General features: G+C 45.0%; 1 protein-coding gene across 1 annotated transcript; it reads right to left on the reverse strand.

Moving 5' to 3' along the window:
• Positions 1-5,073: 5,073 nt before the first annotated feature.
• Positions 5,074-35,928, reverse strand: LHFPL4 (LHFPL tetraspan subfamily member 4). The gene is made up of 4 exons (XM_032411882.1): positions 35,779-35,928; positions 34,351-34,850; positions 9,590-9,826; positions 5,074-7,046 (listed from the first exon to the last, which is right to left on the reverse strand). Exons 2-4 carry the CDS (start codon positions 34,754-34,756, stop codon positions 6,946-6,948), a joined length of 744 nt encoding a protein of 247 aa, XP_032267773.1. The 5' UTR covers positions 34,757-34,850; positions 35,779-35,928; the 3' UTR covers positions 5,074-6,945.
• Positions 35,929-72,089: the final 36,161 nt, after the last annotated feature.

The raw sequence follows: 72,089 nt of genomic DNA on the forward strand, positions 1-72,089 counted from the left end.
CTCTTTGGACACCTCTTTGCTTTGATAGACAAGCCCTTACTGAAATATGGAAGTATGGTTCTCTCCTTAGGACACCACCTCCTTTGCAGCCCTTTTAAGTGGAGACTACTCTTTCTCACATCCTTTTGCTCTCCCCTCAATGCTCCCAGACAACCACATCTTGCCCCTCAGATAAAAATTCCTGTTCCACTGATGCACACAACATCTGGTTATTGTGTTTGTAGCTTCTTCCCACCACTCTCTTTGGTTCTTGGATGACTCTGGCTCATCTACACCCCAATTTCTGCCATTATTCTCACCATTTGGGTAGACATCCTACTCAGTGCCTCATATCTCAAAGCCATCTTTAAGAATGAGTCAGAATATTCAGGTCAAACACCCAGCTTCCTGACCACAACCTCCTCTCCTTCCAGCTCTTTCCCATAAACTTTAGTCCTTTATGTTCTCTGTCTGTCGCACTGCAGGCTGTCCTTGTGTAAGCAACCTGGATGTCATGGCGGGAGTGAAACACTCTTGCAGGACACTCTGCTTACCTGGCACCTACCTTTCAATCCACAGTCTGGCTTCTCTGGGCCTTCCCTCCTGTCTATTGGTGCCTCCACAAATTCATGGTCATGCATCAGTCTTTTGATCCTTTAACAGCTCCTGTAGCAACTGTTCCAAACTTTTGCCACTTACCTCTTTTTTTTTTTTAAAGATTTTATGTATTTTTTTGAGAGAGAGAGAGAGCACAAGTGGGGTGAGGGGCAGAGGCAGAAGCAGACTCCCTGCTGAGCAGGGATTCCCAACACAGGGCTCAACCCTGGGACTCCAGGATCATGACCTGCGCTGAAGGCAAACGCCCAAGTGGCTGAGCCACCCAGGCACTCCTTTTGCTACTTCTCAAACCCCCTGCTCATTCCCTTCTCTCAATCTTGCCCTCTTGCTTCACTGAGAAAATGGATACCATCAGGCAAGAGCTCCCTAAACCTCGCACCTTCCCTCTACCCCAGAAAGGCCTTCTCACCTCCTCTTAGTAATTCTCTTTACCTTTATTTCTATTTTTTTTAAAGATTTTATTTATTTATTTTAGAGAGAGTGGGAGGGGAGGGAGGGAGGAGCAGAGGGAGAGGGAGAATCCCAAGCCAACCTCACGCTGAGCACAGAGCACAATGTGGGTCTTGATCCCACAACCCCGAGATCATGACCTGAGCCAAAATAAGAGTCTGACACCTAACTTGTTGAGCCACCAAGGTGCACCATTCTCTCTCTTTACCTTTAAACTCTTACCGGCCGTGACCTATGAACATTCAGAACTCTTTCATATAAAGAGATTCCACATCCTCGAATTCAACAATGGCCCATTTCTTCCAAATCCAGTGGGCACATTTTTCAGTCCCTAATTCTGAACTAATTTCCTCCAGCTGACCTTTCCCTTGAACTCTAGATCCTTGGTTTCCCAAACACATGTTCATGGTTTTTCTCACAGCTCTGACTCTTCCATTGTCCTCTCCTTTTGGACATCCATTCCTCTGACCTTTATATGTTGGTGTTTTCCAGCATTTACTCCATAGCTCTGTGTTCTTCACACAATACAGTCACCCTGAGCAAACTCCTCTGTGCTTCACATTTCAACCATTACTTGTATCCTCATGTTACATGGTCCAGATCTTTCTCTTGAGCTCCCAAATCCATCTAAGTCAACTGACTACTGGACAACTTGACCATGATGTCCCACATGCTTTTTTTTTTTTTTCTATTTATTTTTTTAAGTAATCTCTACTAGACCCAACATGGGGCTCGAACTCACAACTCCAAGATCAAAAGTCCCATGCTCAACCAACAGCCAGCCAGGCGCCCCCCACATGCTTCTTAAACTTAAGCAAGTCTCCAACCGAACGGATTATCTTGTTCCCCTGCTATTCCTGACAAATCTTTTTTGTCCCCCAAGCAAAAAACGTATCCATTCTCCTTGGTGCCACTCTTACCCCACAGCCAATCAGCTACCAAGTGTCAGTTCTACTGACTAAATAGCGAATTTCTCACCTCTCTCAGACCCATTGCCACCACCTTGTTTCAGGCCAGACTAATGATTGATTTCTCTTTCATTAAAATCATCTTCCTCTAACTCAGCTCCCTAACAGGGCAACCAGAGTGATCGTCCTGAAATGCAAATCTAATCGTGCTGCTCTCCTGCTAAAATCACCCCACGGTTCCCCATTGCTGTGAACATCCAAATTCCTGTTCACGGCCCCTGAGCTCTTTCATCCGCTGGCTTTGCCTGTCTCCAGAGGAATCTCTGACCCTCCCTGCCTCACACCTTAGCTTTTAGTTCTCTGCACTCACCATTGTTTCTTCCCTGCTCTTTCCTCAAGATACCCTCTCAACATGAATGGCTTTCCTGACCCTTGCCTGCCTAACTCCTACTCACCCTACAGTAAAACGGTCTCCTGCTCTACTCAACCCCACTAAAACCGTGGAAGGTGTCCCTACCCAGGGCACCCACAATACCCCACACCTGGCACATTTTACATTATTTTTACATGTTCATCTCCCCAGCCAAATTGACCCTTACTTAACGCAGGGTCTCTGTTTTTGTTCTCTAACTGCTTAGCCTATACCAAGTGCTCAAAATGTGTTGAATGAAGACTCAATTTCCAAGTGCAGACATTATAATCAATCTAACTGTCATATGGGACATGTTACAATGTGCCAGATGCTGTCAAGCAAGCCACCTTCCCTCCTTTGTTTCTTAACGATTCCCTGAGATCACTATCGTCAATTCCCTTTACTTAACGGGGATTTAGAGAGAGGTGAAGGGACTTGTCCAGGCCACACAGACAGAAAAGGATAGAGCCTTATTTGTTCTAGTCAGAGTCCTAAGTCCAAAGTCAAGCCTGTCAATCAGCAGCGTGTAGATTGCTAGCTGCCTGCTCCATCTGTTCTCTCCCTACCCCTTGGTAATAGAACCACAAGTTTTTCTGGGGTGACAATGTGCCCCATTAAAAGATTACAGTTTAGCTAGATGTGCGATGTGACTCAGTCCTACAGGATTTCCAGAAGTCTCCGTCAAATGAAATGTGGGCCAAGTGACTAGAGTTGTAGCAGCCATGTTGGGCCATGCGGTGTCCTTGAGACTGGAAGCCAGAACTGAAAACGGCAGCGCAGAAAGATAGGAGCCTGGGTTCCTGATAACGCTGTTGGCCCTATCAGCCATGGTCTGGCTACCTCCAGACTTAATATGAAAGGAAAATAAACTCCTGTTAAGCCACAGTGGTAGCTCTGTTACTATGTAGCCAAACCTGGTAGGGATCTCAACCCTCTCCATCCCCAGGGGGCCAACTCAGAGAAGCAGCAGCCAGCATGGGTGATATAAAGTGTTTCTTTATTTGAACGTCATTCCACCTGCACTGAAGCTCAAATCCAGCAGCAGCAGAAGGGGTCAGGACCAAAAATAAATGTTACCAAACTAGACGATGAACAGCGAGGACACATTCAGACAGAACTTACTAATCGGGTGTAGACAACACCAAGCTATCCTAACGACACACAGCACAGGCCCCTGAGGTCTGCTGGTCAGAGCTCTGGGAAGGACTGTCCCCCTCGTTCCCTTCTTGGGCAACTCCAGGCCCACCCAAAGGCTAGCCCTGAGCCAGGCAGGGACCTGCGTTAGGTTTCTTGTGCTGGGAAGGTCCCAGCTTCTCCAAAGAGAGGGTTCCCCTGTCTTAATTACACTGCAAGTTGGAGAAGGCTGATTCCCCTGTGCCCCAGCAGGAATCTCAAGGAGGCCAAGGAATTTCCCTATAGCCCCATCTAAAAGCTCTCAGCTTAGCTAGTCCAGGCCTGGAAAGGACGAATCCTACCCATGGTCCTCACCCCTCAGAAAAACAATGTTTTCCTTAATGGGTACTGGTTCCCCAACAGGAAAGTTTTCACATCTTAGAGACCCGGAAGGACTTGACCAACCAGCGCTCTCAACCACCTCTACGTTGTAGCTGCTTCGGCCTCTCCTGCCAGTGCCCAGACCAGAGCAGAAACAACCTGCTAGTGCCAGACCCCTCTGATCCAGTCACCACTCGGGGAGGAGCGCCTCCGTGGGGCACTCAAAGATCAGCTTCTTTCAAGAACCAAGAGTCCCAGAGGCCATGCTGAGGTGGCGACAGGTGACCGCTGCATCCGTCTCCTCCCAAGGGCAAAAGCCAAATCGCCTGCTTTGGCTAGGGCAACCCGCAAACCTCCCCTTGTCCACGATGGCTTCCTTGCCCCCAGAAAGCCATCTAAGCCACAGGGTGGTGGCTCTCCAGCCTCATGTGGGGCCCCTACCTGAACTGAAGCATCGGTTTCTCGCTCTGCTCCTGCCTCTGCCGAAGCCTCGGGGACAGGGCTCTGGTTTGGTGCCCACTCCAGCCTCTTTTCCTTCCCTGTGTCGCCCTGGCACTCCTGCAGCCCGCCCAACCCTGCTTTTCCAGCCCCACACTCCTGCGTGCTTCTCTGGGCTGCCCCTTCCTTGGCAAAGGCACCAACTGGCTGGGAGGCGCTCAGGACTCCCTCAAGGGGATTAACCTCTCTCTCCCCTCCCACTAACCCCCACTCCAGTGGCGCTGCGGCCCCAGAGGGGTGGGCAGCGGCCTGGGCATCTGAGGGGAGGCTCCCACCTCCCCCCAGCACAGGTATCTGGCACCCCTCCCCCCACAACAGGGCACACACAGCAGCCGCACCAGTCCCTTGGCGTCCTGCCTCCTTTATCCTCCTCTGCCCCAAGCTGCACCCCTGCACCCCAATCTTCCGTCCACAGCACACCCCTCCATTTGCCTCCTTCCCTGTCCCTATTCCTTCTTCGTCTTCCCAGCCACCTTCCCCCCTCCACCCCAGGCTCTCTGCACCAGGGTCCCCTTCTCCACTACTCTCTGCATCTCGCTTTTCTCCATTTCTCTGCCTCTCTCCACGCCTTCCCTCCCCTCTCTCATTCTCACTCTCTCCCACCTCGGTCTTCTCCCCCTTCCCAAACACTGGCTCCCTCCCCCCCCCCCCCCCCCCCCCCCCCCCCCCCACACCGGGCTTGGGTTGGGGCTTTTTGAACCCCCCTCCCCCCCCCCCCCCCACTGCCTCCCATGAGGCTCCCCTGACCCTCTCCTTCAGCATGGGCCCCTGGCGTACAGCCCCTTCCTGCAGGTAGAACCCTGGGGGAGGAGAGAGGGGCACTGGGCCGGGGCCAGAGCACCAGGGGAAAGGTGTTTGCTCAAGACAAGGGAGTCAAGAGGGTGGAGGGTCAGGGCTTGGTGAGTTCCAGGTTTCAGGAGTCCTACCAGGACCCAGCATCTGATTCCAGTTAGGGTCCAGATGGGGGTCTCGTGCAGAGGATTTCTAGGGTCTGTCTTGGAAACCCTCTCAGGTCCAAGTCCTATGGAAATGAACACAAGACTGGCAAATACACGGCACTCGCTGCTTTTCTCCCCTCCTTTGGCTGAGGCCCACATAGGAAATGATGACAACAAGCTTCCCCAGTGAACCCGCAGAGGCCTCCCACTCCGGCTACACGGTGGACCAGTACTCCCCCCAGTACTCAAGGACAGAAGTAGGCACACTAGAGGAAGCCAACCTGCCGCCTGCACTGAGGGCTGAAAGGGGCTTTCCACGCCCCAGGCCTCACGGCTCGACCGCCAGGTCCACCGGGCAATGAGGGGAGTTCGGAAACACTTGGAGTCTCCCTCATTTGCCCCCAGACAAGGGGGAAGGAGATGCCCCCATAGTGGAAGGGGAGGGAGAGAGAAGACTCCTCTTCTGCTCCCCGCCCCACACATACACACACATACATGCTCACGCGCACACACACACACACACACACACACACTCATGCCTCAGCTCCAAGCACTGCCCATTGGGCTGCAGACCCTGGGCATATCGCAAGGCGAGAGGTGGGCAAGGAGGAGGAAGTGGAGGTGGGGATAGGGTTACAAGGCCTGGGGATGGGGACAGGGGGTACCCTGTTCAGAGGTGACCTGCAAGTTCAAGTTATGCAGAAAAAGTATCAAAGAGGCAAGACAGTCTCTGCCCTTGGCAGATGCCTGGGTTGGGGGCATGAGAAGGGGCAGAGGGGGGACGCATCCCCTAATTCCCCACTCTCGGGCCCCCCTCCCGAACCCCCAGCCCTGACAACAGGGCCAAGAAGTCTGTGCTGTACAAAACAGGCCAGGGTCAAGGGTCCAGTCACTGGTGAGACATCCCAGCAGGGAGAAGGCCAGGCAAGCTCCAGGTTGAGCCCCTTCCAGCCCCAGCTGCCATGGTCAGACGCCACCAAGACAGGAGTCAGAGCGCCTCCTCCTACTGCCTCCTGAGCCCGTCTGTCCTCAGGCTCTGGGCTGCCCAGGGCCTCTGTCAGCGGCTGACAGGGAGGCCCTGTGCTTTCTCCCTCGGTGCAGCTCAGACTCCTTTGGGAGAGGTGAAAACAGGCTGGCGTGGGCGGCAGAGAGGCCCCAAGGAGGCTGGTGGCACCTGGAGCTCTGTGATGATGTGATGGAACCATCATCAGAGGGGGGGAAACAGGAAAGAGTCCGGTCCACCCCGGGCCAGTGTCTTGAATAAGTTTCTGCAGGAGGCAGGGACCAGAGGAGGCAAGGATGCAGCCAGGCAGGAGCCTCCAGACTGACGGGGCCTGGAGAACCAGAGCCGCAGCGCCTCTTCCCCTGGAGACTCAGCAGGGGCCCCAGGCCAGGCTAGAGAGGAAGGGAGAAGCCCAAGGGCCCAGCGCTCCAGCTCCCTCAGGTCAGTTGAGGGAGGAGCAGAATCAGGCCCTCCCCCACGCTGCATCCCAGCCCCAACCTCTTCAAAGCCGGGAGCTACAGGCAGGTAGCAGGTGAGAAGTCAGTCCTGGATGGGGTCTTCCCTCGGAGCTTGAATGAAGGGATGAGAGGGCAGGCAACGGGACAAACTGAGGACAGGTCAATTCCTGGGCTGTGATCCTGGCCCTCAGGGTCCCTGTGAGTGAGCGACGGGACAGGGGAGGACACCCCATCCGGAGACATCACCCCCTGGCCGCAACACGGAGCTTACCGTAGAGCCCACAAAATCTATGAGAGAGAGAGAGAATTGGAGAAAGTCAGTGACTACCAGGGCACTGGGGCTCCCCCCGGCCACTCCTCAGGGCAGAGCTGGGCAGGGAAGTGAGCTTCACAGAGTCTGAAATCCAGCCAGGCCTCTAAGTAGGCCATTCAACCCTTCTGAGCCTCAATTTCCTCATCTGTACAATGGGCATAAGAGCCTACTTCACAGGGTGATTCCGGGGAGTGAAAAAAAACATAAAAATTCCAGCTAATTACTTTTCACAATGTTTAGTGCATAGTAAATGCTGGAAATGATAGCAATTTATTTTTGTTTTTACTTTTGTCCTGGAGATCTGGCTCAGAACTGAACTGTGAGGCTCACTCATCTTGAGCTCCCAATGAGGGATGGAGCACCACCCCCTCTCCCCACCCCCCCGCCCGACGCTGAGGGAAGAAAAACTGGGGCTCCTTCACATCACTTTAAACACCGAGCTTAGGCACTTTGGGGAGGAAGGAGAGGACGCTGGGTGGGCCCACCTCACAACAGTCATATCCCCAAACCCCTTCTTCAGAAAGGCCACATGGCTCTTGGTCATGCACTTCTAGAAGCTGCCACCAGAGGGCAGGCCCTGACCTCACACCAAGACCACAGAAACCACCAGATGTCATTGTTTCCAGGGACAGGAGCTTCAGAGAAAGACAGGTTGGCAGCCCAACAGCCTAGGAGGGCCCTGAGAAAGGAAGCAGGCAGCAGGGAAGAGCCTGGCCTTTCAACTTGGACCGGGGTTCAAATCCTGGCTGCACCGCTTCAGTGACCTTGGACAAGTTACTGGACCTCCGCGGACCTCACCTTTCTCATTCGTAAAATGGTGGTGGTGATGCCTGCCTGGTGGGGAGACTTGAGGAGTGACAGCTTCTACTGAGTATTCACCAAATGCCCCTTAATAGACATAATTTTTCTTCCTCATCGGACAGCCCGGTGAGCTGGTACTATTTCCACCACCCTCATTTGAGGAAGTACAGGAAACTAAGGCTCAAGGAGGTGCGGTCCCCAGCCTGCTTCCGACACAGTCGGACTCCAGTCCAAGGGTTCCACCACAAGACTAAACCACCTCCTGCCAGATGAGATAATAACCCTCACTGCCATTATCCCCATTTTATAGATGAGACTCAAGAGAGGAATATAATTAATGGAAACTGCTAAATATAGACCCAGCAACATGCTAATAGCTCAAGCCAGGGTGTGATTATGAAAACCACTACTCCTATTTCTCATGGCAGGGAACACACCCAGACAGACGGCTGTCTGTCCACTGCTGCCATGCCGTGCCTCCCGGTGCTCCGGGGACAGGGTGGGCCCCTGGCTCAGAACACCAAGCCTCCTTTGGAGAGCGATCTGGAACTATCATTACAATTTTAAGTGCGCAATTCCATTTCTGGAAAAACACCAAGAAAACACTGTGTATAAGGAGGCACAGACAAAGATGTCCAGCGTAGCATTGTCAGCGATAGTAAAATCCTGGAAACCTCCCTAACAGTCCCTAAAAGGAAAATAGTTAAATAGTTACAGTTCCTCCATCTGACGTAATGCCAGGCACTGGATAAAAAGGGTTCTCCATAAAAGGATAAAGAAAGATTTTTAAGACATGCTCTAGGGTTGGGGACAAAAAGTAATCTTACAAGGGATGTGTTTAGGACGACACCTATCCTGTGTTATATGAGCATATAACACTACTGTATATTTTTTTTAAAGGTCATATATTGTATGTAGATGCATAGATCAACATCTGATAACTGGTTAGCCTGGAGTCTCTGGCCTCGTGTGTAAATTTTTTCATCGGATTTCAACTTTACTTGATATATACAAAAGTTGATATGTAATATACTAGGTATAAAGCATACTGTAGCAAACACCTGTGTGGGCTCACCATGCAAGAACACCACCAATATTTTGTACATGCTTACACATCCCCCATCTCAAGCTCTTGGCCTCCCCTCTTCTATCCCAACCACAGATAAGCATCATCCTATCTTCTGTATTTACTGTTTCTTTACTTTAAAAAAAAATGCAGTTCCACCATAAATATATTTATGATTAAACCATACACTAGTTAGTGTCTCTTCGTTTTTGGTTGAGCTCCATAAAAATATCACTCTGTTATCTTCTGGAACTTGATTTTTTTCCCCCTCTGTCTCAATATTATGTTTCTAGGATGTACCCATTCTGTTACTTCTAACTGCAGTGCATGCATTTTCAGTTATGCACTAGTCCATGATGTGAATGTATCACCATTTATTTACCCATCCTCCTGTTAATGGCCATTTAGGTTGTTTTTAGTGGTTTGCTATTTGAAACTACTGCCACATTTCTCATGGGTTTCTACTCAGAGTTGGGTTTGCTGGGGCCCAGGCATGCAAATGTTCGGATTTGAGGAATAACGTCAAATTGCTTTCAAGGTGGTGGGACTGTCTGCACCTTTTCCAGTTTTTGCTTCATCTCTAGGACTCGGTGACACCTGGAGGCCCCGCCCCCGCCCCACCCGCGGCGGGCCGCCCGGAAGCCCACTCGCCTTTGTTCTCCTGCTTGAGCTCCTCCTGCAGCAGGTCTGTTTGCCGGTTGCCCAGCACGAAGGCGAGGAAGGAGAGGATGAGGGCGTTGAGGATGCCGATGATGGCCAGGATGTACGCCCAGCGCACCGAACAGTCCCCCAGGGAGTACTTCCCGGTCTTGGCCCCGCACATGTCCCGGATCGTCTCGGCGTCCCAGCCGTCGGGAAAGATCATGCAGCCCAGCACGAGGCACAGAGCTGAGGGGGCGCGAGGCCGGGCGCACCGCCATGGTCAGGGAGGAAGAGAGAAGGGGTTGAGTACTCCCCACAGCCCAGAGGACCACCGCAGCCCCCCTCGGCTGGGCCCCGCGGGCCGCGCCCTCCCGCTCCGCCAGTCAAGCCAAGAGCCTGTTAACCACTTCCGTGGGTTCCAGAAACTCCAGGGTCTGGGACGGCCTCCTGCCTCGGGGAGCAGAACCTTTCCAGGACCCCATAATACCCCCATCAAATCAACTCCTCCAGGAAGGCTTCCTGGAAATACAAGGAAATAGCAACCCACGGTCACCTCCCTCGGCTCCCGTTAGCATCCTGACCATGCTTACTCCCTCCCATCCTCATGGTTCTTTCTTTCTTTTTGTCCTCCATTCAACAAATATTTATTCAGCGCCATTTCCTTTTCTCCAAGACGCCGGGCATACGTTCTCATTCACGCAGTCGAGCCAGCCTCCCCGCCTCCCCGCCTCCCCGCCTCCCCGCCTCCCCTCCCCTGCTCAAAGGACAGACTGGGGAAGTTCTTTCCCCTACTCAGTGTATGACCCTGGGGATGCCCCTTTTTATGTTGGAAATTACAGTACTACCTCACGGGGTGGTAGTGAGGATTGAGGGAAGTAATGCGCGTGAACACTCAGCCCAGTGCCTGGCATCTCCTCACTGAAGGCCCCTTGGGCACCAGGCACTAGACTAAGCAGGAGGCGGGCGCATTACTTGGACTTCAGCCTCACAGAGCTTGTAGTTAGTGGGGGAAAGGTCATTAGAGCAAAGAGGCTCAAATCCTGACCCGGCTTTTTCCTAGATGTAGGACCTCAAGCCAGTTCTTTCCCCGTTGAGCCTCAGTTTTCTCATCTGTAAAATGGGAATAATGACGGTATTCAAGTGTAAAGATTACAGGAGACAGCAAATGTAAATGCTTGACATTGTAAATCCCAGGTAAATGTTAAATGTTATTATTATCAAAACTAGTCACAATGATACTAATAATAGTCACACAAATAAGGAAATAATTGGGGAGGGGGGAGCTTCGCTTAAGATGGTGGGGAGGGGAGAAAGGGCCAGGCCAAGAATTCTATTGAAATAGGCCCCTCCTGGTTCCCTCCTAGGTGTTCACTCCCTCTATGTTTAGTGACCCACCTCTGCCAATCCCGAGCCACGTGGTATGGGTAGGCTCTTCCCAATGCCCAGCCTCGTAGGTGGGACCGAAGTCTGAACCAATCAGCACATGCCCCACACAGCCAATCAGAGCCGACCGAGTTCAGTCAGCCACAGGGACAGTGACCTTCCACTTCTGCCTTGCGGTGAGCAGCCAGCCCCGTGACTTGCGACTTGCGAGTTGCCCTTGATGTTTTCCTCTTAGTGCCTGACAGTCCCACCAGCAATGAGGTCACTGTGTCTGAGACCCGAAGGTTCCACACCAGGGCCATGGGGTGCTTAACCTGGGTTTCAGATGACAGTGATGACAAAGGGGGTGGTGGCCAGTTCTGCCCACTGTCCATGAGGCCCATCTCGTTCCCAGGGTGGGGAGGATGCCCTTGGCTTTGTCAGGTCTCTCCCTCACCTACCATTCAAAGTGCTCCCTAGTCCCCAGACTCCCATCTGCCAGCAGTGCACTGGGGCCCCTCGCTCTAAGATTTGGCCTCCTGTGGCCTCCCCTGCCCTCCTGTGACACGACAGTGTCCCCATACCCCTAGGTTGTGCTCCTCAACCTGATGCAGCGCTCCCCCACAGCGCTGTGCTCTCTCTCTCTCTCTCTCTCTCTCTCTCTCTCTCACACACACACACACACACACACACACACACACACTTAGGGCTTCCTCGCTTCCCCAGTGCTTGCCTCCTCCAAGATGATGCCCAACTAGAGTACAGCGAGTCGCTTATGGGCTGGGAAAAGAGTTCCTGGCAAAGGCGCTGGCAAATTCAGGAAGCCCTGGGGTGAGAATGAGCTTGAGGAGCTCAAGAATCCGACAAGTTTGAAGATGCACTTTAGACACCCAAATGGAGAGGGAAGCTCAGGGGGAAATCAGTGCTGGAGATGTAAATTTGAGAGCTGTGGGCAGGTAACTCCCTTGGGCTGGAGTTAGGGAAACCGAAGAGAACAGGACTGAGCCCTGCGGCGCTCCGTAGGAGGAGCCTCGGGAGAAGGTCGACCGGTCCATCTCCCCATAGATCCCTGACATTTTGCAAGGTCCTTCAGGCCCCGGAGACGGGAGGAGGGTCAAACGCCCGGAAAGGGGGAAGAGGAGAGAAGGAGCGCCCTGGGTGTCCGAGGGCTCTGTTCCAGGTAGCGCGCTCCCGCCTCCCCAGCGAGAGGCTGGGGGGAGGAAGAGAGCCTGAGAAACGGCCAAAGCCATCCAGCCTCCCCGCCTCCCCTCCCCGCGTGCCGCGTTTCCTCTCGCTCGCGGAGCATCCCCGTTTCCATGGAGACTGCGCCCGCATCCCGAGCTCCCAGCAGCGCGGCCAGGCTCGGGAGGGCGGGCCTCTCCGCTCCGCAGCCCCCGCTCAGCCCTCACGGAGTTTCCTTCCCGTGGCCCCGCGCCCGCGCGTTCTCGCTCTCACCGCTCACGTGCCTCTCCCCAGTCGCGTGCCTCCCCATTCCTTCCTCCTGTCTTTTTATCTTTCGTGTTCTTCATCTGTCTCTTCACAGCCCTACTCTCTCTCGGGCTTGTCTCGATCGCGCTCAGGGGTCGGCCTCGCCCCTCCTCCCCTCGTCTAGTTAGATCTCTCCGCATTTAACATTCGTTCAACATCCCTCCTCTTCTCTCTTCCTTTTCTCGCTTCTCTTCCTTCTCTGGATCTAGCCCCTCGCCCTTTCCTCTCCCCGGCTCTCCCTTCCTACATTGCACATGTAAATCCTGAGTGCCAGTTATGTGCGGGGCACTGTGCAGGGTGCTGGGGACACTGGAGGCGTGGTCCCCAGGAGAAGAGGCGTGTGGGGAGGAATAAAATCAAGTCAGCACACAAACAGAATCGTTATGCATGTCAAGGAGCGCTTGCAAGGAAGCGGAGACCCAGAAGAGCCAGGTGTTGGGAGAGGGTGGGGGTGGGGCCTTTCCCTCCTCTGCTCTGCAGCCATGTAGCTGGTGGCTTCCGGGCCCCAGAGGCTGCTCGGCGAATGGGAAACACCCAGAAGTCAAGCAAATGGAAAAAAAAAAGCCTATCAGATGGTCTCCCTGGACCTGGGGGAAGAGAGGAAAAGACCACTACTAGAGACAGCCTAGGACAAGGAAGTGACCAAGAGGTTCAACCATCAGGAGATGGAATGACTGCAGGCAAGGCAGGTTTCAGCATCCCCATGTCCTGGATGAGGAAACTGAGGCTGAGGTCTTTGGAGTCTGAGTTCGAGTCTCTCTTGGAAGATACAGACACAGGTGCAGGGTGCAATGTGGAGTGGGGCTTCTCAACGGAAGCATTTTGGACACTTGGCCGTAGAATTCTTTATGATAGGGGGCTGTCCTGTGCCCTTGTGGGAGGTTGAGTCACCATCCCTTGCCTCTACCCGCCGGATGCCAGTGGCACCACCCCCCCAGTCATAATAAAGAACATCTCCAGACATTGCCCAATGGCCTCTGGGGGGGGTAAATTTTCCCTGGTTCAGAACCACTGGTCTAGGGGAAGGGGCCCGTGGGTGGGGCATCTCTAGCCATCACCCTACAGTCCACTGACTGAAAGGGTTGTGACAAAATTAATAATATGAATATTCATAATGTGATAATAATGTTCACAAACAGTATTGTGTGCTTAACTACACGCCAGGGCGCAGAGCTCCTGACATCATGATCTTGTTTAATGCTATAACGAATCTATACGGTGGGAGAAGTCATCATCCTCATTTTACAGATGAGAAAACAGGCTCAGAGGAACCAAGTATCATATCCCATGTCACAGAGCTAGTCAGTGGTGGGATCTGTATTTAAACGCAGACAGGTCTTTACTTAACATTTTTCTTTTAATAGACTCACTTTTTAACTTAGAGGCATTTACTTAAAAAGTAAGCTTTATATCACTATCATAGAAAAGGAAACCAGGATCATTTGCCACAAATAGAAGGAAACTATAAATATAATGAAACCAAAACAATGTTCTTAGATTCTAGCTGGATACTTTTGCCTGCCAAATGCTCTGAGCTCTCTCTCTGTTTAAGAGACTTAATAGTGTGAGAGGAGGTACTAGCCCCAAAATGAGCCATGAGACAGTGGCCACTGTGCACGGCCTCAACAGGAAGCAGGACTCCCATTCTTCACTGGACAGCTTTAGGCAAAGTCAGTTTACCTCTCTGCACCTCGGTTTCTTCATCTGTAAAATGGGGGTCATGACATCCTATTCATTTCATAATGCTTTTGTGAGAATCAATTGGGGTGAGAAGAGGTACGTACACAAATTATTACTGGTGAAGCGGGGACGGGTCATGGCAACTCTTGGCAAAGTGGAAAAAAAATCTTGGACAAAAGAGATAAGCCTTTTCCCAGATAGTCAAGAACGGTTAACAGCAACTGCCTGGGGAAGGTGATAAGCTTAATTTTTACACATAATCATGATGGAGACCAGTAGTTTGCTACTATATCTGTTCATCCCTCTTTCTTACTATTAGAAGTGCCAGTTTTTAGCTGAGAACTTGACCATTGAAAATAAAGACTGCATTTTCCAGCTTCCTTTGCAGCTATATGACTAGGACACATGAGTAGGTAAAAATGCATGCAGATGTGTTATGTGTCTTCAAGGAAAATAACTTTACATAAACAGATTTATAAGGATGCTAGAATGTGATCTCTGCCCCTTTTTCTTCATCCATTCCTCCACAGCCTGGAATGCAGAGGTGATGGCTAAGCTCTAGCATCCACCTTCAACAATGAGAACAAGGGCCTTACTTGAGAGTGGTGAAGCAGAGCTCTAGAAGGAGCTTGTGGGTGCCTGTGTGGCTCAGTCGGTTAAGCCTCCGATTCTTGGTTTTGGCTCAGGTCACGATCTCGGGGTTGTGGGATACAGCCCCACATTGGCATCCATGCTCAAAGTGGAGTCTGCTTAAGATTCTCTCCCTCTCTCTCTGTCCCTCCCCCCCCACCATGTGCTCTCCCTCTCTCTCAAAAAAAAGGGGGCGGTGCATGGGTGGCTGAGTCAGTTAGGCATTTGACTCTTAATTTTAGCTCAGGTCATGATCTCAGGATCATGAGATCAAATCCCACGTAAGGCTCCGTGCTCCGTGGAGAGTCTGCTGGAGATTCTCTCCCTCTGCCACTCCCTTCCCCCCAATCATGCTCTCTCTCTCTCTCTCTCTCTCAAATAAATAAATAAATAAAATCTTAAAAAAAAAGAGAAGAAAGGAGCTCTTCACTTCAGGGGCCACCACACTAGCGCTGAAGTGCCTAACTCTTGGGCATTTGTTTCACATAAGAGTCTAGAACCTGGGATCATTAGACAGTTATTTTGGGTTTTCCTATCACAGGCAGCCAAACCTAGTCCTAACTGTTACAAAGTGTTACTCCTTTTGAAGTCTGTATCATATGTATGTATTGGGAAAACAGCTTTTAACTCTGTGTCCTTGGGCAAGTCACTTCACCCTTCTGAACCGCAGTTCTGTCATCATAGAAACGGTGATATTTACTTCTCGAGGCCACAACACAGATTGGGTGGTCCATGTCATCACTGTAGTGGGGGTACACCTCACTGTCTGTGGCGTGCGAGGGTAGCACAAACCCGCTGCTTGGGGAGCAACATGGCGGTGTTCGTAAAAATCATAAAGGCACTCATCCCTTGACTCAGAAATGTATCCTGGGCTGCACTGTGCCCGTGCACGAAGGGTGTACACGGGGTATTCACTGCGCCACCATCTTTATAACAGAGGACTGCAATGTCTATTGAGAGGGAACTGATTAAATAAAGTATGGTATATCCATGCCATGGAATACTACAAAGCCATTAAAACAAGTGAACAATTGTATATGTTGTCGTGGAAAACCTTCTAAGATATATTTAGAAATTTAAAAAGCCGAGGCACACAATACAATGTATAATATGATCCCATCTATGGTTTTTAAGAAGGATGTACCTGCTCTGGAACAACCAGAAGGAATGAGCAGCTCTGTGAGGACTGACACAGCAAGTTTCCTGACACATGACTTCTGCTACAAAAAGCAATTATACTTTTGGGATGCCTGGGTGGCTCAGTCGGTTAAGCGTTCGACTCCTGATTTCAGCTCAAGTCAGGATCTCAGGGTCATGAGATCGAGCCCTGCATCCGACTCCACACTGGGCATGGAGCCTGCTTACAATTCTCTCTCTCTTCCTCTTTCTTTGCTCCACCCCCCCACCACCACTCACTCTCTCTCTCTCTCTCAAATAAATAAATAAAGCAAGCAAGCAAGCAATTGTAATTTTTTTTTTTTTTTAAGTAGGCTCCATGCCCAGGAACCTGGGTGGCTCAGTCGGTTAAGTGTCTGCCTTCGGCTCGGGTCACGATCCCAGAGTACTGGGATCAAGGCCCTCATTGGGCTCCCTGCTCATCAGGGAGCCTGCTTCTCCTTCTGCCCCTCCCCGCTGCTTGTGCTCTCTCTCTCTCTCAAATAAATAAATAAATAAAATCTTTAAAAAAATAAATAAAATTTTTTTTAAAAAAAGGTGGGGGGAATGCCTGGGCGGCTCAGTGGGTTAAGTGTCTGCCTTGGGCTCAGGTCATGATCCCAGGGTCCTGGGATCGAGCCCTGCATCGGGCTCCCTGCTCAGCGGGAAGCCTGTTTCTCCCTCTCCCACTCCCCCTGCTTGTGTTCCCTCTCTTGCTGTCTCTCTGTCAAATAAATAAAATCTTTAAAAAAAAAAAAGTAGGCTCCATGCCCAACATGGGGCTTGAACTCATGACCCTGAGATCAAGAGTCACATCCTCTACCGCCTGAGCCAGCCAGGTATCCCAACAACTGTAATTTTTAAAAGTCAAATCAAACACATAGTCAGTGTTTTCCATGCTTCAGGCATTGTTCTAACTGCTCTATGTTTATTAATGAATTATTATCCCCATTTTACAGATGAAGAAACAGGCCCAGAAAGGTTAAGTGATGTGTCCAAGGTCACACAGCCAGAGATAACAGAGCTGGGATCAGACCCAGCCCACCTAGGGCCAGGGCCCATGCTCTGAACCACCTCTCCTCTCCGATATATGAGCAGGTAGTCAGATCATACATTGGCACACTCCCTCATGTTTCAAAAAAGCAGGGGGTGATCTGTACATACAATGGGATGTTATTCAGCCTTAAAAAGGAAAGGAATTCTGACACGTTACAACATGGAAGAACCTTGAGGACATTATGTTCAATGAAATGTACTAGTCAAAGAAAGACAAATACTGTAGGATCCCACTTATGTGAGGTCCCTAGAGCAATCGAATTCACTGAGACAGAAAGTAGGATGGTGGCTGCGAGGGGCTGGGGGAGGAGTATGGGGGGTTAGTGTTTAAAGGGGACAGAGATTCAGTTTTGCAAGATGAAAAAGAGTTCTGGAAGATAGAGAGATGGATGTGGTGCACAACAATGTGCACTTAAGAAATGGTTAAAATGGTAAATTTTATGTTATGTGTACTTTACCATGAGAGAGCGAGAGAGAGGAAGAAAGTCAGCAGGGGGAACACAGAAAATGACATGATATATTTGCCTTGTGGACGTGTATGTAAACGCACAGAAAAAGATTAGGAGGAAAATGGAAATTAAATTTATTAAGAGTGGTGGCCTCTGGACAGGGAGGGAGTAGGGACTTTAGCCTTTAAATGTTTCAGCTTTTCTCAGAGTGAACGTCTTCATATACCACTCATGAAATTTAAAAACATTATTTAAGATACTGATTTTTCAAAGAACACACACGTAAGCTTGCATATCTGTAAACATTTCTAGAAGTATAGGGAGACAATTTAATGACGGACGTCTCTGAGATGTGGACGGGGAGGTGGGTGGGAAGGGAGGGAGGGAGGGGACACTTCACCTGTGCTGTCCCATACTGTTGAATGTGTCTTAACATCTGCATGTATTACTTTTATAACAAAAAATCTATTATTATGTCCAATCCTTTTCCATCCATGCCAGGCCATGAAATCCCCTTAAGCTTTTAAAAAATAATTAAGAAACTAAAAGACAGTTAAAAGGAAGAGCGATACTTGAATCTGGGAATGAAACTTGAGTGAGACCAGAAGTAGTGAAGAATTAATAAGAGCAAATGTATAATACACTCAGGTGTTTATTTTCTTTAAAGCTTGTGCTGTAAATGTGCCCTTATATAAAGCTTTTTTTTTTTTTTTTAAGTAGGCTCCATGCTGGGCATGGAGCCCAACTCGGGGCTTGAACTTGTGACCCCGAGATCAAGACCTGCGCTGAAATCAAGAGTTGGATGATTAACCCAGAGTTGGATGATTAACCCACTGAGCCACCCAGCGGCCCCTATATAAAGCTTTTTAATGATGCATTTTATGCTCAGCTCTTTTAATAGCATTTCATTGTAACACTGTTACACCATCCTCAAGGGACATCTGCTAAGCTGGGTACTCCAAGAGGGAGGCCTCTGTTTTTGCTCAGTTGCCCCCTCCATGCATGACACACTACAGCTGCTACCCTTTCCTGGGGGTCAGACTGGTTGTCCCCAGGGCTTTCTGTCCCTAGGCAGACGCCACAGAGGCTTGCCATAGACTGAATTGTGTCCCCACAAAATTCACATGTGGAAGCCCTAACCCCCTGTGTGATAGTATTTGGGGGTGGGGCCTTTGGGAGGTAATTAGGGTTTGGTGAGGTCTTGAGGGTGGGGCCTCATGATAGGATTAGTGCCCTTATAAGAGGAGACACCGGAGAGCCTGCTCCCCGCACCCCCACCATGTCAGGACACAGACAGAGGGCACCTCCTTGAGGCTGGATGAGTATGCTCCCGGTGCAGGACCTTGCCCTGAGGAGGAACAAACTTGCTGCATCTTAGAGCCATTCAGTTGAAAAAAAGTGTGATCCCATTTATGTACAGTTCAAAGACAGGCAAAACTAACCTACAAGATGAAAAGTCAAGTGAGTGATTACCTCTGCGGGTACTGATTGGAAGGGGACATGAGGTTCTTGATCTGAATGCTATCTCCACAGGCAGATTCACTTTGTGCAAATTCTCTGAGCCACAGAGGGGACATTTTCTGTACTTTTCTCTAAGTGTGTTATACTTCAATAAAACCTGACTTTAAAAAAGGCGGCATACCATAGTGGGTAAGAAGTGAACCTCAGAAATAACCAAGTGATCACTGGTTAGAGCACATCTATGCGATGGCACACCAAGCAGTCATGAAAGGGACGAAGGCAGCCCTTTATGTGCTGCTGTGGGACAGCGTGCGGATGTGCTAAGTGAAAGGCAAGGTCCCGAGCAACAGATGTGGTACCATGCTAGCACTCTGTAAGGAGTGGGGCGGGGAGAAAGAAGGAGGGAGGGACAATGTGAGTGTGTGTGTGAATGTGTGTGTGTGTGTGTTTTCTTGCATGGACACAAAATATTTCTGGAAGGGTCTACAAGGCCCTGATAACCCTGGTTACTTCTCAGGAGGGGAACAGAGTGGCGGGAGGACAGGAGGGGAGGAAGACACTGCACTGATAACCTGCTGCACATTTTGGATTCAGAACCATGTGAAACAGTTGAGGTGGGTGGGAGTTGTCTGCCAGCAGGTGACATTGCTAGAGATTCTCACTCACTTGGAATGAAAATAATTAAAGCAACAAAGAATGGCAACACACAGGCCAAATGTAACTCTCGGAAACAATGGATTAATCACAAAAACATAAAAATGAACATCTCTAAACCCCTTTTAACTGAGCTTGCCAATTTCCGGGAATTTATCCTAAGAAAATGCTCATGGATATGCTCTCAGATTGAGCTACAAAGATGTCTGTCAAATTGTTATTTATAAGAGAAAGAAGAGGGGTGCCTGGGTGGCACAGTCGGTTAAGCATCTGACTCTTGGTTTCGGCTCAGGTCCTGATCTCAGGGTTGTAGGGTTGTGAGATCACCCTGCAGCCGCCCCCCACCCCAGCGCTCAGCATGGAGTCTGCTTGGGACTCTCTCTCTCCCTCTCCTTCTGTCCCTCCATGCTGCGTGGCCTCTCTCTAAAATAAATAAAAATAAATCTTTAAAAAAAAAAGAGAGAGGGGCACCTGGGTGGTTCAGTTGGTTAAGTGTCTGCCTTTGGCTCAGGTCATGATCCTAGAGTTCTGGGATCGAGTCCCACATCGGGCTCCCTGCTCGGCGGGGAGCCTGCTTTTCCCTCTCCCTCTCCTCCCCCACTCGTGCTCTCTCTTTCTCTCTCTCTCGCTCACTCTCTCTCTCAAATAAATAAACAAAATCTTTTTAAAAAATAAAAATTTTAAAAAGAGAGAGAAAAAAGAGGAGGAGAGGGGGAAATAATAAAGGAAGAATGGAAAGAAAGAAGCAACTTAATACCCAGCAATATAAGAATACAGTTCTTTCCTATCACGGAATACCACTCCGCTATGAAACTTTAATATAAATTTCCTCAGGTAGCTATTGAGGAAGCTTTAATGATACAGAAAATACTTATGATATGTTAGGTTTCCAGAGGCTGTAAAAATTAAGATACAATATAATTTCACGTTGGGAAGAAACACTTACATAGTTATAGCAAATAGTTATACAGCATTTACCATGCCGGGCCCTATAGTACTTTACCTACCTTAGTTCATGTAATCCACACAATAATCTGCATTATTATTTTCTTTTTACAGATGAGGACACGGAGGCACAGAGAGGTTATCCAAGTTATCCAAAGTCACACAGTTGGTAAGCGGCAAAACCAGCTGGGAAGTCTGAAGCCAGAGAGGCTGGCTCCAGAGCCCGCTCGTAACCAGTACTCTCTACTATTAGGAGTGTAGGCCAGGCAGTTAAGAATGATTCTGGGAGCGTGAGATTATGGATGTAATTTTGCTCATCTATAGTCCCCAGCTTTTCTACAAAGAACAATGATAACTTTACAAAGGTCTCAGAAAGGGGAGGTACGAGAGCACTGACGCAGCACAGAACGCGTGGCCGGCCGCTTGTGACCCCTGCGAGGCCCTCCCTGGGGTTAAGGAAAGGACCAGGCTGCATGTGGGGCTGAGGGGAGCCCAGTGAAGAGTCTGCGTCCACACTGGGACCACGGCTTTCCAAGGGGCTGCTTCCCCAGCACCCCCGGCACTAGGGGGCTATAGGGGAAACCTCCAACAGGCTGAGCCCCCCTAAGGGAAGGACAGTGTCTACAGGCCCCTCGCTACCAAGTCTGAGCACTGGCTCTGCTCCCCCAGGGCAGGTGCTGCTCTTACAAGGGAGACTGGGCCTCTCCTAACAGTCACCCCCAACTCACTGTAGATCCAGGCCCAACCTTAGTGCCTCTACCAGCCTGGGATGCTGGGGGTCAGGACTCCTGTGCCTAGGCTCACCATCCCCCCATCCAGCACCCAGATGCTAGGAGGCACCCTGACTCCCCCTTCCCCTCACCCCCACATCCAATCCATTCCCAAAGTCGACTGACTTGACCTCCAAAACTATCCAGGATCTGACCTCTCCTCTCCAGTTCCACTGCACCCATCTGTCCAAGGCGCCATGATCTCCCTCCTGGAGGACCACAGTGGCCTCCTAACTACTTCTCAGCTCCCACGCTTACCCCATCATCAGCTGTTCTCTGCTCAGCATCCACAGTGAACTTTCAGAAACGGACGGTGCCACTCCCCTGCTTAGCGCCCTCCAAAAGCTCCCCCATGCACTCAGAATAAAGTGCTGACACAGGCTGCCCACCTTTCCCTCCAGTCATTAGGCTTCTACTTCCTACACTCTGGCCACACTGGCTTCTTTTCTGTCCCTTAGAACATGTCAAGCTCAGCCCCACCTGGAGGCCTTTGTATGGACTGTTCCCTCTTCCTGGGATACTCTTCCTCTGTAATTCAGTCCCCAGTTCCTGGTTCCTGATCTTGAGGACACTATAGTTTAGGAGGGGGACTATTAAGAAGACAAATAATTGTGGGTGGGGGGATGGGTGAAATCGGTAAAGGGGATTAAGGGGACACTTATCGTGATGAGCACTGAGTTGTGTACGGAACTGTCACATCGCTATATTGTACACCTGAAACCAATAGAACACTGTACATTAACTACACTGGAATTAAAATAAAATTTACCAAAAAAAAAAAAAAAGAAGACAAATAATTGTATCTGGTGTCACAGATATTGTTACAGAGGATGGGACACCCATCACTTTGTGTGGTAATCATTTGGGAACCATATTTAGTATTTACTTCGCCACCCCCAGGCCCAGCCTGCACGGAGCCCATGCCTCTTAATTACCTTTACCCACCCATCCATGAATCCCGCATTGTCCTGGCTCGGCCCAGCCACATCTCCTATCCGGTTTGGTCAGAAGTCTCCTGCGGCTCTCCCCACAGCCTGTCCGGTCCCTCCAGCTCAGACCAGGCCCTCCCACATGGCTCCATCCTTCTGGGTCCCCCTCTGGCTCCTCCAGGCCGGTGTCCTTTCTCAAGGCCATCCTTTTCAGTTTCTCAGTTGCTAATCTGAGCAGCTGCTCTGGCTCCTTTTCTGGCTCCTCCCCCACCTGCCTCTTAAAGGTCAGTGTTTCTAGACTCTCCCCTTCTCCCAGCACCTACTCTCCATGGGGCAATTTCACCTAACCTTAGACTCATTTCGATGATGCCTCACATCTCTATCTCCAGCTAAGACCTCTCTCCTACACTCCCAGCCCAAATATCCAATTGTTTGTCAGATCTTTCCTCTTGCACATCCCAGACGGTCTGCCAACTCATTTCCCAAACTGACCTGATCTTCCTCCTGCATGCTTGGGAATGTCAGTCCAGAGACCCAATCATCCAAGGAGGAAACCTGGAGTTATGTGTAACACCTACCTTGTCCTCACCCCCAGACAGCCGCTGCTCCTACACAGGTCTCTCGTCTTCCTCCTCCTCTCTCCCTGCCCCCTCAGCACCTCTCACAAGGACTACAGGCTCCTTGCCTCCCATCAAGCCTCCATCTGGTTCACCCCTGCAGCAGCCACCCCAATCATCTTTCTAAACCCAGCATCTGGGCCTGGTGACTCCCATGCCTAAAAGCGAATGCCCATGGAGCACCTGGGTGGCTCAGTCGGTTAAGCGTCCGACTCTTGGTTTCGGCTCAGGTCATGATCTCAGGGTCATGAGATCGAGCTCCACATTGGGCTCCGTTCTGGGCGTGGAGTCTGCTTGAGATTCTCTCTCCTTCTCCCTTTGCCCCTCCCTCTTGTGCGCTCTCTCTCTAAAAATAAATAAATAAATAAATCCTTTAAAAAAAATAATAAAAGCAAATGCCCATCACATAAGGATAAGACCCAAACTCCAAGGCCCAACTTTGAAAGCTCTCCACAGCCAGCCCTACCTGCTTCTTCAGGTTTATCTTCTCATTCTTCCCACTTTTCAATCTTTCCTCCCTTATTGTAGCATAGACAATGGAATGTTGGAGCCAAAGTGTTTTGACCCAAGTCACACACCAGCTAATAATAATCGCTAACAGTTCTTAAGGGTCTCCTTTGTGCTCAGGTCTGTACAGTATTCACAATCAACCTTTCAACAGCCCCTTGAGGTAGTTACTATTATTATCCTTATTTTATAGATGAGAAAACTGAGACTCAGAAATTGTGTAACCTTCTTAAAGACACTTAGCTGGTAATGCCATACTTAGCATTCAAATTCAGGTTGTCTGACCACTGAATATGCTGCCTCCAAAGAAGTGGATGGTTAGAGCTAGGACTTAAATCAGATACCATCATTCACTCATTCGACACTTATTAAGCACCTACTATGTGCCAGGCACAGACTCCTGGTCCAGGGCTCTTTTTATACCATTAAACTTCTCTGGGATTAAAGTAAGGTTGGTAATGATGAATAACATAACATGGGGATGAAAAGAAAAAGATATAAATGAGAGGCTTTCAGAATAAGAATAGTTCAGCCCTTGTCCTCTTGACCCTTCCAACTCCTCCAAATCGTCCTCTCCACTGACAACCAGATGGGATATGTTTCCCCACTGCTCAAAATACTTCAAGGCTGTTTGAGGTATCACACTAAACCCAGGACAGAACTGACAATAAGATTACGTTGAGAAAAAACAAATTTCACCATGGGGAAAACATCCATAGACAAAGTCAAAAGATCAACTGGGAACAATATTTGTAACTCATATCACAGACAAAGAGCTAACTTTCTTAATATACAAAAAGTTCTTTTTTTTAAGATTTCATTTTTAAATAATCTCTATACCCAATGTGGGGCTCGAACTTACAACCCCGAGATCAAGAGTCGTACACTCTACTGACTGAGCCAGCCAGGTGCCCCACAAAAATTTCTTACATATTAAAGAGGGAAAATACCATTAACTTGGTAGAAATATATATATATATGAGCTGACAGTTTATAGAAAAGATATATATAGGGATGCTTGGGTGGCTCAGTTGGTTAAGCGTCTGCCTTTGGTCCAGGTCATGACCCCAAGGTCCTCAGATCGAATCCCGCATTTGGACTCCTTGCTCAGCTGGGAGCCTGCTTCTCCTTCTAACCTTCCCCCCCGCCCCCGCCCCGCTTGTGCTCTCTCTCTTTCTCTCTCTGACAAATAAATAAATAAAATCTAAAAAAAATATATATATATAAAAGGTGCTCGACTTTACTCATAATTAGAGAAAGGCAAATTATTACTATGAGAGTACCTTTTTACCCATCAGGTTGGCAAAAATAAAATATTTGATAACACACTCCGTTGACCAGGAAGTGGGTTAACAGGTACTTTTTATACATTGCTGCTGGTAGTGTAACTCTGTACAATTTTTAGAGAGGGGACTACGGCTGGATCTGTCAAAATAGTAAATATACAGACCATTCAGTCCAGCAATTCTGCTCTAGGTCTTTATTTTATCCTCATACTCACATATGTGTCAAATTATTTATATACAACATTATCCACTGAAATTCTGTTATAGCAAAATATTGTAAACAACTTGAGATTTTTTTTTTAAGATTTTATTTATTTATTTGAGAGAGAGAATGAGAGAGAGAGAGCAGGAGGGTCCCCGGGAGGGTCAGTGGGAGAAGCAGACTCCCCGCTGAGCAGGGAGCCCGATGCGGGACTTGATCCTGGGACTCCAGGATCATGACCTGAGCCGAAGGCAGTTGCTTAACTAACTGAGCCACCCAGGCGCCCAACAACTTAAGTATTGATAAAATAAATGATGACACATCTATACAAAAGTATATTATGCAGCTCTGGAGAAAAAGTAGCTCTTTATACACTAAAGTGGAACAATCCTAACAACAGAGTGTGGTAGAAGTGATGGTATGTGGTATCTAGATTAGGACATAAAAGGCAGGGGGATGGCCAAAACAGTCTTCAAAAAAGAACACAGTGGGAGGACTCATACCTCCTGATTTGAAAACTCACTACACTACAGCAGTCATCAGGACCTTCTGGTACTTGCTTAAGGACAGACATATAGATCAGTGAAATAGAATAGAGAGTCCAGAAGCAAACCCATGTATCTATGGTTAACTGATTTTTGACAAGGGTGCCGAGACTATTCAATTGAAAAAGAATCATCTTTTCAGTAAATGGTGATGGGACAATAGGGTAGCTATATGCAAAAGAATGAAGCTGGACCTTTACCTTACCCCCGTACAAAAATTAACTCAAATGGATCAGACACCTAAATGTAAGAGCTAAAACTATAAACTCCTCCGTAAAAACAAAGAGGTAAATTTTTTGTGCCCTTGGGGGCGCCTGGGTGTCTCAGTGAGTTAAGCATCACCCCCACCTCAACCTCGGCTCCCTGCTCAGCCCTGTTCAGCAGGGAGTCTGCTTCTCCCTCTCCCTTTGCCCCTCCCCCTGCTCGAGCTCTTGCGCTTTCTCTCTCTCTCAAATAAATAAATAAATAAAATATTTTAAAAAAATTTCTTTGTGCCCTTGGATTAGCAAAGGATTCTTAGATATGACAACAAAAGCACAAGCAACACAAGAAAAAAGAGATAAACTGGATTTTGTACAAATTAAAAACTTTTGTGTTTCAAACAAAACTATCAAGAGAGACAAAAGACAGCCACAGAATGGAAGAAAATATTTGCAAATCATATATCTGATAAGGGACTTGTATCTAAAGTATACAAAGAACTCTTACAACTCAATAATAAAAAGAAAAATAACCCAATTAAAAAAATGAGCAAAGGATCTAAATAGATATCTCTCCAAAGAAGATATACAAACGGCCAATAAGCACAGGAAAAGACTCTCAACACCATGAATCATTAGGGAAACACAAATCAAAACCACAATGAGACACCAGCTCACAGCCAGTAGATGGCTATAATTTAAAAAGTCAGATAACAACAAGTGTTGATGAGATATGAAGAAATAGGAACCCTCATACACTCCTCTTGGGAATGTACAATAGTGCTGGCAGTTTCTCAAAACGTTAAATACAGAGTTGCCATTTGAGCCACCAATTCCACTCCTAAGTATCTACCCAAGAGAAATGACCATGTGCATCCACGCAAAAACTTGCACACAAATGTGCATAGCAGCATTATTTGTAATGGCCAAAAAGTTGAAACAACCCAAATGTCCATCAACCGATGAATGAATCGACAAAATGTGATCTATCTACATATTGCAACATTATGGCCATAAATGGCCACAAAAAGGAATGAAGCACTGACAGGTGCTGTGACATGAATGAACCTGGGAAACATTACGCCAAGTGAAAGAAGCTGCAAAGATTGCATATTGGATGATTTCACTTGTTTTTTTTTTTTTTAAGATTTTATTTTTAGGGCGCCTGGGTGGCTCAGTCGTTAAGCATCTGCCTTCGGCTCAGGTCATGATCCCAGGGTCCTGGGATCAAGTCCCACATCGGGCTCCCTGTTCAGCAGGAAGCAGGCTTCTCCCTCTCCCACTCCCCCTGCTTGTGTTCCTGCTCTCGCTATCTCTCTCTCTGTCAAATAAATAAAATAAAATCTTAAAAAAAAAAAAAGATTTTATTTTTAAGGGGCGCCTGGGTGGCTCAGTAGGTTAAGCGTCTGCCTTTGGCTCAGGTCACAATCCCAGGGCCCTGGGATCGAGCCCCGCATGGGGCTCCCTGCTCAGCTGGGAATCTGCTTCTCCCTCTCCCTCTGTGATCTCTCTCATTCTCACTCTCTCTCAAATAAATAAATAAAAATCTTTAAAAAAAATAAAAATTTAAAAAAATTTATTTTTAAGTAATCTCTACACCCAACGTGGAGCTCGAACTCACAACCCTGAGATCAAGAGTTGCATGCTCCACAGACTGAGGCAGCCAGGTGCCCCTGTATGATTTCATTTCTATGAAATGGCCAGAACGGGCTAAGATAGAGAAACAGAAAGTAAATTAGTGGTTCTTAGAAGCTGGGGAGGTTGGGTGGGGGAGCTTTGGGGGGTGAGACCTAAAGGGTATGAGGCTTCTTGAGGTAATGAAAATTTCCTACAATGGTTGTGGTCATGGTTGTACAATTCTATGAATATGCTAAAACCACTGAATTATATACTTCATTGGATGAACTATATGGCATATGAGTTATATCACAATAAAACCATTACCAAAAAAAAAAAAAAGAAAGAAAGAAAAAGGAGAGTGGGTAGTGTAGCTTCTTCCTTTCTCTCTCCTTCTCAGATAACTCATTCTGAGGTCTCCTGCCAATGCATGAGAGCACTTAGAAGTGGGTCTTTCAGTCCCAGTCACCCTCAGATGACCACAGCCCCCGCTGCGGTCTTGGTTGTAACTTCAGGAACAACCTTGAACCAGAAATGTCATCTGCGCTGCTCCCAAATTTCTGTGACTCACAGAAACTGAAAAAATAATGGCCTGTTGCTTTAAGCCACTAAGTTTTGGAGTAATTTGTTATATGCCTATAGATAACTAATATTCCATTTAAGCAAAAAAAAAAAAATTGTTTGCGTTTGCTTGTATACTTCTGAGATTTCTTGTAACAGGTATTCAAGACACTGGTGACAGTGGTCGCCCCAGAGAACTCTGGGAGGACCACTGGGGAATGGGGACAGGAAGGAAGACTGATGTCGATTGTATACCTTATTTCCCTTTTGAATTTTGTATCATGTGCTTGTATTAATTATTCCCCCCCAAAACTTTCAACAAATATATGCTGACAGAATAAGTCTGTAAACTCCCAACCATGGCTCAGAAGCCTCCACGGTCTAGCTTCCCATTCTGAACACTCACCACTCCCTGCCCTAATTGCTGGTAGTCTCCAAAACATAAAACACACCAAGCTATTTCCTATCTTCATGCCTGGGATCATACTGTCTCTTCTGCCTGGCTGCCCTTCTCTTTCCGGCCCGTCCTCCAAAACTCAGCTCAAACGCTGGAAGTTTTTGGAAGACTTCCCTGGCCGTCCTTAACCGCGTCCCCTTTGTGCCCCCAGAATACCCTGTGTTTGATTCAGTCATTTCACATGTCGTGCACAGAGGAGTGATGATCTGTCTTCTTTCCCGCCTCTCCCGTGACCCTATGAGCTGCGTGGCAGTGAGGACTCTTACTCCGGATTCCCAGAGTCCAGCACAGGGCCTGACACAGAGGAGGCCGTCAGTAAAGGGCTGATGTGAGAAAGGAAGGGTATAGGGAGGGAGGGTGGAAAAAAGGAAAGAAGGGACAGTTGGGGGAGGAGAAAGACAATGGAGCGGAGGAAGAAAGAAATCCCCCCAATGTGCTCAGCGGGTCACGCACATACAATAAAGATGTACTGAATGAATAAACTCCCAAACCAAATCTGAAACAAACCCCCGGAGAAATGGGAAGGAATGTGGATAGATACTCTAAGCTGCAGTGATCTTGCTGCTCCCAGCCCAGAGACCCCTGCTGATGAAGGCACACATCTGGAAGGCTGGAAGGTACTCGCCTCCAGATCACAAGCCCACCCCCCCCCCCCCCCCCCCCACCGCCGCCGCCATCCCTACCTTCGGTCTCCCCCAGCACCTACACCACCTCCCACATCCTGTTCCCTGCTGGGTCTCCAGCACCTGAGCAGGGCCAGACACATAGTAGGCGCTCAGTACTGAATGAACTATGGTCAGAATCATCTCCCTTCTGTGGGTAGAAGAGCCTCACTTTGTGATATGAACTTGCCTCTTCTCTCTGGGACTAGGTTTTTTTTTTCCTCTGTAAAATGAGGCAGTTAGGCCAGCTAATTGGCAAGACCCTTTTCAGCTGACAGTTTATGACTTCTCAAGGACTTTGATCATCCCAGCAAGTCCAAACTCTACCGCCTGAGCAGCAAGAGCTCCTCACAAGCCTCTCTTCACTTAGACTGTGTCACAGGAATGACGTGACCACTGAATGCCCCCTGTCCACTAGGAACCACATTCAGTGCTTTCCATCCATCATTTTCTTTCTTTCCACCACCTGAGGTAAGTACAGTAATAATCTCCCTGGGGTGCCTGGCTGGCTCAGTCAGTGGAGCATGGGATTCTTGATCTCAGGGTTGTGAGTTCGAGGCCCACGTTGGGTGTAAAGACTCCTTAAAAATAAAATCTTTAGGGGTGCCTGGGTGGCTCAGTCATTAAGCGTCTGCCTTCAGCTCAGGTCATGATCCCAGGGTCCTGGGATCAAGACCCGCATCGGGCTCCCTGCTCAGCAGGAAGCCTGCTTCTCCCTCTCCCACTCCCCCTGCTTGTGTTCCCTCTCTTGCTGTGTCTCTCTCTGTCAAATAAATAAAGTCTTAAAAAAATTAAAAAATAAAATCTTTAAAAATAATAACAATGATCTCCCTTTTATGATAAGGAAACTGAGACATAGAGAGGAAAATCCACTTATCCAAGGCCACACAGCTGGGAAGGAGCAGAGAGAGAATTCTAAGTCCTCTGCTCTTAAACCACTACCCCATACTATGCCCCCGGACTCTCAACCAGGCTTCCACCCTGAATCTCTACTCCAGCCAGCAACCTCCCCTTGGCTAACTTCATCCAGCCCACAGGTAAACACTGAGTACAGAGAGCTGACGGCCGTATCTTGTGATTTGTGTATTCCTCTCCCAGGTTCCAGTTTGGTTGTAAGAGCAGGTACTAGATCCATTCAGACTTGTGTTAAGTTTCAGCTTCACCTTTCGCTAGATGTGTGACATTTGGGCAAGTCACTTTAACAGATGAACATGAACTGCTCTAACAAATATGAAAATGTCTAGCCTCGAAGCTGGTACCTTGTGTATTCTCACTAAGTGGGAAAGACCAGGTCCGGAGTAGCAGAGATACCTAGAGAAGCTGGCCCCTAACTCCAAGAGCCCCCTGGGTTCTCAGCCTCTCCTCTTAACATTTGAGTCTTATGCCAAAAACCTCCTGCCACTGCCCCCCATCACTAATGCTCCTCCATAAATCCTTCATAAATCCTTGGGCTTTCGAGTCAGACAGACCATGTTACAATACTAGTTCCCCCACTTACCGTCTGTATGACCTTGGACAAATGACTCGTCTCTGAGGCTCAGTGTTCTCTTCTACAAAAGAGTAATAATGGTACCTACTCCATAGGATCGTTGTGAGGATTAAATAATAGTACTTGTGTCAATGTTTAGCACATGGTGGGGCATACAGCGAAGGCTCAGAAAATGTTAACTCTTTTTCCTGAATAATAACAACAGTTGTAGTAGCTTTGAACTGCCTGCTGATGAAAGTCCAAATTCCTGACCCGGTATTCAGAGACTTGTACACGTAGCCCCATCATTCCTTCCTCCCCTCTCCTCCAACTGCTCCCCTGTGTGGAGGTCACACTCAAGCCACATGTGGCTTTCTCACCTCCATGTCTCTGCCCATGATCTTCCTCTCCATTCAGAATGCTCTCCCATACCTCACACCTGTCTACTTCCTCACCTCCCACTCAAGCCTCACCTCCCAATGAAAGGGCCACCTCCTCAATTGCCCTGGGTTTCCCCAGCACTTACAGCCAGCATATATTAGTGCTCAGACCCTCCAGAGCGAGGCTTCTGTCTGCGCCTGTCTTAACAGTGGTCACATTTGATTTCCCTTTTCAGGAACTGACCTTTCTCTACTGTCGGTCCATGTGTTCCAGGGATGGGAATGTGGCTGAGGTCTTAGACAAAAATCACATTGATTAACTAAGAGGTGAATCTTTGGCCAAAGCCTGGGCCAATGAGAATCAGCCCTGGAACTTTTGCTGGAACCACTGACTAATAGATGTTCTTTTCCCACAGGCATTGCTAAGCTAAAATGATGTAAATTCAGAGCTGCTAGTAGCCTTATTTATCACCTTTATGAAAGAAGTGGACTTTAAAATGAGCTGACACAGAGGAACCAAGAAATGGAGATAGACATATTCTTAATAGCATTATTTGAGTATCTGGATCCATTCATGCCTAAAGCAAGATACTCTTTTTTTTTTTTTTAAGATTTTATTTTTAAGTAATCTCTATATCCAACGTGGGGTTCAAACGCACAACCCTGAGATCAGAAGTCCCATGCTCCACTGACTGAGCCAGCCAGGCACTCCTGAAGCAAGATACTCTTCCACTTTTAAGTTACGTGAGCCAAAAACCCCACCATCCCTATTTTATTTGATTTTTATTTATTTAAGCCATTTAAGTTGGGTTTCTGTCACTTGCCACTGAAAGAATGCTGACCACTATAGTGATCCAACTAGATGGTAAGCTTCTTCAGAGTGGGGATCACGCTGTATAGACCTAAATCCTCGGGGGCCAGGATGATCTCGGTATATTATAGCACCTAGCAGGGATGATCACAGAGCAGGTAAAGAATAAATAGAGCAATAAGCACCTCTGAATTTTCCCAATAGTCCAGGGCTCTACACTTAGAAGAGTCTAAAATACTTGAGGGGTGCCTGGGTGGCTCAGTTGGTTAAACGTCTGCCTTTGGCTCAGGTCATGATCCCAGGGTCCTGGGATCGAGCCCCGCATCGGGCTCCCTGCTCAGCGGTAAGTCTGCTTCTCCCTCTCCCACCCCCCCTGCTTGTGTTCCCTCTCTCGCTGTCTCTCTCTCTCTCTCTCTCTGTCAATTAAATAAATAAATAAAATCTTAAAAAAAAAAAAAAGAAGAGTCTAAAATACTTGAATAAAAGTTTACATGAACGAGGATTCTAATTCTTACCTGAGATAAACAAGGCCCTTTGCTGCCCTGCAGTTCCTCTGAGAATGATTTCTTACTTTCTGAACAGAACCGTCTTGGTAAAAGAGCTGCTTTAGGAGACACACCTGGCTAAAAGAGATACTTTGAATCCACTAATGTAACTGATTAGTCTCCCACTATAAGGATGACAAAACTGAGATTTAAGCTAAAAGCAATTGCTTAATACTGTAGGGTGAATCACCCAGGCAGAGTCAGCCAAGCAAGACCCTACCCCATGACTCGCAGTCCAGTGCTCTAGCTCCTGTCCTGATGTCACTTCATTAAACAAAGTGAATTGGTCACTTACCCAGAGAACTCAGAAATCTCTAAGCAAAACAGAATAAACTGCTCAACTCTGCTAACTGGCCTCCTCAGCCCTCAGGCGTGGGACAGCAACACAAGGGAAAGAGCAGGGGGCCAGGAGTAGAGACCTAGTTTACTCCCCTCCTGGTGATGAGACTTTGGGTAAGACCTTTTCTCTAGTCTCGGTCTCCTCTCTCTAAAATGAGGGGAGGGGAAAGGTGGGATTTGAAGGAGCTGATCTCTATGATCCCTGAAATTCTGTAATTACATGGGGTTATTGGACACTCCATCAAATCCCTAAGATTAAACCCACATAAATTACAGGGAATTGGAAGGCCAAGAGGTCAGCAACCCTTCTGCAGACTCCAAATTAAGGGTGAAGAATTGAGGATTCCAGATGAGTATATATTCTTTCCAGCTTGCCTTTGGAGGAAGAATAGAATGGAAATACATAAAATTACCTTCTGTGTACCACGGAGAAATATGGAGACATACCCCGTACACTCTACAATTCTCCTTTCTCACCTTCAAAGATCCTAGAAGACCTACATCTAAGTAGATGGAGCGAGATCTATTTGAAACAAGCTCATTAGAATGTCCTCATCTGAATTAACACTGCTTTCTTCAAAGTAGTCCTTCTGAGAGTTTGGGAAATTCTTCCAAGGGGACAGTAATTCCTCCCTGTATTTGTAAAAGTCCTCTTGGGGAAGCAAACCAGCCTCATGATTTTGCTCTCATACCTTGGCTTTCATCCCAAGTGACAATTCTCAATTTGATCACTACTGTATTTTCTACAGTTGGCCCTAAGCGACTTCCAGCCATTTCCAAAAATCATATTCTTCCTTTAAAAGATGGAGGTTCCCCTCAATGATGATGTTCAAGAAAACACACCCCACACTCCAAAGACAATTTCCTACAATGTTTTGAGCAGTGGAATCATCAGCAAGTGATATAACACCTCCTGCAGAGAGTCTCTTTTGAAGAGGCCCATACTTGTTGAATGCCCTGAGGTGCTTATTTTGAAAGACCATCTCTACTGTACGATCATCACATTTTCCCTACTCTTTCTCATTCCTGGAGGGCTCCAAACTTTTCCTAACCTCACCAGCCCTCCTCCCCCATTCCTGCTATATCTTGACCTCACTTTCCCCAGCCCAACTCTTTCCTGCCTGCAATTAGGCAAATGCCCAAGTTGCTGAATCTTCAAAATCTGCCTTCGATCAAAAGGTGGGTGGGGGTGGGGACTCTAATGGATCCTGGAATATAGTCTCAGCAGTTCTCATTCCCAAAAGTCCTTTCTCTGGTTCTTAGGGCAAGACGTCTGTCCTAGCTAAACATTTCAAAGAGTCCCAGGGATTTATTCCCATTGAGCATAGCACCAGAACCCTTCCTGCATTGGGTGGGGGAGGCGGGTGGAGACTTGCCCTCCCAAGACCCTCATGCTGTCAACCACCCACATTTCAAACACTGGATAGACACTATACACATGCATATCTTCCTACGCTCCTTTATCTTAATACAGAACTTCAAAGTTTACAAGATACTCTTTCATTTGTTCTTGGGATCCTCTCCATTGTTTTACAGATGTGGAAGCCTAGCCTCAGAGAAGTAAAGTGAAACACCCAAGTTGATAATGTCAGCAAGATAAAGGTCAAAGTCAGATCTTCTGATTCCCCCAACTCATGCTCTTTTTTGATACAACAGAAATTGCTCACTCCTAGAGTAACTCCTCATTCAGATAATTATTTCCCCTAAGACAGCCAAAAGAGACTCTCAGAGACCCTCAGACGCTCTAACATAACGCTAACCCATCAATAAATGCAGTCTGCCCATATCCAAGCACACAAACTCAAAGACCCAGTCCTACGGCTCTGCCTCCTGCCCCAAGGTGTCTCTCTCTCATAAATCCCTTCCCCAGTGGCTGCTGAGGGACACCGAGGAGGTGTGTCTTTAGACAGAGGAGCAGAATCTCTCTGACCCCTCAAGAAGGGGCCCCGTCTTCGGTGCTTGTTCTGGGGGTCCCGTCCCCACCCCTCCCCTACCTGCCAAAAGCTGCATCCAGGCGCAGATCTTGTAGACGGTGGCCGTGTTGCAGAAGAAGAAAAGCGCAAAGCAGGTGATACAGCCGAGGATCAGCACCATGGAGAGCAGCACGAAGAAGGCGGCTGCCTTGAAGGCGCCGGACGGGATGGTGCTGAAGTCGGTGAACGAGCCTCGGCAGGTGAGCTCGCGGCCCGCCAGCCCGCTGCCCACACAGTAGTGGAAGAGGCCGAAGTAGCCAGGCTTGGGGGTGCTCACGCTGTCGCCCACCCAGTAGGGCTGGATGAAGACCACCACGTTGATGATGGCGAAGCAGATGGTGAAGATGGCCCATAGCACACCGATGGCCCGCGAGTTCCGCATGTAGTGCTCGTGGTAGAGCTTGGAGGCCTCCTGCGAGGGCAGCATGGTGCCCGGGGGCGGGGCCGGCGGCGGCGACGGCGGCTGACGGGGGCCGCCGGCCCGGGACCGACCGCCGGGCTGCCGGGCTGACAGGCGGGAGCTGGGGACGCACGCGAGAAGCGGCCCTGAGCCAAGGAACTCTCGAGGGCGGGGCCTGGGGCGGAGCTGGGGGGACCTAGGGGGCAGTATGAAGGAGGCAGGAGGGGGTCCTGAGTGTTGGGGCGGTGTCTGGGGGGAGTAAAGATCTCCAACTGGGGGCCTAAGAAAAGGACATGTAAAAGTTGGGGGGGCTGAGATGAGGGGGATGGGATGTGGATATGGGAGCTGGAAGTGGGGGCTGGCTAGAAAGTGGTCATGGGGGTGTTGGAGAGGGGGCTTGGGGGCTAGAATTGGGGGAGTAGGAAGGAACCATGGGGAGATGGAATGGAGGCTGAGGACCGGTGTTGGGGGATTAGTAGAGGGGCTGTATATAGGGAGCTTGGGAAGGAAATTGGGGACTGGTATTAGGGGTAAAAGGAGATTTGGTATTGGGCGTCTAGAAAGGCGCTGTGGAGAGGGGGGCTGGTGCTTCTATATGAGGGGATAAGAAGGGGATATGAGGGGCTGGTACTGGGGGACTGGGAAGGTGATATGGGGGCTGGGACAGGGAGGGCGAAGTGGAGGAAATCAGGATGAGGCTAGTGGGGAGTCGAGAGCTGGGACTGCAGGGTCTGAACACAGGGCGGGGGTCGGGGGGGTCCCACAGAAGACAGGACTGGATGTAGGCTGAGGGAAGCCTAGGATTGGCGGGCCAGGGCTGAGGAGAGAGGTTTTCCAGGCCAAGGGTACGAGGGACTGGGGCCGGCAGGCAGCCCGGGCCTCGAGGGCCGAACTGTAGGCAGGGTTTATCCCCCGAGCGCTGGGGAGCGGCCCGGCGGGGGTAAGGCCGGGGGTAGGGCCGGGGGTGGGGGTGGGGGGCGGCTGCCCCGCGCCCAGGCCGGACGCGCGCGCAGACTGCGGCCGCGGGGACGGGGTGCGGGGAGACCAACCTGGGCCCGGTCCAGAGCAGTGGGTCCGGGACTGGCACGGCCTAGGCGCCCCGGCTCGGCGCTCCCAGCAGCTGCTGCCTCGGCCCAGGAGGCGGCCTCGGCGCGGCCTCCATCTTGCTCGGGTTCTCCCCGGGGCGCGCTCCCGCGCCGAGGCGCGCGCCCTCGTGCACCGGCGCGGATCGTCGGAGGCGCGCTCCCGCCGCGGGCGTGCGGGGCGGGGCGGAACGGGGGAGGGGCGCTCCAGGTTCTGGCAGTCAGGGGAAGGGGTGGGCACGGTCCCAGGGGTCCCCCAGCCGGAGCAATAAGCCCCTTACACAGTAGGGCCCTCTGACTTGGGGGACCCCCTTCTTCCAGCCTGAGCTGTGGGGTTTGTGGGTCCCCGCAGAGCCCATGGGAATGGGGGAGGGACCAAACGGAGTATTATTTGATAGGGTTTGAACTGATCTCGCTCCCAAATTACCTTCCCTACAGCCTAACACAGTGCCTCAGGTTGCACCATTACGCTTCCAGCCCTTTGGGTCTTGGAGGCATTGAAGGTTCCCAGAGTCTCCTTGGAAACTGCCAACACCCCTGGGAGAGGGAACCCTCTAAACTGTTAGCATCCCACGCCCGCGATAGGGATTCGTTGGCCACCAGCGGAAGGAGCTGGGCCTGGAGAACAAGACCCAGGGTGAGTATGGGGGACAAGAGGGAAGGAGGCTGGGAACATGCTGGTTTCCCTCCCTACACTCTCCGGAGTGCCTGGCACGAAGTGAGCACATGATTAAGATGTGTTAAAGAACAAAGCGTCCAAGTCCAGGCTCAAGGTCAGGCCCAAGAACACCTTGGGGGCACTCCAAGGGAGCCAATGTGGGTCATTTCTTTCCCTGAAGGGCAGTAACTTTTGACTTAGGATCAGCCAACATGGTCAGGGTTGGCATCCAGACAAACTCTGACTACTATTTACTACCTCTGTGACCTTGCACTGGGGCTCTCTGAACCTTTGTTTCCCCATCTGCAGAGTGAGCAGATTAAGCCCCATTTCACAGGCACGTGGAGGCAACGAGTGGGGTTGAAAAATAATCTGTTAGTAGGTTCCAAATACTGAACCCTACACAGGGGCCAGTCTGATGAAATTTGCATCTATCTTCAGAAAAAAATAATCATATAAAGTTGCCAAATGTCTTTTCCGGGGGGAGAGGCACTGTTCTTTTTTTCCCTGAGATTGTATACTTCCTGCTTTCTTAGTGTAAAAATTCGTTTTTAAAGAAGTGTTGATGATAGTTAATTTTTTCTTTAGTTAAGTTTGTTTGATGATAGGGTTTTTTTTTTTTTTTTTAATGTCCTCGTTTGGGCACAATAAAACATAGGCAGTGTTATTTCCATCCCAAATTTTATTTTATTTTATTTTATTTTTTAGTAAAAAGACTTTATTAAGAAGGCTTTGAGGTCAAAAAATAAAACTCTTGATACAATTTTCTGAACCCTTAAGTCACCTTATTAAGTATATAATCAGTAATTTCGCTGTGTAAGATTAAATGTCCATTTTTATTTAAAATAAAATGTATTTTAGTTCTTTGGATTTATTCCATAAAGCACAAATTTCCCTATAAATTCCCTTCCTTGATGTGGCCTCTTCTCTCCCTCTAGCTGTGGAGTTTGTTCTATCAGTCCTCAGGTTGATTTCTTGGGTACTCAGAATGATTTGATAGTTACCTAGTTTTGTTTGAAGGACAAGCCAAGGTTCTTCCTACTATGCAGCCATCTCTCCATCTCACATTTTAAAACAAAATTATGAGGCTCATGAAATGGGCTCCACAATTTGGACAATTCAGACCCATGTGAAGTCGTCTCATCCAAGTACAGAGCGCTCAATAAATTTGGTTTCCCCTTCCATTGGCTCCTTGCAGGGGGCATCCTGGCTGTTTCCTGAGAATGCTAAGATCCTGGAATCAAGGGGCTACACCTCCCCCCCCCCCTTAGCAGTTGGAGAACAGAGGCCAAAGAGGGGACTGACTTGAACAAAGAGATGGATTGATCCTGCCAATTAGACTGATACACCTAATTCATTTGTGCATCCGTGCACTAAATAAAGTCTCCTGTAATGTGCCAGCACAGCACTGTGCTAGAGCTGGGATGAGATGGTGGGTAAAACAGATGTGGTCCCTCTCCTCCTGAGCTCACAACTTCATGTGGTCCTGGGAAGAGGGATCAGGGAAGGGGTCATCCTCAAAGTCTCCTTCTGTGGATGCTCCTGGTTTGGGTACTATTCTGAACATAAGTTACTGGAGCCAGAACTCCATCTTTTCTCCTTACTCTGCCATGAATTATCACCTTTTTTTTTTCTATCCTGCTCTGCCAAACCAGGCAGTCCAAGGGGGGAAAAACAGCACAGAAGTCCACTTACCACTCTCTTAAGGGAAGAACTGGGATTCTTGCAAAGTTAGGCCCTTAGTTCCTCACTGGTTGCTCTATTCTAGCTCTGCAGGTGTGCTCGCTTCGGCAGCACATATATTCTAGCTCTGCAGAGCAAGGCCACCCTGTAGAGATCTGCCGACCACCCATACCACCTCTGACATTGGTACTTCTTTCCCCCTCACTCAGTCCCTGTGTTTGGTGAGATTCACCCCACCACCACCATTATACTCTTCCCCAGAGTGGGGCAAATGATCAGGCCTGGACAATGAGAATACTCCATTGTTCTAAACACAATGATTGGTTCAGGGGTGGGCCCATAAACCAACCCAAATAGTTGAGATTGATATCTAGGTCATTTGTTAAGTTTTCAAGAAAGAGGTGTTGTCTCTCTGTTGAGTTTGTTGAGCTGAAGGAAGGGTAAGCTTCAGCTACTGGGGGCCATCTTTGACACCCTAAGCAGAGAATTTGTCTAATAATAATGTGAACACATAGGAAAGTAAGAAAAGGAGAGATAGTTCTGATGACATAGTTTGAACACCTGGATCCATCCATGCCTGAAGATCTGCTTCTGGATTGTTCTGTTTGGTGAGCCAATACCTTCAGGTTTTGCTTAAGCCAGTTTGAGTTGGGGTTTTGTTGCTTCCAATCAAAACAGTCCTAAATAACTTAACTACATCTCCCAAAAGAGAGCAGGGCTAGTTTAATGGATTGTTTATATTGTAGAAGAATGCCTGAATAGGTGAGCTACTCCTGCCATAATGGATTAAAAAGCCAGAATTTGAGGCCCATCTCTGCCACTGGATGATAATGCTACTCCTTAGAGCCTTATTTTCTTCCTTTGTAAAATGGAGAAAAACATACTTCCTACCTACAGATGTTGTGAGAATTAAAAGAGATAATGGATGGAAAGGAGCTTTGTAAACTGAACGTGGCTTTATAAATGTAAGTGATTGTCATTAAATTTTAATAAGTGGCTTGCCCAAGGATTAGAAATAGCAGCAGTATTGGAAAAGCACTTGCTGAGCTGTGAGTAGGTGGCACAGAATGTCTCCTTGTTTTAAAAACTAACCTTGGAGCAGTTACAGAAAGAAAGATTGAAAAGTAGTTACAGAAAGAAAGATTGAAAACGCTCTACAGAAAGAACTTCTCTTTGACCCCAGGGAGGGGCCAGACTAGAATGGAACAGTTGTGGGAACAAAATGGGGACTATAGACCATAAGGCAAAGATGATGCTGGACTGAGCACCTGGATGAGAAGAGAAGCCCCCAGGGCACTTCCAGCCAATATCCCACTGAAAAAAGATAATTTGCTGGTTACCCTTATGCCCAAATTTAGTGTTCAATTACGTCAAATGTTTGATAAGCTCTTACAACATTCTAGGTCTCCTGATCTTTGCTTTGCATGTATTATCTCATTCAGTCTTCATAATAGCCCTGTGAGATAGTGTTATGAGCTGAACTGTATACCCCTCTCCCCCAAAAATTCATATGTTGAAGTCCTAACCTCCAGTACCTCAGATTGTGACTGTATTTGGAGACAGAGACTTTATTTTTTTTTAGATATTTCAATGGCTATCATTATTATTATTGTATTTATTTCTTTTTTAGACAGAGAGAGAGCAAGCATGCATGTGGGGGGGGAGGGGGGAGAAAGGGAGACAGAGAGAGAATCTTTTTTTTCTGAGACAGAGACTTTACTTTTTTAAGATTTTATTTTTTTATTTGATAGAGCAAGCACCAGCGGGAGTGGGGGAAGTAGAGGCAGACTGTCCACTGAGCAGGGAGCCTGACACGGGACTCAATCCCAGGACCCCGGGATCATGACCTGAGCCAAAGGCAGATGCCCTGAGACAGAGACTTCAAAGAGGTGATGAAGGAGGGGCGCCTGGTTGGCTCAGTCAGTTGGAGGAGCATGCAACTCTTGATCTCAGGGTTTTAAGTTCGAGCCCCACGTTGGGTGTAGAGATTACTTAAGAATAAAAAAAAAATCTTTGAAGAGGTGATGAAGGTAAAATGAGGTCATATGGGTGGACCATAATCTAGTATCACTGGTGTCCTTATACGAAGAGGAAATTAGGACACAGACAACACAGAGACCATAGGATGACCATGGAGGACACAGCAAGAAGGTGGCCATATACAAGCCAAAGAGAGAGGCCTCAGAAGAAACAAGACTTTCTGACATCTTGATCTTGGACATCTAGCCACCAGGACTGTGTGAAAATTAATTTGTTTGTTTAAGCCACTCAGTCTGTAATGGCAGCCCTAGCAAACGAATACAGGTAAGTACTATTATATGCCCATTTTACAGAGGGGGACACTGAAGATGAGTAATTTGCCCAAAGTCACACCTCTAGCAATTAGGAGAGCTGGGATTTAGCCTCAGGAGGCCTGCTCCAGAGCCCATATTCTTAATTAGTTTCCTCATCTCTAAAATGGGGATGATGATAATAGTAGTATCTCCCTCTGAGAGTTTTCAGGAATGTTGAATGAGATATTGTGCACAAAAAGTGCTGAGCACTTGCAAAACATTTCAAAAGCTATTTGCCATTATTATTGCATAGCTAAAAAGTGGGAGTTCCAGGATTCAAACCTGGGACTAGCTTGGTCAATACTAGTGCATTTGACCCTTGCATTGATCTATCCACATTGAGCTCAAGCCCCATGTTGCATGTAGAGTTTACTTAAAAAATAAAATCTTTAGAAACAAATGCAGTTGGGGAGAAATGTGGTGTAAATCACCCTTTAAAAATTCCTTAATTGTCCATGAAGTACTATAAGCAAGTTTTCATGTATACCACCCCAACCTGTAGTTCTTAGGTGCTAAAAGTTTCAAAAAACGGAGATAGACTGAAGAAAAGGAAAAAAAAAAAGTCCATTTTCAGATGTGGAGACATTCAAACCATTCTGCCTTTAATATATTATTAATCCTTTAAAAACGAGCAATATGTGGAAAATTGTAAAGAATTCATATTTACTTATAGGATTTACTCTTATCTATAAAGTCTCTAGAACATTACCACACAAAATAGGTTAATTTATGCCTGTGAGGATTAAAATCAATAATGTTGTCACCCCTTCAGGAATCAATCCTTAAATGTGTGTATAAAGCTTAAGGGAACCAGGGGTGCCTGGTTGGCTCAGTCAGGATGGCATCTGACTCTTGATTTCAGTGGCACGTTCGGTATAGAACTCACTTAAAAAAGAAAAGAAAAGCTAAAATGGAAAATCTATGGGGTTTGTCTGTCTGTCCAGCATTCCCTTTTTCTTTCTTCTGATAATAGTATTCAACTTCTTTTAAGAAACTTCCTCTCCTCCCCGCTCTAGGCAGAAGTAGATATGAGTCCCAGGCCAGCCAATTATACTGCCTGTCTTAGCTCAGACTGGTATTACAAGATACCATAGACTGTGTGGCTTAAACATGAAACATTTCTTTCTCAGTTTTGGAAGATGGAGATCAGGGTGCTAGCATAGTCGGGTTCTGGTGAGGACTCTTCGTGATTTACAGATAGCCACTTTCTTTCTGTTTTCACATATGGCAGAAAGAGAAAGAGCTGTAGTCTCTTTTTAGGACACTAATCCTATCACAAGGGCTCCACCCTCATGACCTCATCTAAACGTAATTACCTCCCAAAGACCCCACCTCCTAATACCATCACATTGGAGGTTAGGGTCTCAACATATGAATTTGGATGGGACCACAAATATGTAGTCCATAATACTGCCCCACCCACCAAGCTTTAATGATTTTGCCTCAGGATGGGCAACTGAACCCATTCTGGTCAAAGATATTCCCTGGGGAAATAAAGGTGAGGGTGGGGCAGAGAGACAGAAAAAGAGACTGTTCAATTCTCCATTCCTCGGATCATATGCTGTAAAGATGCTACCTTTAGATTGTAGATGGTCACATTCACCATCCCACTGGGGAGCCTGAGGAAAGTAAGGCCAATATGTACTCATATGGGTTGAAAGATGGAGAGATTCTTTTTTTTTCTTTCTTTCTTTTTTTTTTTTAAGGATTTTATTTTTAAGCAATCTCCATACCCAAGGTGGGGTTTGAACTCACAACCCCAAATCAAAAGATGCATGCTCCACCAAACTGAGCCAGCCAGGTACCCCTGAAAGGTGGAGAGATTCTTAATACTGTTTGAAACCCTACAGTTGAAGTCATACCTGTCTTTACATGGTTCTTTTACATGTCCCCCCCTTTTTTTTAGTTTTTTTTTTTTTTTAAGATTTTATTTATTCATTTGAGAGAGAGAGACAGAAAGAGCACAAGTACAGGGAGAGACAGAGGGAGAGGGAGAAGCAGGTTCCCCGCTGAGCTGGGAGCCCAACATGGGGCTCAATCCCAGGACCTGTAGATCATGACCTGAGCTGAAGGCAGAGGCTTAACCATCTGAGCCACTCAGGTGCCCCAAATCCTCCCTTTTTTTGTTTACAATGGTTTGAATTAGCTTTCTCTCCAACGTTCCTTCCTGCAAGAATCCTAATAAAAACCATATCTTGGGGCACCTGGGTGGCCTTAGTTGGTTAAGCTTTTGACTCTTGATTTTGGCTCAGGTCATAATCTCAGGGTGGTGAGATCAAGCCCTGCATCGGGCTCTGCACTTAGTGCTGGGTCTGCTTGAAATTCTCTTCCTCTCCCTCTGCCCCTACCCCTGCTTGCACTCTCTCTACCTCTCTAAAATAAATAAATAAAATCTTTTTTAAAAAACATATCTTTCTCTTCCTCCCTCAATCTCACACATTATCTCTTGCTTTTTGGCATGAGAATTAGTCATTCATTCCTTCAACCATTCAGCCAGTAAATTCAGTGGCATCTCATTTAATAGGCCCTGTGCCAGGCAATGGGGACACAAAGATGAAGACCCATCCCTTCCCTTGAGGAGCTCACTGCCTAGAGGAGGAACAAGGGAACAGATGGGGTATAATTAGTATGACAGAGGGTGTCTCAGAGATTTTGAGGACCATATGAAGGGGCTCACTGGACTGTGATCTTGAGGGAGTCTCCTAAACTTTCTGAATCTCAGTTGCTTCATCTATAAAGAGGCCATCATAAAAAATACTATTTCACAGATGATTAAAAAATAATGTGCTATATACTTGAAGAAACTAAAAATGTGATATTGTTCATATAATAACAAGAAGCCTGAATAACTGTACCATAGCTTTCCTTGTAAGCATCTGTACTATTCAGAACTCTTGGGTTGCAAATGACAGAGACCCAAAAAAACTCACATAAGCGGGAATAGGTTTCAGCAGAATCCAGCTGCTCACCTGGTAGGGTTAGGAATCAGTCTCTCCCCTGCTCTTCTGTCCATGCTTGGCTCCATGCCCTGGCAAGATCTTCCCAAGTGATGGCAAGATATATATATATATATTTGGTCTTGTGATACTCATATTTTGAAATTTGTGGAAAATCCCTTTGAGGCGTAGTACATGGTCAATTTTTATAAATGTTCTCTGTGTGCTTGCAAAAAATGTGCATTCTTGATTAATGGGAGAAAATTCTCTGTATGTTTATTAGCTACAGCCCATTAATTGTCTGGTTCACATTTTATAGATCATTGCTAATTTTTCGTGTCAGAAAAGTATATTAAAATCTCCCATTATAATTGACTATGAAAGGACATGAGAGAACTTTATGGAATGATGGTAACATTATATATCTTGCTGGGAATTTAGGCTACACAGGTGTATGCGTTTGTCAAAACTCAGCAAATGTACACTAAAGATTTGTGCATTTTATGGCATGCAAAATTTATTCCAAAAGAAAAACTTGCAACTAGTCAACTTTAGTTAATGAAGTCTTTAAGGGAAAGAAAACTGCAACTTACTTTGGAATGCATAAAAAATAAAATGGGTTAATTCATGGATAGAAAGACAGAGAGATGGATAGTTACGTGTAAAAGTCAATAGAGAGTAAAATGTTACTAGTGGGATTTAGGTATTAAGTACAGGCATGCCTTGTTTTATTGTACTTCGCTTTATGGGACTTTGCAGATACTGTATTTTTTTACAAACTGAAAATTTGTGGCAACCCTGCTTTGAACAACTCTACTGGCACCATTTTTCTAGCAGCATTTGCTTGCTTCATGTGTCTCTGTCACATTTTGGTAATTCTCACAATATTTCAAACTTTTTCATTATTATATTTGTTATGGTGATCTGTGATCAGTGATCTTTGATGTTACAACTGTAATTGTTTTAGGGCTCCATGAACCAAGAACATATAAAACAATAAACGTTGTATGTGTTTTGATTTCTTCACCAATTGGCCATTCCCCATCTCTTTCCCTCTACTCAGGCCTCCCTATTCCCTGAGACACAACAATATTGAAATTAGGCCAATTAATAATCCTACAATGGCTTCCAAGTGTTCAAGTGAAAGGAAGAGTCACACATCTCACTTTAAATCAAAAGCTAGAAATGATTCAGCTTAGTGAGGAAGGCATGTTGAAAGCCAAGGTAGGCCAAAAGCTAGGCCTTTTGTGCAAACAGTTAGCCAAGTTGTGGATGCAAAGGAAAAATACTTGAAGGAAAGTCCTACTCCAGTGAACACATGAATGGTAAGAAAGTGAAACAGTCTTATTATGAGGAAATCTTTAGTGGTCTGCGTAGAAGATCAAAGCAGCCACAACATTCTTTAAACCAAAGCTTAATTCAGAACAAGGCCCTAACTCTCTTCAATTCTGTGAAGCCTGAGAGAGGTGAGCAAGCTGCAGAAGAGAAGTGTGAAGCTAGCAGAGATGGTTCATGAGGGTGAAGGAAAGAAGCCCTCTCCATAAAAGAGCAAGCTGAAGCAGCAATTGCTGATACAGAAGCTGCAGCAAGTCATCCAGGAGATCTCGTGGAGATCATTAATGAAGGTGCCTGCACTAAACAGATTTTCAGTGTAGACAAAACAGCCTTCTAGTGGAAGTCCAAACTCTACCGCCTGAGCAGCAAGAGCTCCTCACAAGCCTCTCTTCACTTAGACTGTGTCACAGGAATGACGTGACCACTGAATGCCCCCTGTCCACTAGGAACCACATTCAGTGCTTTCCATCCATCATTTTCTTTCTTTCCACCACCTGAGGTAAGTACAGTAATAATCTCCCTGGGGTGCCTGGCTGGCTCAGTCAGTGGAGCATGGGATTCTTGATCTCAGGGTTGTGAGTTCGAGGCCCACGTTGGGTGTAAAGACTCCTTAAAAATAAAATCTTTAGGGGTGCCTGGGTGGCTCAGTCATTAAGCGTCTGCCTTCGGCTCAGGTCATGATCCCAGGGTCCTGGGATCAAGACCCGCATCGGGCTTCCTGCTCTGCGGGAAGCCTGCTTCTCCCTCTCCCACTCCCCCTGCTTGTGTTCCCTCTCTCGCTGTGTCTCTCTCTGTCAAATAAATAAAAATCTTTTTAAAAATAAAATAAAAAATAAGGAATATTACATAAACTTAGTTGATAATGCAGCAACAGGGCTTGAGAGGATTGACTCCAATTTTATTAGAAGTTCTACTGTGGGTAAAATGCTATCAAACAGCATCACATGCTACACAAAAATCATTTGTAAAGGGAAGTGCCATTAGCTGTGGCAAACTTCATTGTCTTCTTTTAAGAAATTGCCACAGCCACCTCAACCTTCAACACCACTACCCTGATTGGTCAGTAGCCATCAACATGGAGGCAAGACTCTCTACCAGCTAAAAACTTGCTGAAATCTCAGATGAGGGTTAGCATTTTTCAGCAATAAAGTAATTTTTAATTAAGGTATGTGCATTGATTTTTAGACCTAATGCTATTTCACACTTAATAAACTACAGTGTAGTGTAAACATAACTTTTATATGCACTGAGAAACCAAAGAAATTATTTGACTCCTTTTCTGGCAATACTTCCTTTTTTGTGGTGGTCTAGAACTGAACCTGCACTATCTCCAAGGTATGCCTGTATTTGGGTGTACACTGTAAGATTGTTTCAACTTCCAGGACTTTGAAATTTTTCATTAAGAAATGTTGATGAAAAGATCTTCTATCATGATTGTTGATTTGCCAATTTCTCCTTGTGAGTCTGTTGATTTTTGCTACATATATCAAGACTAAGTTATTAGATTGATACTAGCATTCTTTTGGCAATTATTTCCCTGGTATATACTCTTTTACCTTTAGTTTTTCTGTTTCATTATGTTTTTGGAGTGTTTTTTGTAAAAATCAAAAAGCTTCAAAAAAGATATTCATTATAGGAGTCTCTGTCTTATAATAGATAAAAATTAATCTGTTTATATTTATTGTGCTTATTGATCAATTTGAATTAATTTGTGCCAATTTTGTGTTTTACACTTATTATACTTTTATACTATACATTTATTATACTTTACTTCACCTGTTTCTTTTTTAATATATTTTATTTTATTTTTTATTTTTTTTAAAGATTTTATTTATTTATTTGACAGAGAGAGACACAGTGAGAGAGGGAACACAAGCAGGGGGAGTGGGAAAGGGAGAAGCAGGCTTCCCACAGAGCAGGAAGCCCGATGCAGGTCTTGATCCCAGGACCCTGGGATCATGACCTGAGCCGAAGGCAGACGCTTAACGACTGAGCCACCCAGGCACCCTTAATATATTTTATTTTTAAGTAATCTCTACACCCAATGTGGGGCTTGAACTTACAACCCCAAGATTAAGAGTTGCATGGTCTACCAAATGAGCAAGCCAGGCACACCTTCTCTTTCTATTTCAATAGTCTAGTTTTCTTTTCTTTTTTATTTTTTTTAAATGTATTTATTTGAGGGGGTGCAGAGGGAGAGGGGCAGAGGGAGAAGGAGAGAGATAATGAAGCAGTCTCTGTGCTGAGTGCAGAGCCCAACTCAGGGCTTGATTTCACAACCTTGAGATCAGACCAGAGCCAAAACCAAGAGTTGGACACTTAACCAACTGTACTACCCAGGCACCCTGGTCTAGTTTTCTTTATTCTTAGTTTTCCTTCTGTGGGTTTGGAAGATTTATAATTCATACCTTGTGAGACACTTCTCCAGTTACCATTTCCTAGGAGAATCCTCTTGGTTTTCTTTCCTTTTTTTTTTTTTAAGATTTTACTTATTTATTTGACAGAGAGAGAGCACAAGCAGGGGGAGCGGCAGGCAGATGGAGAGGGAGAATCAGGCTCCCCGCTGAGCAGGGAGCCTGATGCGGGACTTGATCCCAGGACCCTAGGATCATGACCTGAGCCAAAGGCAGATGCTTAACTGACTGAGCTTCCCAGGCGCCCCCTTGGTTTTCAATACCAGAACTCCACACTAACTTTCTATCTTTGAATGCAACATTTTCTGTCCCATATTTATGTAAGGAAATTTTATATTTACATTCCCAAAACTCAGTGCAATGTTTTAAACAAAACTCATTGTAGAAAATGTTTTCAGATAATTTCCAACCACTATTGGTAGGATATCAGAATCAAGTATTCTTTCCAAAGTGTGCCTTCCTGTCAACAAAAGGGGTGAGAATTTCAAAAGTTGTTGGTGCTAAGAGAAGCATCACTGTGTTATGCTACTGCATAAAAACTTGTTTGCTAAAGCTGTATTATTTGTTTGGTGGTTAGGAAGCAATGGTTTTTGGATTCTGTGTGTGGGGGGGGTGGTAAAATATACAGTAAAAATTTATCCTTTTAACCATTTTAAGAGGGGGGAGGGGCAGAGGGAGAGGAAGAGAGATAGAATCTTAAGCAGGCTCCACACCCAGCACAGAGCCCAACACAGGGCTCAATTGCACGACCCTGTTATATGAGCTGAGCCAAAATCAAGAGTGGGATGTTTAACTGACTGAGCTACCCAGGCGCCCCATCTTTTAACTATTTTTAAGTGTACAATTTAGTGGCATTAAGTACATTCACAATGTTGTGTAACCACCACCACTTCCATTTCCAGAACTTTTTTATCACCCCAAACTGAAACTCTGTACCAATTAAACAATAACTCCTTAATTTTCCGATGTCCCCTGGCCCTTGGTAACTTCTCTTCTACTTCCTGTCTCTATGAATTGGCCTATTCTAGGTACCTTATCTAAATGGAATCATACAATATTTGTCTTTTTTTTTTAAAGATTTTTTTATTTATTCATTCGAGACACAGAGATATATATATAGAGAGAACATGAGCAGGGGGAGAAGCAGAGGGAGCGGGAGAAGCAGGCTCCCCGCCGAGCAGGGAGCCCGATGCGGGACTCGATCCCAGAACTCTGGAATCATGACCTGAGCCAAAGGCAGACATTTAACCATCTGAGCCACCCAGGCGGCCCAATATTTGTCTTTTTGTGTCTGGCTTGTTTTACTTAGCATATATTTTTTTAAGATTTTATTTATTTATTTGACAGAGAGAAACACAGCGAGAGAGGGAACACAAGCAAGGGGAGAGGGAGAAGCAGGCTTCCCGTAGAGCAGGGAGCCCGATGCGGGACTCAATCCCAGGAGCCTGGGATCATGACCTGAGCCAAAGGCAGACGCTTAACGACTGAGCCACCCAGGCGCCCTAACTTAGCATATATTTTTAAAGATTTATTCATTTGAGGGGAGGTGCAGAGGGAGAGGGAGAGAGAATCAAGCAGACTCCACACTGAGCAAGGAGCCTCACTTGGGGCTCAATCTCACAATGCTGAGATCACTACCTGAGCCAAAACCAAGAGTTGGACGCTTAACTGACTGCACCACCTGGGCACCCCTTAGCATAATGTTTTTAAAGTTTATCCATGCTGTAGAGTGTATCAAAATTTCATTCCTTTGTAAGGCTAATATTCCATTTATGTATATATCACATTTTGTTTATCCACTTTTGTGGGTTTTTTGTTTGTGTGTTTGTTTGTTTCTCGTAATCTGTATGCCCAACGTGGGGCTCAAATTAATGACCCCAAGGTCAAGATCAAGAGTCACATGCTCGGGGCACCTGGGTGGCTCAGCGGTTAAGCGTCTGCCTTCGGCTCAGGTCAGGATCCCAGGGTCCTGGGATCGAGCCCCGCATCGGGCCCCCTGCTCAGCCAGGAGCCTGCTTCTCCCTCTCCTGCTCCCCCTGCTTGTATTCCCTCTCTAGCTGTCTCTCTCTCTGTGTCAAATAAATAAAATCTTTAAAAAAAAAAAAAAAAAGAGTCACATGCTCTACTGATTGAGCCAGCCAGGTGCCCCTTATCCACTTGTCTGTTGATTGACATTTGTGTTGTTTCCACCTTTTGTCTATTGGGAATAATTTGCAATGAACAATTGCTATGTATGGTGTACAAATATCCTGCTTTCAATTCTTTTGGGTATATACCTAGAAGTGGAATCCTGGATCATATGGTAACTCTATGTTTAACTTTTTGAGTAACCACCAAGCTGTTTTCCACAGCAGCTGCACCATTTTACCTTCCAACAAGCAATGAACAAGGGTTCTAATTTCTTCACATCCTTTCCAATACTTTGTATTTTCAGTTCTTTGTATTTTTATAACAGTCATTCTATTTGGTTTGAAATGGTATCTCACTGTGATTTTAATTTGCATTTCTCTAATGATTAGGGAAATGTTAAAGGTCTTTTCATTTACTGGGGCACTTGGGTGGCTCAGTTGGTTAAGCATCTGCCTTTGGCTCGGGTCATGATTCCAGAGTCTTGGGATCGAGTCCTGTATGGGGCCCCCTGCTCAGCAGGGAGTCTGCTTCTCCCTCTCCCTTCTCCCTCTGTCCCTCCCCTCCCACCCCACTCATGCTCTCTTTCTCTCGCTCTCTCTCTTTCTCAAATGTATAAATAAAATCTTTGAAAAAAATGTTTTCATGTGCTTATTGACCTTTCATGTATCTTCTTTAGAGAAATGTCTATTCACATCCTTTTCTCATTTTTAGATTGGGTTGTTTATTATTGAGTTGTAAGAGTTCTTCATATTTTCAGAATATTAATTTTCTTTTTTAAAAGTCAGATTTATTGAAGTATAATTTACATAGAGTAAAATTCACTCTCTTCAGTATTAACAAACACGTGCAGTTTTGCAACCTCTGCCACAATTAAAATGCAGAACAGTTCTATCATCCCCCCAAATCTCCTACTGTCCCTTTGATGTTGGCTCCTCACCACAGTCTAAACCCTGGGCAACCACTTGTTTGTTTTCTATCCTCATTGGTTTTGCCTTTTCAACAATGTCACATAAATGGAATATACAGTATGTACCTTTTGAGTATGACTTCTTTAATGTGGCATAATGCAATTTGCCATTCAAACATGCTGTTGGGTATATCACTCATTGGTTCCTTTTAACTGCTGAGTTATTGAGCCACTGCAGAGATGAACCACAGTTTATCTATTTACCCAGTTGAGAACCATTTGGGTTGTTTCTACATTTTGACAATTATAAATAAGGCTATTATAAACATACGTGTATAGATTTTTGTATGAATGTAAGTTATCATTTCTCTAGGGTAAATACCTAGAAGTGAGATTGCTGAGTCACGTGGTAAGTACATACTCAACTTTATGTAAGAAACTGCCAGTTTTCCAGAATGTACCATATTGCATTCCACCCAGGAAGGTCTAAGTGCTCCAATTGCTCCACATCTTCACTAGGACTTGGTATTTTTTGTTTAATTTGAGCCATTTGAGTGGGTATCTCATAATGGTTTTAATTTACATTTCCCTAATAACTATGATGTTGAGCGTCTTTTCATGTACTTATTTTCTTCATTGAAGTGTCTGTTCAAATCTTTTGCCTACATTCTACTGAGCTTTTGACTGTCTCATTTTACGGTTTTGAGAGTTCTTTGTATATTGTGGATACAAGTCCTTTATTAGATATGTGTTTTGAAATTATTTCCTCCTAATTTGTGACTCATCCTTTTATTCTTTTAACAATATCTTTTGAAGAGCAAAGGTTCTTAATTGTGAAGAAGGCTAATTTACCTTTTTTTTAAATTTTATGGATTATATTTTTTATGTAATATCTGAGAAATTCTCGCCTGATCTAGGTACTAAAAGTATTCCTCTGTGTTTCCTCCCAGAATTTTTATAGTTTTTTACTTTAATGAAACTCCATAATCCATTTTATAGAGATTTATTTATCTATTTGAGAGAGAGCACGCAGGCAAGGGGGGGGGAGGGTCAGAGGGAGAGGGAGAGAAATCCTCAAGCAGACTCCCCACTGAGCACAGAACCTGAAGTAGGACTCGATCCCAGTACCCGGAGATTGTGACCTGAACTGAAATCAAGAGTTGGACGCTCAACCAACTGTCACCCAGGCACCCCTCTATAATCCATTTTGAGTTAATTTTTATTTGTGATGAGAGTATAGGATTGAGGTTCATTTTTTGCATATGGATATCCAATTGTCCCGGCAGTATTTTTTGAAAAGACCATCTTTTCTCCTTTGAAGAGCCTTTGCACTTTTGTTAAAAATAAACTGAACCTTGGGGCACCTGGGCATCTCAGTCAGTTAAGCATCTGCCTTCAGCTCAGGTATGATCCCAGGGATGGGGCCCTACATTGGGCTCCCTGCTCAGCAGGGAGTCTGCTTCTCCCTCTCCCTCTGCCCCCCACCTGTGCTCTCTCTCTCTCTCTCTCTCTCGCTCTCTATCTCAAATAGATAAATAAAGTCTTTAAAAAAAAATAAATTGGACCACATTGAGATACCTCTTCACACCCACTAAGGTGACTAAAATTAAAAAGACAGATGATAACAAGTGTTGGTAAGAATGTGGAGAAATTGGAACCCTCATACGTTGATGGTGGGAATGTAAAATGGAGTAGCTACCTTGGGGAACAATTTGGAAGTTTCTCAAAATGGTAAACATAGTATTACCATGTGACCCAGCAATTACACTCCTAGCATAGGAGAACAGTGTCTAGGCCACAAACTTAGATCTGGGGCACAGAAAGCCTATAAGAAGCAGAAGTGATTGCTCCTGAGGAACTCTCAAAGATTAGCAGATGCCATGGAAAGAGATTCCCACATTGGTTCTAAACTGACCATCTGGAGCTTTACACACCCTAAGCACACAATTCAACTTAATTTAGGGACAACTGAATCCCCTCCATATGTCCCAAGCTCAAGTTCTTCCCAAGAGAAATAAAAACATATGTACATGCAAAAACTTGTGCACGATTGTTCAGACCACCATTATTCATGATAGCCAAAAAAAGGAAACAACACAAATGTCCATCAACTGATGACTACATACATACAATATAGCACAGCCATACAATGGAGCATTATTCAGCCATAAAAAGGAATGAAGTGCTAATATATGCCACAACACAGATGGACCTTGAAAACAAAATGCTAAGTGAAAACAGCTAGTCACAAAAGGACTACATATTGTAGGATATTATTTATATGAAACGTCCAGAATAGGCAAATCTATAGAGACAGAAAGTAGGTTGATTAGTGGCTACCTAAGCCTGGAGGAGTGGGCAAGTGAGCAATGATGGCTAAAGGGTATGAAGTTTCTTTTTCAAATGATTAAAATATTCTAAACTTAGATTTTGGTGATATTTGGAACAACTCTGTAAATATACTAAAGCCAAATGATTATATGTTTTAAATGAGTAAATTTTATTGCATGTGAATTGTATCTAAATAAAGATGCCTAAAAAAATAAATTGATCTCATATTTGAATTTTTTTTCTGAACTCTTATGTTCCATTGATCTGTGTCTATCCTTTCATCAATACCAGTTTATCTTGACCTCTATAGCTTTATATAAGACTTGAGATAAAGTAGTATGGGTCCTCCAACTTTGTTCTTTTTAAAAATTATTTTGACTATTCCAGTTCCTTTACTTTTCTTTAAAGATTTTATTTATTAGAAAGAGAGAGCCCAAGCAGGGGGGAACGGCAAAGGGAGAGGGAGAAGCAGGCTCTCCGCTGAGAGGGGAGCCTGATGCGGGGCTTGATCCCAGGACTCTGGGATCATGACTTGAGCCAAAGGCAGACACTTAACCAACTGAGCCACCCAGGTGCCCCAGTTCCTTTACTTTTCTTTCTTCCTTTTTTTTTTTTTAAGATTTTATTTATTTCTTTGAGAGAAAGAGCATGAGCAGGGGGAGGGCAGAGGGAGAGTGGCAGGCAGAGGGAGAGGGAGAAGCAGACTCCCCACTGAGCAGGGAGCCAAACTCAGGGACCCTGGGATCATGACCTGAGCCGAAGGCAGAGGCTTAACCAACTGAGCCACCCAGGCAAGGGGGTGCAGGAAGCCTCCGTAAGCCGGCTACAGGAAAGTGATATAATAGTGGAGTGCAAAATCAGAACTTTTAGAAGTCTGCTCCGGGGAGGGACATCCCGCCTGAAAGGTGCTCAGGTGGCTATGTGGGGGTGGAACCCTATATGAGTCAGTGTGGTCTCAGGATCCCCAGGGTCACAGGATACCCCGGGGTGCCTGAGTGCAACAGAGTTCCCTGGCACTGGAGCAGGGAAGCCGGCTACAAACTGTAGGCCCAGGAGCGGGCACTCAGCTCAGGGTTGCCATAAACCATGAACCTGTCACCATCGGACAACTGCTCCCTGAGCAGGGGCCCAGCAAGCAGCAGAAGCAGCGAGACCCCTCCTTCTCCCCCAGGAGGAAGGCCGTGAGTGTGCGCTGCAGGAAGCTGTTTGGAGACTTGAAACAAGGTCATGTGCCCCAAAACGTTCGGCCACAAGCTGGGTGAGCACAGAGTGCAGACAGAGACCAGGGAGACAGGAATGATTGACTGCTTTTCTCTGAGGGCTTACTGAGGAGTGGGGCCCCTGAGCTTTCGACTCCCAGCCAGAGATTGAGGGGCCACCATTTTCATTCTCATCCTCTAAAGCTGCACAGAAAGCCTTCAGGGAACAAAAGCCATGTAGACTAAACCAAAGCCGATTACTTAGCCTGGCCTCTGGCAAGGGCGTTACAATTCCGCCTCCGGCAAAGACACTTGAGAATCAAGGCAACAGGCCCCTCCCCAGAAGATCAGCAAGAACATCCAGTCAAGACCAAGTTTACTTATCAATGAGAACTGCAAAACTCCAGCACTAGGTGAATACAAAAGATAGAATTCATAGCTTTTTCCCCATAATTCTTTAGTCTTTCAATTTTAATTTATTTTTATTATTTTCTCTTTCTTTTTTCAACTAATTTCTTTTATCAACTTTTTTAATTTTCATTTTTACAGTTACATTCTATCCCTTCATTGTATTTAATTTTATTTTTATATATATATATATGTTTTCTTTCTTTACAATTTTGGAATGCACTTTCTTCTAACAGACCAAAATACACCCAAATCTGTTTATATCCGACCAAAATACACTCAGGATATAGTGTATTGCTCTGTTCTGTTCACCTGTCTGTTTATATCCCTTCGTTTTTGTTGTTGTTGTTTTTTCTCTTTTGTTTTTTCTTGTCTTTTAATTTTCATTTTTACAGTTACATTCTATCCTTTCACTGTATTTAATTTTATTTTTGTGCATATATAAGTTTTCCTTTCTTTATAATTTTGGGATCTAGCTTTCTAACAAACAGACCAAAACACACACAGGATCCAGTATATTGCTCTATTCTGTTCACCTGTCTTATTATATTCTCTGTTTTTTCTAATTTATTTTAATTAATTTTTTTTCAGTTATGGGTCTCTTCTGATTTGTTTAGTGTATATTTCTCTGGGGTTGTTGTTGCCATTTTAGTATTTTGTTCTCTCATTCATCTAGTCTTCTCTGGAAAAAATGACAAGACAGAAAAAGTCACCTCAAAAAAAAAGAACAAGAGGCAGGACTGACTGCCAGGGACCTACTCAGTATGGAGTAAGATGTTGGAACTAGAGTTCAGAATAACAATTATAAAGATACTAGCTGGGCTTGAAAAAAGCATAGAAGACACTAGAGAATCCCTTTATGGAGAAATAAAAGAACTAAAATCTAACCAAGTGGAAATCAAAAAGGCTATTAATGAGATGCAATAAAAAATGGAGGCTCTAGGGGCGCCTGGGTGGCTCAGAGGGTTAAGTGTCTGCCTCTGGCTCAGGTCATGATGCCAGGGTCCTGGGATCAAGCCACACATTGGGCTCCCTACTCAGCAGGGAGTCTGCTTCTCCCTCTCCCTCTGCCCCTTCCCCCTCTTGTGCTCTCTCTCTCACTCATTTTCTTTCTCTCAAATAAATAAATAAAATCTTTAAAAAAAAATGGAAGCCCTAACTGCTAGGATAAATGAGGCAGAAGAGAATTGGTGATATAGAAGACAAAAAGATGGAGAATAAAGAAGCTGAGAAAAAGAGAGATAAACAACTACTGCATCATGGGGGAGAATTTGAGAGATAAGTGATACCATAGAGTGAAATAATATTAGAATAATTGGGATTCCAGAGGAAGAGGAAAGAGAGAGGGGGGCAGAAGGTATATTGGAGCAAATTATACTGGAGAACTTCCCTAATCTAGGGAAGGAAACAGGCATCCAAGTCCAGGAGGCACAGAGAACCCCCCTCAAAATCAATAAAAATAGGTCAACGCCCAGACATTTAATAGTGAAGCTTGCAAATCTCAGAGACAAAGAGAAAATCCTAAAAGCAGTCTCAGGGTCCATAACCTACAAGGGTAGAGACATTAGATTGGCAGCAGACCTATCCACAGAGACCTGGCAGGCCAGAAAGGACTGGCATGATACATTCAGGGTGCTAAATGAGAAAAATATGCAGCCAAGAATACTTTATCCAGCTAGGATGTCATTCAAAATAGAAGGAGTGATAAAAAGCTTCCAGGACAAACAGAAACTAAAAAAAAATTGCGATCACCAAACCAGCCCTACAAGAAATATTAAAAGGGATCCTTTAAGCAAAGAGAGAGCCCAAAAGTAACATAGACCAGAAAGGAACTGAGACAATACACAGAAACAGTCACTTTACAGGTAATACAATGGCCCTAAATTCATATCTTTCAATAGTTACTCTGAATATAAATGGGTTAAATGCCCCAATCAAAAGACATGGGTGTCAGATTGGATAAGAAAGCAAGACCCATCAAGGGGCGCCTGGGTGGCTCAGTTGGTTGAACGTCTGCCTTCAGTTCAGGTCATGATCCCAGTGTCCTGGGATCGAGCCCCACATCAGGCTCCCTGCTCAGCCGGGAGTCTGCTTCTCCCTCTTCCCTCCCCTGCTTGTGCACATTCTCTCTCTCTGTCAAATAAATAAATAAAATCTTTAAAAAAAAAAAAAAAAAGCAAGACCCATCGATATGCTGTCTGCAAGAGACTCATTATAGACCAAAAGATACCTCCAGATTTAAAGTAGGGGATGGAAAACCATTTATCATGCTAATGGACATCAAAAGAAAGCTGGGGTCGCAATCCTTGTATCAGACAAATTAGATTTTAAGCCAAAGACTGTAATAAGAGATGAGGAAGGACACTATATCATAATTAAAAGGTCTATGCAACAAGAAGATCTAACAATTGTAAATATTTATGCTCCTAACATGGGAGGAGCCAATTAATAACAAAATTAAAGAAATACATTGATAATAATACAATAACACTAGGGGACTTTAACACCCCACTCACTACAATGGACAGATCATATACACAGAAGATCAACAAGGAAACAAGGGCTTTGAATGATGCACTGGACCAGATGGACTTCACAGATATATTTAGAACATTCCATCCCAAAGCAACAGAATACACATTCTTCTCGAGTGCACATGGAACATTCTCCAGAATAGATCACATACCGGGTTACAAATCAGGTCTCAACCAGTACCAAAAGATTGGGATCATTCCCTGCCTATTTTTGGACCACAATGCTTTGAAACTGGAACTCAATCACAAGAGGAAATTTGGAAAGAATTCAAATACATGGAAGCTAAAAAGCATCCTACTAAATAAATGGGTCAACCAGGAAATTAAAGAAGAATTTTAAAAATTCATGGAAAAAAATGAAGATGAAAACACAACTGTATGGGGCGCCTGGGTGGCTTAGTCGTTAAGTGTCTGCCTTCGGCTCAGGTCATGATCCCAGGGTCCTGGGATCGAGCCCCGCATCAGGCTCCCTGCTCAGCAGGAATCCTGTTTCTCCCTCTCCCACTCCCCCTGCTTGTGTTCCCTCTCTCACTGTCTCTCTCTCTGTCAAATAAATAAATAAAATCTTAAAAAAAAAAAAGAAAACACAACTGTACAAAACCTTTGGGATACAGCAAAAGCAGTCCTAAGAGGGAAGTATATAGCAATACAAGCCTTTCTCAAGAAACAAGAAAGGTCTCAAATACACAACATAACCTTACATCTAAAGGAGCTGGAGAAAGAACAGCAAATAAAGCCTAAACCTGCAGAAGAGAAATAATAAGGATTAGAGCAGGAATCAATGAAATAGAAACCAAAAGGACAGTAGAACAGATCAACAAAACTAGGAGCTGGTTCTTTGAAAGAACTAATAAGATTGGTAAACCCCTGGCCAGACTTATCAAAAAGAAAAGAGAAAGGACCGAAATAAATAAAATCATGAATTAAAGAGGAGAGATCACAACCAACACCAAAGAAATTCAAACAATTATAAGAACATATTATGAGCAACCATATGCCAACAAATTAGGCAATCTGGAAGAAATGGATGCATTCCTAGAGACATATAAACTACCAAAACTGAAACAGGAAGAAATAGAAAACTTGAACAGACCCATAACCAGCAAGGAAATTGAAGCAGTAATCAAAAATCTCCCAACAAACAAGAGTCCAGGGCCGGATGGCTTCCCAGGGGAATTCTTCCAAACATTTAAAGAAGAATCAATACCTATTCTTCTGAAGCTGTTTCAAAAAATAGAAATGGAAGGAAAACTTTCAAACTCTTTCTATGAGGCCAGCATTGATCCCAAAACCAGACAAAGACCCCACCAAAAAGAAGATTTACAGACCAATATCCCTGATGAACATGGATGCAAAAATTCTCACCAAAATACTAGCCAATAGGATACAACAGTACATTAAAAGGATTATTCATCACGACCAAGTGGGATTTATTCTTGGGCTGCAAGGGTGGTTCAACAGCCACAAGTTAATCAATGTGATACACTACATAAATAAAAGAAAGAACAAGAACCATATGATCCTCTCAATAGATGCAGAAAAAGCATTTGACAAAGTACGGCATCCTTTCTTGATTAAAACTCTTCACAGTGTAGGGATAGAGGGAACATACCTCAATATCATAAAAGCCATATACAAAAAGCCCATAGCCAATATCCTTCTCAATGGGGAAAAACTGAGAGCATTTCCCCTAAGGTCAGGAACATGGCAGGGATGTTCACTATCACCACTGCTGTTCAACACCATACTAGAAGTCCTAGCCTCAGCGATCAGACAACAAAAAGAAATAAAAGGCACCAGAATTGGCAAAGAAGTAGTCAAACTCTCACTCTTTGCAGATGACATGATACTCTGTGGAAAACCCAAAAAACTCCACTGCAAAATTGCTAGAACTCATACAGGAATTCAGCAAAGTGGTAGTATATAAAATCAATGCACAGAAATCAGTTGCATTTCTATACAATGAAAAAGAAGAAAGAAAAATTAAGGAGTCGATCCCATTTACAATTGCTCCCCAAACCATAAGATACCTAGGAATAACCCTAACCAAGAGACAAAGGATCTGTACTCAGAAAACTATAGAACACTCATGAAAGAAACTGAGTAAGACACAAAGAAATAGAAAAACGTTCCATGCTCACGGATTGGAAGAAAAAATATTGTTAAAATGTCTATGCTACTGGGCCCCTGGGTGGCTCAGATGGTTAAGCGTTTCCCTTCGGCTCAGGTCACGATCCCAGGGTCCTGGAATCAAGTCCCGCATCGGGCTCCCTCCTTGGCGGGGAGCCTGCTTTTCCCTCTCCCACTCCCCCTGCTCATGCTTTCTCTCTCTGTCAAATAAATAAATAAAATCTTTTTAAAAAAAGTCTATGCTACCTAGAGCAATCTACACTTTCAATGCAATCTCTATCAAAATACCTCAAAATACCATCAACTTTTTTCACTGAGCTGGAACAAATAATCCTAAAATTTGTATGGAAGCAGAAAAGACCCCAAATAGCCAAAGGAATGTTGAAAAAGAAAACCAAAACTGGTGGCATCACAATTCTGGACTTCGAGCTCTATTACAAAGCTATAATCATCAAGACAGTATGGTACTGGCACAAAAACAGACACATAGATCAATGGAACAGACTAGAGAGCCCAGAAATGGCCCCCCAACTCTGTGGTCAACTAATCTTCAGCATAGCAGGAAAGAAGATCCAATGGAAAAAAGACAGTCTCTTCAACAAATGTTGTTGGGAAAATTGGACAGCCACATGCAGAAGAATGAAACTGGATCATTTCCTTACACCATACACAGAAATAGACTCAAAATGGATGAAAGACCTCAATGTGAGACAGGAATCCATCAAAATCCTAGAGGAGAAAACAGGCAGCAATTTCTTTGACCTTGGCCGCAGCAACTTCTTCCTAGACACATCTCCAAAGGAAAGGGGAACAAAGGCAAAAAATGAACTATTGGGACTTCATCAAGATAAAAAGCTTTTAGGGCGCCTGGGTGGCTCAGTTGGTTAAGCGACTGCCTTCGGCTCAGGTCATGATCCTGGAGTCCCGGGATCGAGTCCCACGTCAGGCTCCCTGCTCAGCAGGGAGTCTGCTTCTCCCTCTAACCCTACCCCCTCTTGCGCTCTCTCTCTCTCACTCTCTCTCTCTCTCAAATAAATAAAATCTTAAAAAAAAACAAAAAACCACAAGATAAAAAGCTTTTGCACAGCAAAGGAAACAGTTGAGAAAACCAAAAGACAACTGACAGAATGGGAGAAGATATTTGCAAATGACATATCAGATAAAGGGCTAGTATCCAAAATCTATAAAGAACTTATCAAACTCAACACCCAAAGAACAAAGAATCCAATCAAGAAATGGGCAGAAGACATGAACAGACATTTCTCCAAAGCAGACATCCAAATGGCCAAGAGACACCTGAAAATGCTCCACATCACTCAGCATCAGGGAAATACAAATCAAAACCACAATGAGATATCACCTCACACCAGTCAGAATGGCTAAAATTAACAAGTCAGGAAAGAACAAATGTTGGTGAGGATGCAGAGAAAAGGGAACTCTCTTACACTGTTGGTGGGAATGCAAGCTGGTATAGCCACTCTGGAAAACAGTATGGAGGTTCCTCAAAAGGTTGAAAATAGAGCTACCCTACAACCCAGCAATTGCTCTACTGGGTATTTACCCCAAAGATATTTAAATGTAATTAATAATTCAAAGGGACACCTGCACCCCAATGTTATAGCAGCTGTGTCCACAATAGCCAAACTATGGGAAGAGCCCAGATGTCCATCAACAGATGAATGGATAAGGAAGATGTGGTATATATATACAATGGAATATTATGCAGCCATCAAAAAATGAAATCTTGCCATTTGCAACAACCTAGATGGAACTAGAGGGTATTATGCTAAGTGAAATAAGTCAATCAGAGAAAGACAATTATCATATGATCTCACTGATATGTGGAATTTAAGAAACAAAACAAAGGAACATAGAGGAAGTGAGGAAAAAATAAAAGAAGATGAAACCAGAGAGGGAGACAAACCATAAGAGGCTCTTAATCATAGGTAACAAACTGAAAGTTCCTGGAGAGGAGGGGAGTGAGAGGATGGGGTAACTGGGTGCTGGACATTAGGAGGACATGTGATGTAATGAGCACTAGGTATTATATAAGACTGATGAATCACTGACCTCTACCTCTGAAACCAATAATACATTATATGTTAATTAATTGAATTTAAATTTTAAAAAATTTAAAAATGTAAAAAAAAAGGAATTGACTTGATGTCTACCAAAATTCCTGGTGGAATTTTGAAATGGATTGTATTGAATCTATAAATCTCTTCAGGAAGAATTGACATCTTAATAATATTGAGTCTTCTAATCTGGAAACAATGTATATCTTGCCATTTGCCTCAGTCTTCTTTTATTTCTTTCATCGGTATTTTGTAGTTTTTAGCATACAAATTTTACACAGCGTTTGTTAGACTTACACCCATGTCATGGTTTTTTTGGTGCTATTATAAGTGGTACTGTTTTTTACACTTCCATTTCCGATTGTTCATTGCTATTATATGGAAATATAAATACAATTGATTTTTGTATGTTGATCAGGTATCTAATGCCCTTGCTAAATTGCTTATTGGTTCTAGTAGCTTTTTCTGTTGATTTGCTGGGATTTCAACAACCAGTGGGTCAAAGAATAAATCAAAAGGAAAATAAACATGTTTTTTAAACAAATGAAAATGGAAGTACAACATACCAAAACTTATGGGATGCAGCAAAAGCAACCCTAAGAGGAAGATAAATACCTACATTAAAAATAAAGACAGATCTCAAATAAACAGCCTAACTTTACACCTCAAGGAACTAGAAAAACAAGAACAAACTAAGCTCAAAGTTAGCAAAAGAAAGGAGATAACAAAAATCAGAGCAGAAATAAATGAAGCAGAAAATAGAAAAGCACCAGAAGAAATCAACAAAGCTAAAAGTTGGTTTTCTGAAAAGATAAATGTGTTTTAAAAACCTTTAGCTAGACTTACCAAGAAAAAAAGAGAGGACTCCCATAGATAAAATTAGAAATGAAAGAGGATACATTACAAGTAATATCACAGAAATATGAAGGATAAGAGACTACTATGAAAATTACATGTCAACAAATTGGATAATCTAAAAAAAGCGATAAATTCATAGAAACATACAATCTGCCAAGACTGAGTCATGGGGGCGCCTGGGTGGCTCAGTCAGTTAAGCATCTGCCTTCGGCTCAGGTCAGATCCCAAGGTCCTGAGATCGAGTCCCACATCAGGCTCCCTGCTCAGCAGGGGGCCTCCTTCTCCTTCCCTCTGCCCCTCCCCCTGCTTGTGCTTTCTCTCTCTCTCTCTGTCAAATAAATAAATAATTAAATCTTAAAAAAAAAAAGACTGAATCATGAAAAAAGAAAATCTGAAAAGACCAATAGCAAGTAAGGATATTGAGTCAGTAATCAAGAACGTCCCAACAACAACAAAAAATGCTGGGGACCAGAGGGCTGCATGGTTAAATTCTATATTTAAAGAAGAATTAGTGTCAATCCTTTCTAAACTCATCTAAGAAGCTGAAGAGGTGGGAACACTACCAAACTTATTTTATGACAAGCATTACCCTGATATCAAAGCCAGATAAGGATAATACTAGAAAAGAAAACTACAGGCTAAAATCCCTGGTGAACATAGATGCAAAAATCAGCAAACTGAGTTCCACAACACAGTAAAAGGATCATACACCATCATCAAGTGGGATTTATCCTTGGGATGAAAAGATGCAAATCAATAAATATAACATACCACATTAATAGAATGAAAGATAAAAATCATATGATCATATCATAGATGCAGAAAAAGCCTTTGACAAAGTTCGACATCCTTTCGTGATAAAATCTCTCAACAAACTGGGTATGGAAGGAACATACCTCAACTTAATAAAGGCCATATATGATAAACCCACAGCTAACATCACACTCAGTGGTATAAAGGCTGAAAGCTTTCCCTCTAAGATCAAGAACAAGTGTATCCACACTCACTACTCCTATTCACCATAGTACTGGAAGTCCTAGTCAGAGCAGTTAGGCAAGAAAAGTAAATAAAAGGCATTCAAATCAGAAAGAAAGTAGTAAAATTATCTGTTTGCTGATGGCATGATCTTCTATATAGAAAAATCCTAAGGACTCCCAAACTGGGGCACCTGGCTGGCTCAGTCTATAGAGCATGAGACTCTTGATCTCAGGGCCATGAGTTTGTGCCCCACATTGAGGGTAGAGTTTCCTTTAAAAAAAAAAAAGGCTCCAAAAGCTGTAAATAATAAATTTATTTACATAATAAATAAATAGTAAATTCAGTAAAGTTTCAGGATACAAAATCAACATATAAAATTCAGTCACATTTATACGCAGTAGCAATGAACTATCTGAAAAGGAAACAATTCCACTTAGCATCAGAAACAGTAAAATACTTAAAAATAAATTTAACCAAGGAAGTGAAAGATATATACACCCAGAACTACAAGACATTGATAAAAGAAATTGAAGAAGACACACATAAATGGAAAGCTATCGCATGTTCGTGGATTAGAAGAGTTAATATTACAATGTCCATGCCACCCAAAGTCATCTGTAGATTCGATGTAGATGTAGATGGATCTTCATCAGGATTCTGGTGAAGTTATGGAAAAGCAGGAATTCTCGTTCATTGCTGGTGGGAATGCGAATTGTTCTGCTACTTTGGAAGACAGTTTGGCCAATTCACATAAACATAAACATATTCTTACCATACCAGCCAGCAATCACACACTTTGGTATTTACCCAAAGGAGTTGAAAATATATATCCACACAAAAACCTGCACATGGATGTTTATAGCAGTTTTATTCATAATTGCCAAAACTTGGAAGCAACCAAAAATGTCCTTCAGTAGGGGAATGGATATATAAACTGGTAAATCCAGACAATGGAATACTATTCAGTGCTTAAAAAGAAATGAGCTAGCAAGCCATGAAAAGAAATGGAACAACCTTAAATGGACATTACTGGTAGTGAAAGAAGCCAATCTAAAAAGGCTACATACTGTTTGATAACAACTATACGACATTTGGAAAAGGCAAACTATGGAGACAGTGGATTATAGAATATTCTACAGAGATATGTCACACTTTGGCGGGGCCTGTGGATATCATCAATTCTAGACCAGCTTTTAAAATAATTTCTTTGCTTGGGATGCTAATCCTAATGAGATGGAATGGATTCTGACCCTCTTTGCATCTTTGCATGTACAGCAGAGATTAAAGATTCTTTTTTTTTTTTTAAGATTTTATTTATTTATTTGAGAGAGAGACACAGCGAGAGAGGGAACACAAGCAGGGAGAGTGGGAGAGGGAGAAACAGGCTTCCCGCGGAGCAGGGAACCCGATGTGGGGCTCGATCCCAGGACCCTGGGACCATGACCTGAGCCGAAGGCAGACGCTTAACAACTGAGCCGCCCAGGCGCCCTGAGATTAAAGATTCTTAGGTTAACTTTGTGACTCAACAATGACATCAAGGACCCAAGAATTTCCATCTTTCCCCTCTGCAATCCGTCTGTGATAGTCTTCATCATTGTCATAAACTGGCTGAAGCGGACATGGCACTGAATAAAGAAGAGGAAGAGGGCATTTCTTTCCATGTATCCCTTGCTATTAGGGTGGGGAACCTTTCCCAGAGTCCCTTTGCAGACTTTTCCTCAGGTCCCATTGGCCAGGACTGGGTGACCTGCCTATATCCTATCCATGAGAGAGGCAGGAAAAGTGAATCTGGGCATTTTCTAATCTCTCTCCTGGGTGGTGAGCTCTTCCAATAGTGAAGAAAGAACACGTAGGAGGAGGAAAATGCTCTTTGGTAGGCAACATTTCCAAACATTTCTGGGAGTGTGCACTTGGAGAAAAGATATTTTGTCACTTAGTCTACCATATTGGCTGAATTCAGTATTACTTTTATGATAAGATAGGACTAATTTATTTTTTTAAAAATCTGTCCCAAGGAGCCAAGCCATTTTAACTAATCTCCTAGCTATCACCTATAGCAAGAAACCAAATCTATTTAGAAAGCCCAACTTATTTGAGTGTTATTTTGTGCAATAAGGAAAAAACAAAATGTTGGAGGGGCTCCTGGGTGGCTCAGTCGTTAAGCGTCTGCCTTCGGCTCAGGTCATGATTCCAGGGTCCTGGGATCGAGTCCCACATCGGGCTCCCTGCTCGGCGGGAAGCCTGCTTGTCCCTCTCCCACTCCCCCTACTTGTGTCCCCTCTCTCGCTGTGTCTTTCTGTGAAATAAATAAATAAAATCTTAAAAAAAAAATGTTGGGGCTTTACAATACATTATTGCCTTTAATCCCTTCGATGACCCAATGAGATAGATGTCAACGTCCCTGTTTTACAGATAAGAAACCAGAGGCCTAGAGTATGCAGGTGCCTTGCTCAAAGTCACAAAGCCTAGAAACCCAGCACAGCCAGGTCGGCCTGGCTCTAAAATCTGTACTTTTCTTTGGGCCATTCTAACTCCTGTCTCCCCACCCCAGTTATTTGTTAAGGATCAGACCTGAAGATCAGGAAAGTTATTTCCTGGACTTCAACTGGGCCTAAGACATCCATCTTGAAGTCAGAAATAATCAGAGTGGGGTGTGTTATCAAGTAATCCACCCAACAGACCCTTGATTAGCAACCGAAGTGAAATTCTGCCAGACTATCTCTGGGGACACCATTTAGCAATATTAAATTGAGGGTGTAAATTAATCTGGCTGGAGAGTTCATTCCCTTCCTGATTCAAGCAACTGTCCTGCAAGAGATGTCCACTGAGGAACTCAGCCTCCTGGTCCAGATTTTCTGTAGCTGAGATTTCAGAAGGGCCAAACTTTCCCACAGCACTTAAACTGCTCTTCACCAGCATTCCACCCTCTGGGTTTGCTGTTTACCCTTTACCTTCCCTGAAAGACTGTGAGCAGCAAAGCCCAAGGATCTCCCGGAAGTTGGTCACCACTGACTTCCAGGACCTGCACAATACCTGGCACATAGGAGTGCTCTGTACAAGCTTATTTAATTAGTTGATAAATTAACAAATCATTGAAAACACTAGCATTCAGTTGTCCCCACATTAAGTTGAACTGTTTGTGCTCAGGGTCACAAAACTCCCAATAGTAAGGTTAGAGCCAGCAAGGGAACCTGCCTCAGTGGCGCTTGCTGGTCTTTGAGGGTTTTTCAGGAGCAATCACTGCTGCTCCCTATGCTCTCCTGCACCCCAGGTCTGAAGTTGTGGCTCACTGTTCCCTTGTGCTAGACGTCAGGCTTCCTTCCTCCCTGCCCTCACCTGGGTGACCACAAAAGCCTTCTAGATAGCAGTATTTCCTTAATACCAGGAGAGAGGGACCCTTGCTCTTGGTTCAGGCTTTACAGGGCACAAACACACATGAAATTTTGGTAAAAACACACAGACACTTCTGTTATCGCTGATCCAGCGCTCAGTCCTGGAACTGTTGCGCCTATAATCCTACGCATCCACTCTCATGACTCAGGGCAAGCTCGTCCACATCTCTAAAGAAAAGACAACCACATCCAAATGGTTTTCTGTAGCTTGTGCCCGTGCTTACATTCAAGACAGACACTGCTTCCAGTTGTGGGGAGGATTCGAATGGTGGACTCACTTAGATAAGAGAAGAGACAAATCAATTAGTTTGTCAGATCCTTCCCCTGAGATAGCGTGAATGCAGTGGATTCTTGCACAACAAAGCACTGTACTGCCAAGTCTACAATATCTTGCTGCTTCCTGTGTTCCATTCTCTGGTTCCAGAAGTGCTCACAAATTGCTTCTATATTCACAAGAGTTGCACATGGTATCTGAGAAATAATTTGCAGTATTGACAATTTTATTACTCTTAACTTTACATGCATGTTTGTCTAGATGTAACATGAGTGATATTTGATGCCAATTCTTTACATTGGCAATGTGATGGACACTGGTGTTGCAACTAGAGTTGCAAATAATTTTATTAAAATATTTAATGATATTTAATTATTTTTTTAAAGATTTTATTTATTTGAGAGAGAGAGTGCATGCACAAGCAGGGGGAGGGGCAGAGGGAGAGGGAGAAGCAGACTCCCCACTGAGCAGGGAGCCCGAGGTGGTGCTCAATCCCAGGACCCTGGGATCATGACCTGAACCGAAGGCAGACACATCACCAACTGAACCACCCAGATGCCTCAATATCTTATTAAGTTTTTAAAAAACTGCTATCAGGGGCACCTGGGTGGCTAGTCGGTTAAGCATCTGATTCTTGATCTCAGCTCAGATCGTGATCTCAGAGTGAGTTCGAGCCCAGCGTTGTGGGATCAAGTCCTGTGTCAGGTGCAGAGTCGGCTTGTCCCTCTCCCTCTGCCCCTCCCCCTGCTCACTCACGCTCTCTTTCTCAAATAAATAAATAAAATCTTAAAAAAAAAAACCCTAATTCCAGATTTCTCTAAATAATTTTGATTTTAAAATTTAACATTCACTTAATATAATTATATTTTGCCTTTTAACAATTTTGCATGTTTTAGGAAAAATATAACTTTTGAGAAAACACATGAACAATTAAAAATTTTAAATTGTGGGGCGCCTGGGTGGCTCAGTTGTTAAGTGTCTGCCTTCGGCTCAGGTCATGATCCCACGGTCCTGGGATCGAGCCCCACATCGGGCTCCCTGATCAGCGGGAAGCCTGCTTGTCCCTCTCCCACTCCCCCTGCTTGTGTTCCCTCTCTCGCTGTCTCTTTCTGTGTGTCAAATTAAAAAAAAAAATTGTTTTTTAATTGTAATATTTTACATTTGCTTAAATTATATTTTGGATGAAAATATATTCAAATTTCATATATTTTGAACAAATCTTTAACCTTATGATAGGGTTATTGTTAATAGGATATTTTATGTGAAAAACCTGACTTAAAATAATGTGATATTTCTGAAAGGACAGCAAGAAAGAGAATTTACTAGGATAAATACAAAATTATTTATAAATGATGTATCATTTTATTATTCTTCAAAACATCACAAGTCTATGAACAACACACTTATACAATTCACAATAATTAAGCCCAGTCATCTTGAGTTTTATGTTGACTTTCGGTCATATAAACTGTGGCTTTACACACATTTTTCTTTTTTTTTTTTTTAAAGGTTTTTATTTATTTATTTGACAGAGACAGAGAGAGACACAGCAAGAGAAGGAACACAAGCAGGGGGAGTGGGAGAGGGAGAAGCAGGCTTCCCGCCGAGCAGGGAGCCCGATGCGGGGCTCGATCCCAGGACCCTGGGATCACGGCCTGAGCCGAAGGCAGACGCTTAACGACTGAGCCACCCAGGCGCCCTACACACATTTTTCAATTTTGACATTGTGAAGGTATAGTGTCAAGGTAGGAGGATAGAACACGTTTTATTAAACAGTTTCTTTGCCTGATATAACTGTTAAATACTTAAAGACCTGGTACAGGGGCCTCCACTGGTAGTCTCGTCCCAGGTTCCGCACATGTTCTGGGTAAAGCTTCTAGCTGGTCTCTCTGCTTTTGTCCTGACTCCAAATCCAGTCTCCACATGGAAGCCAGACAGTAATTTAATTGTTCCAAACAGGTATAGTCCATGTTACTCCCCCCCGCTGGAACCTCCCCAGCAGCTCCTCGTTGTCCTTTAAAGAAAGTCTGACTTCCCAACGGAAGCCTGCAAGCCTGCCCCTTCACAACGTGACCCTTGCCCACCTCTCCCACCACTAATCTACCCTTCTTACTTTCAGTTTCACCTCTCCAGCTCCTGAAAGTATCCCTTCTCCTTTTCAAACACACCAAGTTCACTCCTGCCTTGGTATCTTTTCTCTAGCTCTTTCCCTACCCAGAAGGCTCTTCACAGATCTTCATGCAGCTTGTTCTTTCTCATTATTTAGGTCTCAGTTCAAAAGTTGCCTCCTTTGGGGGCCCCTGGCTGGCTTAGTCGGTGGAGAATGCGATTCTTGATCTCAGGGTCCTGAGTTCAAGCCCCACATTTGGCGTGGAGCCTACTTAGGAAGGAAGGAAGAAAGGATGAAAGGAAGGAAAAAAGAAAGAAAGTTGCCTCCTTTAAAAGGCTTTACTTTTTTTTCCCCCCCACATCTACTGAGCAATTACTGCATGCCTGGCACTATACCAAGTGCTCTATATCTGTTAACCCATTTAATTCTTCCAACAACCCTATGAGGCAGCTGGTTTATGACCTCAGAGAAATCAAGTGACTTGCTCAAGGCCACACAGCTGAGAAGTGGTGGTGCTGGGATTTGAACCCAGGCTCCAGAGTCCCATTCTTAATCCTGGGCTATGTTACCATTCTGGTCACCCAAAATAAGATAGCGCCCTTCCTGCCCTAGTCCCTGTCACATGACCTTGCCTTATTTCCTCATTTTGTCACTCTCTGAAACTAATTTGTTTGTTGTTTCTTTGTGAAGATGGGGACTTTTATCATCCTCACTTAGTACAGTTAACAGCAGAGCTAAGACTGGACCTGGCACATGGCATATATTTATTAAATATAAGTGTATATATTTATCAAATAGGTTAATAAACCATTGGGTTTAGCTTCTAAAAACAAAAAAAAAATGGTCCTGTTTGTTGACTTTTTTTATATCTTGATTTATTAGTTCAAAGCGGATGTAAAATTTTATTTACTTTTTTTTAAAGTTTTTTTTTAAATTTATTTATTTGACAGAGAGATAGCACAAGTAGGCAGAGCGGCAGGCAGAGGGAAAGGGAGAAGCAGGTTCTCCGCTGAGCAGGGAGCCCGATGCGGGGCTCGATCCCAGGAGCCTGGGATCATGACCCAAGCCGAAGGCAGCCGCTTAACCAACTGAACCACCCAGGCGCCCCTAAAATTTTATTTACTTATTTAAAGATTTATTTATTTATTTGAGAGAGAGAGAAAGAGTGTGTGTGCGAGTGGGGGGAGGGGCAGAGGGAGAGAATCTCCAAGCAGACTCCTTGCTGATTGGGGAGCCCCATGCGGGGCTCGATTCATATCATACCTAAGATTTCCTTTAAAATACTCCAGGAAAGGGGTGCCTGGGTGGCTCAGTTCTTAAGTGTCTGCCTTCGGCTCAGGTCATGATCGTATAGGTCCTGGGATCAAGCCCTGCATCGGGCTCACTGCTCGGCGGAAAGCCTACTTCTCCCTCTCCCACTCCCTCTGCTTGTGTTCCTGCTCTCGCTGTGTCTCTCTCTGTCAAATAAATAAATAAAATCTTAAAAAAATAATAAAATACTCCAGGAAAATAGAAGTGTGGTAATAGAGGAACTAAGATTGGCAAAATATTGACCATTGTTGAGACGAGATGAGAGAACCATTGGGGTCATGATACTATTCTCTCTACTTTCATATGTTTGAAAAGCTCTTTAATAAAAACTGTTTTTTAAAACAGTTCATTATCCTTAGGACAACATAAACCCCAACCTTCAGGACACAAAAACTTGGTTGGTGTCTTCTGGTAGGAAAAAAGGAAAAAAATAAAACTAGATGTAGTCAGTTTTTTCTGTCATGAGGACAAATGTTAGGGGATTCCAAGGCAGACAGTAACTAAACCCTAAAAGCAAAGAAGAAAGTTCGGTACAGGCAAGATGACAGTGGATTGGGGTTCTGATTGATGAGTAGGAGTTCATCAAGCAAACAATAAAGGCATTCTAATAGAGGGCACAGTCCATCCAAAAGCACAAAAATATCAAGTGCTTAACATAGTGATCAAAGTAAGAGACTTTCAAGGGTGCCTAGGTGGTTCAGTTGGTTGAGTCTCTGATTCTTGGTTTGGGCTCAGGTCATGATTTCATGGGTGGTGGGATGAAGCCCTGTGTTAGGCTCCACACTCATCAGGGAGTCTGCCTGGGGGGGTTCTCTCCCTCTTCCCCTCTCCCCACTCACATGCTCCCATGTGCTCTCTCTCTCTAGAATAAATAGATAAATCTTTTTTTTAATTTATTTTATTTTTTTAATTAAAAAAAATTTTTTTTATTTTAAAGATGTTATTTATTTATCTGAGAGAGAGAGAGAAACAGCATGAGAGGGGAGAGGGTCAGAAGGAGAAGCAGACTCCCCGCTGTGCTGGGAGCCCCATGTGGGACTCGATCCCAGGACTCCGGGATCATGACCTGAGCCGAAGGCAGTCGCTTAACCAAACAACTCAACCACCCAGGCGGCCAATAAATAAATCTTAAAAAAAAAAAAGTGGGATACTTTCTACCAAACTGGGTTAAACATTAGGGAAAATTGATCAGATCTCATTACAAGATGATGAGAGGTCCATGGCTCCCAGATTTAAGTTAGCGACTGTGTAATATCATCAAGGACCCAAGTTCTCTTCATGTCTTCACTCTGCCCTCTACAGCATGTCTGGCAGCGTTGACCTCAGGCCAGCTGTCCTCATGGTTGTAAGATAGTTGCTGCAGTTCCAGGCATGACAACTTGCACGTGAAGAAGAAATGGCATCTCTTTCTACCAACAAGGAAAGCTCTTTAGAAGCTCCCAGCAGACTTCCTGTAATGTTCCATTCTCCAGGAATGTGTCATTTGCCCAAATCTGAATCATAAGTGAGAAAACATGACCATCATGACCAGCTTGGAATGATCTTAATCCAGCTTTGATGCTGGACATAGAGACTGCCTCCCTTGTAGCACACAGCCTCTCAAAAGGTAGGGACTACATTGGGAAGAGCTTTGATGGCCGGCAAAGGAGTCTTGTCTTTATTCAAAAACAGTGGGGATCCAGTAAGTTTTTATTTTTATTTTTTTAAAAGATTTTATGTATTTATTTGACAGAGAGAGAGACAGCGAGAGAGGGAACACAAGCAGGGGGAGTGGGAAAGAGAGAAGCAGGCTTCCCGCTGAGCAGGGAGCCCGATGCGGGGCTCCATCCCAGGGCCCTGAGATCATGACCTGAGCCGAAGGCAGTCGCTTAACCAACTGAGCCACCCAGGAGCCCCCCAATAAGTTTTTATTTTTTAACTTAAAAAAAATTTTTTTAAGATTTATTTATTTGAGAGAGAGAGTGGGCAAGAGAGAGAGCAAGCACGAGCTGGGGGGGGGGCAGGGCAGAGGGAGAGGGAGAAGCAGACTCCCCACAAGGCTCCATCCCAGGACCCCAGGCTCATGACCTGAGCCAAAGGCAGATGCTTAACCAATTGAGCCACTCAGACACCTCTCCAGTAAGTTTTTAAAGAGGAATTGATTTTATTATTTACAATAGCCAAGATATGGAAGCAGTCCAAATGTCCATCAATTGATGAATGCATAAAGAAGATGTGGTAAATATATACACAATGGAATATTACTCAGTCATAAAAAAGAATGAAGTCTTGCCATTTGCAAT

Source organism: Phoca vitulina, unplaced genomic scaffold (genome assembly GCF_004348235.1).
Source record: "Phoca vitulina isolate PV1807 unplaced genomic scaffold, GSC_HSeal_1.0 scaffold13, whole genome shotgun sequence".
Taxonomy (NCBI): domain Eukaryota; kingdom Metazoa; phylum Chordata; class Mammalia; order Carnivora; family Phocidae; genus Phoca; species Phoca vitulina.

Coding starts and splice junctions, on each gene's coding strand:
- LHFPL4 (XM_032411882.1), bottom strand. CDS start 34,756: ATGCTGCCCTCGCAGGAGGCCTCCAAGCTCTACCACGAGCACTACATG. Junction 9,827..34,350: donor CTGGATGCAGCTTTTGGCAG/GTAGGGGAGGGG, acceptor GCGCCCCCTCAG/CTCTGTGCCTCGTGCTGGGC. Junction 7,047..9,589: donor GCTCAAGCAGGAGAACAAAG/GCGAGTGGGCTT, acceptor TCTCTCTCATAG/ATTTTGTGGGCTCTACGGTA.